At 38.7% G+C, this 60,948-nt stretch overlaps 4 protein-coding genes and 1 long non-coding RNA gene across 7 annotated transcripts in view; 3 read left to right on the top strand and 2 right to left on the bottom strand.

Annotated features, from left to right (window-relative positions):
• The first annotated feature begins 2,067 nt into the window (after positions 1-2,067).
• Positions 2,068-17,963, top strand: LOC110054764 (ATP-binding cassette sub-family C member 4-like). The gene is made up of 8 exons (XM_089273125.1): positions 2,068-2,155; positions 4,941-5,501; positions 5,843-6,225; positions 9,098-10,440; positions 11,316-11,886; positions 13,114-13,250; positions 14,766-15,127; positions 15,298-17,963. Exons 2-8 carry the CDS (start codon positions 4,962-4,964, stop codon positions 15,856-15,858), a joined length of 3,897 nt encoding a protein of 1,298 aa, XP_089129251.1. The 5' UTR covers positions 2,068-2,155; positions 4,941-4,961; the 3' UTR covers positions 15,859-17,963.
• A 6,872-nt stretch (positions 17,964-24,835) lies between these two features.
• Positions 24,836-29,545, top strand: LOC110054765 (galanin receptor type 1-like). The gene is made up of 2 exons (XM_020761123.2): positions 24,836-25,444; positions 28,715-29,545. The coding sequence occupies exons 1-2, from the start codon at positions 24,836-24,838 to the stop codon at positions 29,543-29,545; spliced, it is 1,440 nt and encodes a 479-aa protein (XP_020616782.2).
• Positions 29,546-40,349: 10,804 nt separating this feature from the next.
• LOC110062422 (uncharacterized) lies at positions 40,350-43,714 on the bottom strand. Of its 2 annotated transcripts, XM_020769321.2 has the most exons (2): positions 43,056-43,713; positions 40,350-42,680 (listed from the first exon to the last, which is right to left on the bottom strand). In XM_020769321.2, exons 1-2 carry the CDS (start codon positions 43,507-43,509, stop codon positions 41,974-41,976), a joined length of 1,161 nt encoding a protein of 386 aa, XP_020624980.2. In that variant the 5' UTR covers positions 43,510-43,713; the 3' UTR covers positions 40,350-41,973. The 2 variants fall into 2 exon arrangements, with proteins under 2 accessions (XP_020624980.2, XP_020624978.2); XM_020769319.2 differs by having other exon boundaries at positions 40,350-43,714.
• Positions 43,715-44,302: 588 nt separating this feature from the next.
• On the top strand, positions 44,303-48,018 carry LOC149103269 (uncharacterized). Its single transcript, XR_016202107.1, has 2 exons — positions 44,303-44,574; positions 45,193-48,018. It is a non-coding gene; the product is annotated as an uncharacterized LOC149103269 (long non-coding RNA).
• Positions 48,019-56,852: 8,834 nt separating this feature from the next.
• The window catches only part of LOC149103268 (uncharacterized), a 4,617-nt gene continuing 521 nt past the window's right edge, over positions 56,853-60,948 (bottom strand). Inside the window, exons 2-5 of one of the 2 annotated variants that reach the window (XM_089273671.1) lie at positions 59,590-59,680; positions 59,001-59,141; positions 58,417-58,542; positions 56,853-58,093 (exon numbers count right to left, since the gene is read on the bottom strand). In XM_089273671.1, coding sequence (XP_089129797.1) covers positions 57,988-58,093; positions 58,417-58,542; positions 59,001-59,107 — 339 coding nt within the window. In that variant the 5' untranslated portion in view covers positions 59,108-59,141; positions 59,590-59,680 and the 3' untranslated portion in view covers positions 56,853-57,987. The remainder of the gene's footprint in view (positions 58,094-58,416; positions 58,543-59,000; positions 59,142-59,589; positions 59,681-60,948) is intronic. The other variant, XM_089273672.1, reaches the window with a different exon arrangement.

Raw genomic sequence — 60,948 nt, 5'->3', positions numbered from 1 at the left:
AGAACGTTTTTGTTTTTACTGCAATTTGAGTGCGTTTGAAACACTCACGCTTTCGGGCACTGTGTAATTTTTTTCGGGCGGTAAGGTCACCGCCCCACCAAGTCTGAAGGTACCCCTTTGCCTATGTTTGTTGCTCGACCGTTTAACGACAGACTGCGAGGTGTTAGGTATAGATGAGTTCACATCACCAAACTGGAAAACACGCTTCAAAAATTGCAACCGTAAGCACCAAGTTTGAGTTTGTTCAAAACGACTTTAAAAAGGTCGTAATACAAGAAATTCCCCTTAGTCTAGGGGTAGATAAAATAGGCCAGAAGTTTGAATTAGACTAGTTCGTAATATAGATCGATAATTGCTGAGCTGGCTTGAGTACCACACCTCAGTAGCTCTCAATGACAATGGCCAATAAAACGCCTCACAGCTGCCAAAATCAACCTGTCGACCTGAATGGCCACTTAATCAACGACTGACGGTGATACAAAACCCTAATTTTTATCGTAAAACATCACCAAATTTAGTCGGTAACGCGCGTCTTTGGTCTCTGTTTCTGTTTGGTTTCTGCTTAGTTATTGATATATTTTGATCGTTTTACGTAACTGTATGCTAAAATGAGCATTTTTTCTATAAAAATAAAAAGTAAAAAATGTAGTATAGTTTACCTTCTTGCTTCTCTTCCAGTTTGGCGTAATGTCAGCTGGGAGGCAGTTGAAACTTCACAGCTCTCCTTTCCTTGTCTGGTGCCAGCTACCTGTTGTAATGTGGCAAACATTTTCCTCTACAGGACCCCACCTTCATTTGGAATTTGGTTTTGTTACCCATGCGATAGCTTTACAGTCAAAAACAGGATGTTATTTTGAGGGAACTCGCTAATGTTTCGGCGTAATCTTTCAATACTGATTGAAAGTTTACTCCAAGCAACTTGCAGCTTTTCAATTCAAATTTGCTCGAGCACCTTGCTTGAGTTTAGAAAAGTCCTGGTTGACATTTTACCATGTAAGAGGAATGATACCACTTTGGTGTTGGAAAGGGAGAAAATAATTGCTCTTAAATCAACCGTTAGTCAATTGATGATGAAATAATGACCGATCTGTTATTACCTGACTTATAACACCGTTGGGTAAATGATCTTAATTCGCTCAAATTTCGTTTTAACACCCCCAGGATGGGAAGAAATGACACCAAACAATGCTTTAAGAGTTTTTATTTAGTGAATTACCCGTACATTGATCGATTTCAATTTCAGCTCCCGTTCCCCATTCAAAGTGTCATATTATGCTTAGGTCGCCTGTTATTAAAACGCACTGTGGCGCTGCGCTCGGTGCCCGATGCAGTCTGGTCCTACCACTCAGTCAATAAGCAGATACTGTAGAATCGGCTAACCTTCGGAAATGGCAAAACAATTTTGGATCGCGAAACTTGCTTCTGTCTTGACACAATGGAGTTATCACGGGGCTAAACAATCATTCAATTTTAACGCTTTGTCTGCAGCTTAAATTTAACCCGGGAGGGGAGGGGACTCCCATATAAAAAGGACGGGGGTGCTCGTCGTACCTTTTAGGGTTAAAAACGTAGTTTTGTTATCTCTTAGTGTGTTCAGCCTCAAAGGGTCCACAGCGGCAGCTTCTGCGGTATCTCTTGGGGTATTGGGCCAAAAAAGTCGGACAGGAAATTAATAGTGGTGTTTAAAAATTAGTACCTCTTAGGGGTGTAAAAAATTCCAAGCCAGACCCAAAAATACAATCTTAGTGCCTCTTAGGGCTTCTTTTCAATATTTCCGACCAGCACCGCCGAATGAGAGTGGGAGTGTCCCCCCCGGGAATTTCATGCGTTTGAAACATCACCGTACACGATGGTCTGCCGTTAAAATGACAATTGTAATATGTACATAGGTCGATCATTCCCCAATATAAACAATAATTACTAGTGGAATTCAAATTCAAATTAAGAGAAAGGAGGCTTGATAAGACACCATCTATTCAACAGACTTTGAAAATGAATGCAGCACTGAATCATTGATTCTCCACTAAAGAGACCATTCCCATAATCCCTCACGGCATGTTCAGTTCCTCCAACATCCGGTCATTAGTTAATAAGCTAACAATGAACAGTTCTTGAAGACGACCAAGCAAGACCATCTTCAGTGGCTCTACAGCTTGTAAGTATATAATGATGACCTCAGATCTTATCTTATTCTGCTTTACATTCACCTTTCAGTGTTTTGACGGTATCATATCAGATCTCGTACAATGGTGGAATCATGTTAGGTGTTACGTCAATTGGAGCATATCGAGATTCCCAAAATGCTAATTCGTAGCAAAGAGCTGATATAATCACTGCCTTGACTTCAATACCTATTTGGATTTATAAAGGTTATAAAGGTTATGAGAAAACTGTGAGCCGGTAATTTAAGTTCTTGGGATAAAGTGCAATGCTTGTTTACAACGGCGTTTTTTGTTTCCTCATTAACATAAATGGTACTTTCGGCAGACATGTTGTGTTTATCAGCAATTGCATACATTTAAGCAATAGAAAACGTTTTTCGAGATGCAGTTTAGAAGGACGAAAAACGCTGTGAAACACAAGCCGCTGGTCAGTGCTTTCACAGTTTTTTTCAGTCCAGTTCTTCCACAGGTGGCCCAAGCTCGCAAATGAGCGTACCTGTAATTACAGTAGTACTCAGGATATGCAACAGTTGAACTGTAAGGATTTGCACGGGAAAAACGGCTCAAAAATACAAAGGAGTATGAATAAAGATAAGCCTACCTCGCTTCTTTTTGTTTCTTTGTTTCCCGTGAGGTTTCTAGGCCGATTTACGACAATTTAGGTGGAAAAGCAGTGAAGCTAAAAATGACCTAAATTGTCATAAATCGGCCTAGAAACTTCACGGGAAACAAAGATACACACACCTGAAGCGAGGTAGGTTTATCTTCATTCATACTTCTTCGTATCTTTTAGGCTTAAGAATATAACCGTTTATCCCATGCAGTCCTTACATTGCGATTGTTACGTAACCGGGTACTACTGTATGTACAGGGACGCTCATTTGCGATCTTAGGCCATGCTGTCATTACGTCACCTTCTCGCTTGGTAAGCGCGCGCTAAAAGCTCTTCAAACAAGCGTGTTTTCCACGAAAGACGCATGATTTGATTTGCTAGATTCTTAGACTAAGATATTCACGAATTCAAGGTTAATTTCTTTCCCGAAAATAAGGGGTTGGTCTTTATCAAACTAAAAGCGAAAGCTAAAATATTCTAGAGTATTCTAACGTGGATTGTGACGCCATAGAATCCTAGAGTATTCAAGGCGAACACACGATGTACAACTAGAGAATTCAAGAGTGTTCAAGCATGTACACGTGACGTATTCAATTGAACTCGGAAAAGCGGGCTGGATTTTATTGGGTGATCCAGCCTTCCAAAATGTATTTCGAGTCAGGTGTTCTTAAATACCTCAGAATATGTCTGTGTATGCAGCTTGCGCCGACCCGAATTCGGGGAAATTTATAGGACCTAATATAATTGTCAAATGCCTAATATTTAAGAAATAGAAAACATGTTCCGTGTTTCTATCGACTTTAGTATAAATCCACTAGCGTTCTTTCATGAATGCCGTTCTCTGATTGGCTACCCTACTCACTATCTATTCTGTTGTAGTCAGTGAGTAGCGTGGCAGCGTGCTCTGAGGGCCGCTTCTTTGTGTTTTCGAAGTGTCTCTAAAGAGAATTTAGATTAAAGTTTTGAACGATCACTGGATTTGTACTAAAACAATTAGATTATTCGCTCTCGATCTCTCTGCGTGATAGTTGACTCAGGCTGCGCCCCACGATAGAAATCTCGAGCTCATCATCTAATTGTTAAATAGAAAGTTGGGAGAACGAGAAATGCTGTGGGAACACGAGCCGTCGACAGATGAGTGTTTCCATAGCTTTTTCGAGTGCTCCCAAACTTTCACGAGTGCTTCTATTAAACAATTAGATTATTCGCTGTCGATTTCTATGCCTGATAGTTGACTCGGGCTGCGTCCTCGTCAACTATCACTTTTCAAAGACACTTCAAAAACGAAAAGAAGAGGCCCCTAGTGTACACTACTACGCTATTGTAAGTTATTGTAATTTTCTTTACAAATGTGTATTAAGTGTCTAGAGTAAATAAAGCATTGTTGCTGTTATTGTTGTTTTTGCTACTCACTATCTAATAAGCAATTAGATAATGAGCTCGAGATTTCTATCGCGTGATAGTTGACGAGGGCGCAGCCCGAGTCAACTATTACGCATAGAAATCGAGAGCGAATAATCTAATTGTTTAGTATAAATCTACTAGTCGTTCAAAACGTTATATAAATCCTCTTCACAGACACTTCAAAAACGCCAAGAAGCTGTCGTCATTTTGTTAACACGGGCACAATGCTACGCTACTCACTATCTATCACAGAATAGATGGGGAGTAGCGTAGCCAATCAGAGAACGACATTCGTGATGGAACGCGAGTGGATTTATACTAAAACAGAATAGATAGTGAGTAGCGAAGCCAATCAGAGAGCGGCATTCGAGATAGAACGCCAGTAGATTTATACTAAAACCCGATTGAAACACGGAGAACAAGGGTATCACTTAAGCTAGGAATAATATTTTTATTGCGCTCAGTGGTTTTTGAGCAGCGTCTCGACAATTTTGGCAAGTTTCCATCCTGGCCATGATGAAAATGAGCCTTTTTGCAGCTTTGATTGATTGATTATTTTGACATATGATCAGATAGTTTACTGAGTAAAGGTTGAGGGACCCGAAATGCAGTGCACCGCTTTTACAGATACCCGCACTTAAATTACCTTTATGCAGTGGCTGAGGTGCAAGATTTACCACAAGGCACTGCAAGTGTTTTGCGTTTGAATTATGTCCTTTTGCCCTTGTTGCCTGAACTAAATTTTGCATGTTTTTTTTTAGGAAAGAAAAGCGCTAAAAAACATGGAGCAGAATGAACAAAGTTGTCGGACCTCAGTAATTCCACATCCTAATGACTCAGCCAACTGGCTTTCCTGTCTAACATTACATTGGATGAACACTGTTCTAACACAAGGCACCCAAAGGCCCCTGGAAAAGAAAGATATTTTTACTGTTCGCAAGCAAGACAGCATGGAACATCTCGTGAATAAGTTAGAAAAGTTATGGCAACAAGAAATTACCAGAAGTCGACTAGCAGGTTGTCAACCTCGCCTATGGAGAGCATTTTCCCGGATGTTTTCATGGAAGCAGTACACAGGCATGCTAATCTTGAAATCACTTCGCGCTTTGTCTGTCGTCTTTCTGCCTCTGCTACTTTGGTTTTTCCTCTCAGATCTCGAAAATGAATCGCAACGGAAGTACTCTGTTTCTTCCTTCTTGCTGGTTGCTGGAATGATATTGTTGGCATTCATCAAAGGACTGTCTAAAAATCATTTCAGTGCGTTGGCAGAAATCTGGGGTACACAACTGAAAGTAGCAAGCATTGGCCTGGTGTACAAAAAAGTAAGTGTTGATTGACGGTTATAGCACTGGATTACACTTATTACTGATTGACTTGGTGGGGATCTAGGGGTTTGGTGCTTGCTTTGTAGTATCCATGACTCTATTCAGTGGTTTTCATAAAGTTCCACTGAATAGAAAGATTTGTCTTTAAGTGTTGACAGAATTAATTTTAAAAATCCTTTGCCTTAAATCCGTTATATTGTATTTCCAACTTAGGTTGGAGACAGATTAATCTGAAAATCAATTTGACTATTATATTCCGTCGCCATCGATCTCACATCCGATATGTTCGTTACTTTACATATATACAACTTGCTAATAGGCTGTTACTATCTATGCAGATTCTCAGAGAGCTTAATCGCAGTGATATTCAGAAGATACTCACGGGAAAGACCATCAACCTTGTGTCAAACGACGCACAGAAGTTGGAAAAGGTTCTGTGGGCGATATTCCTATTTCTCTTTGCCCCTTTTGAGGTTTTGGCTTCGTGTATTATTCTTTGGCTTCTTATTGGATGCTTTGCTCTTGCTGGAGTTGCCTTTTATGTAATAGCTATCGTTTACATCACCGTCGCGTCACATCAGACTAAACATCTACGAGTTAAAAGTGCAGCAGCCACAGACAAGAGACTGGAAGTCATGAACGAGATTCTATCTGGTATTCGAGCTGTTAAAATCTACGCATGGGAGATGAACTTTACAGAAGCGATCAAGCAACTACGGAGGTATGATCCAGAGTAACGCATTGATTGACTTTGTACAAAGCTTTCCCTTAAAGTGTACCTAGCCCCAAACGTTTTTTTTCTTTAAAACAAATCTACTTGTTATTCAAAGTACTTCTGCGAAGAAATGTTGATGCTGTTAAACCCTCGTTTCCTGTGCTTGAGGAAAATGTCGCAACTGAATAGCACCAAAAACGCCGCCAATTTGTTCCAAGGCTGGGTTTAACTGAGAATGGCCTGGGTCCATAGGCTATTGCCGCATCTACCCAGAAAGGTGGAATCTCTCCAGTCCTGTTATTTCCTTCTAGTCCAGTCCCTGAATACTCCTTTCTTCCCGCTCTCTATAGGAAATGCACCATGGCGCGCGCCTGAGTTCAACCCCTGTACATTGCGGGAACAAGGTAGATTTCAGGAACTGGACTGATTTTCTTCAGAATGGTGCAATACACATTCGACAAGTGTAGAGAAACGCCTTCCAAAAGCGCTAACAGCTGTTGCAGTAGTAAATTGAAAGAATTGAAAAAAAGATATACTGTACAATCCACTGGCGATGATATGTCAATGGCACAGCAAAGACGATGGGTCGAACTAAAACAAGCGAAGGGAGCCTGTGAGAGCCATTGGAGAACTCACCCTGGGATTTGTTCAGCAGTCTTCCAAATGCTTTCTTCAAAATTTTCTTATTAAAGACAACCCTTAACTTGTAGATTTGCTACCGACAACCCATATCTTCCAATCCCGCAGTATTTATAACATAGCCAGCAAAATTGTGTGATCGATCAGAAGCGTCACGACTGGTATGGGAAATTAAAGTCTTGTCGAATAAATTAAAGATAGGTGCGACAAAGAGTCGACTTCATTCCAACGTGATAACAAACGTCAAGCCTGCGTCGATCCTATTTCACAAGTTACACTTCATTAAAGCACGGGAATAAGCACTTGTCCTCATGCTATACACTCGATGCGCGGCTAGTTACTTCTAGGACTCGCTAGCGAAATGCCGAAATACAGTGCTCGTCGGGCCTTACTTTGGCAATTAATTACGAAAAATAGAAAGAGAAGACTCGCATTACATAAAGCTCTGAGAACAGTGTATCAGAGACGACGGCATGCTTGACCGTGCTTTTGTTTCGCGAACAATAAAGAAGCCGAGGTCTTGAGCAACGGTAAACTTGTGAAAGTAACCAAATTACCATCTAACTGCAGTCCTGAGGTTTTCTTCCCAGCTTTTCGTTTACCTGCATCTCCACATCGTATCTGCTAGCCATTTCTATTCCCAAAATGCTGTCAAAGCCCTTTTTAAACGTAATGAAAGTAGCTAGTTCAAAGTTGTCGAACGTGTCTCATCAAAGTTTATTTCGGAGTCTTCCTAATCGAAGCATAACTCGGACTCCAGTGACGAAAAAAAAATGATTTTGAAACTGAATTTTGACGTTTTAGTCTCAGAATAAATAACAACGATAAGTTTTGTTTGCCATTTTCTCGAGAAAATACAGAGAACGGACTGAGGAGCTATCGTGTGCTGGGTAGATGTCATCAGCATCCCCCGCCCTAGACTCCCTAAACGTGGTCGCGACTTTAAAAGGGTATAGAAAATCGGAGATTAAACTACCAGATGCAAATTTCTTTTTTTTGCAGAAGTGTTTTGAATAACAAGTATTTTCACTTGAGCGAATTAAAATCGTGAGGCTAGGTGCACTTTAATAGTCGATAATCAAAAATGTGGATATGGGAAATGGCGTTTTCAAAAGGTCTAAACTGCACACTGCACCGATGCCAGCCAGGGCTCAAACACGGACCTCTCGGTTAGGCACACACAACCACCTTTTAAAACTCTAGCTCATGCCAATCTTTATTATCAACTTAAAATAAGGGAGAGTTTTCATATTGAACAGTTAAAACCTGATGAACGTAACAAACAAGGTGAGCATGTTAGTTATCGTTACATTTCTAAATTTATCTGCTGTAGTTTACAGTTTATATTTTGCCGTTTGTTCCTTTGATTTACGTTTTCTTCGGATAGTTTGCGTTGCAGACTGTCTTGCTTTCTTTAACTAATATTTGATGCATATATCAGGAGGTAACAATGCTAGAAGTGTACATCTCCGGGATGGGGTCTCTGCTCTCAGTTTTGCGAGGAGGCTATTTATAGATCACTTTTTTCCTCGAACCAGACGCCAATCACATTCATTTTAAGCTCGTCAATTCCGAGCGCAACTCACGAGTTGTAGTGGGTGATCAGATTGTGCAAATCAGCTATCGGTCGATCATCTTTTAACTTTTATTTATGAATTTCAATTCAATTCTAGTAGTAAATTCGCTGTATTGCAGGCGCATATACAGTTTGACATGACAACGTGTTACGTAAGTGCAAGTGATCGGGGGAAGGTCGAGAAAGGGTTCATGGCATCATGTGACTGCAAGTTCAAACAACTCAAATTAATTGTGTGTTAAATGTCCGTTTCATTTGTTGTTATGGAAAAGGCAAATTTCATGAACTTTGAAAATTCATAGAAAATTAATGAAAATAGCTACAACCATGATTTTTTCCAGTGGTAATGAGCAAAAGAAGGCAAGCGAAATACAATTTTGGAGATCCTATACATAACTTCATTCACCTGTTCAATTCACGAGTTTGCTCGTACAGCACTTTGATTAATTTGTCGGTAGCCCTGTCCGTAGGCTACCGGCCGTCTTAGCGTTTTAGGGGGCTTTTCCCTTGTCGGGATTCATTATATGTGATTGTATACATGTGCAGCTAAATTGTCAGTTGTAATGGAATTTGCCTCTTCTGATATATACAATCCTTGGCTGCTCGCGACGGGTTCGCCTTTCTTATACTATGTTATCTCTCTCTCTTTAAAAAAAAACGCAGGAAAGAGATGTGGTTCATCAGATTGCGTGGACTCATTATATGCAGCCTATATTCCCTAGTTTACACTTGTGCACCACTCGCTGGCTTCCTAGCTATTGCTATCTTGATCACAACTGGCGAACACGTCACTGCTTTTAAAACGTTTACAATCTTATCCAGCCTTAACGTCATAAATTTTTGCATTTGTGTCCAGATGGCATGCACTTTGCACTTCGTTGCTGAAGGTTATATTGCTGTCAGGCGCATCGAGCAATTCGTGTCCAGGGAATATGGTATATCATCTGCTCAGCTCGACCAACGCGTTACGTTTGGTAAACAACGTGGTCCTAATGGCTGCTTTAGTGTCAACTTAAAGGCAAGTCGATATGGAACAGGAATTGTCAGACTAGAAAGCTTGAAAGTCGGAGATCCTAATCTGCTTTACGTTTTGAGAAAAAGGACTTTGTCTGATACAGATAATAATGATCTATCTCTAGTGGGTGTTTCGGCTTCTTGGGATAGGCACGAAGACAGGAAAGCTCTAAAAGACATTTCATTTTCTGTGAGCAGAGGACAAATGCTTGCCATAACTGGACCAGTGGGAAGTGGAAAGTCGTCTCTCTTGATGGCTATTCTTGGAGAGCTGCCTACTCTAAATGGAAGAGTATCAGTTAATGGAAGAATTGCGTATCTTTCTCAAATGCCCTGGGTCTTCTCAGGTTCTATACGAGACAACATCTTGTTTGGAAGATCTTTTGAATCGAGACGCTATCAAGAAATTGTAGAGGTTTGCTGCATGCAAACAGACTTACACAACTTCCCACAAGGAGATTTAACAGAGATAGGACACCGCGGCGTTAGTTTGAGTGGAGGTCAGCGGGCTCGTGTAAGTTTAGCACGCGCGCTATACTCGGACGCCGACATCTACTTGTTGGATGATCCTCTGAGTGCCGTGGATGCCAAAGTTGGAAAGCATCTCTTTGATCGCTGCATTTGTGGATTTCTTTCAGGTCGAACCCGTGTTTTCGTTACGCACCAACTGGACTATTTAACTTATTTAGATAGCATCATTGTGCTGAGCGAAGGAGCTCAAGTAAATGAAAGAGTTTGTCTTCATGAATTCGAAAACTCGAGATCTTTTAAATTTTCTGACGTCGAGAGTGTCGGTTCAGGAGTCGAATTCGTAGCACAGCCTCATCATTATCAGGATCAGTCCCATGGTAACGGGATTGAGGACTTGAAGGAAGAGGAAGAAGATAGAAATACTGGCTCTATTACTTGGAAGCTCTATTGGAACTTCTTCCGGACATCTCTGGCAGCTCCTGTAGTCTTTTGTCTTTTCCTCTTTGTTCTTGGCGTGAAAGGTAAGAAGATTTCTAGATACTTTACAAACTCTTTCGCGGGACGTAGCTAGTATAGTTAAATCATTTGGTTACGTGGAAATAGGTTCAAATGCTACTATTATCGAGTCAAGGATCAGTAACTCTCGAGACCGTCAGACGATCGACATGGTTTTGATGGACCATGTTGAATGCTGCTATTCTTTTAGAGTGTTTCTGTCTCCAGGAGTTCCCAAAACAATTGTCTAAAAACAATATTAACGGCATCGAAGAGGAGATGAAAACTTCCTGATTGTTATGATTTTGAGATTCTGTCAATACATACATATGCATACTTACATTTATTTGATAAGAAGGTCTAAAGGCCTGTTTACTAGGAGGAAGGAAGCGGGTTTACCCTAGCTCGGGGGCAAAAGATAACCCCGGTTTACAAGCAAAATTTCACAGGTAGGGTAATCCTACAACCCGGGACAACATAATACACAGTTACTCTCATGGGGTCTGGAAACAATTAGAAAGTTAGCCCGGGTAGGCGGGTTGACCATACCTGGAGTGTTTACAAGGGAAAAAGTTAACCCGCCTGAAAGGGTAACCCTAGCACACAGATAGGGTAACCAGTCTACCCGGGTAACCCTGGCTGCCTTGTAAACACGAGGAAGAAAAAAATAGGAAATGTGTGAGTGCTATGGTAACCCGCTTGTTAGAGTAACCCTCTCTCCTTGTAAACAGGCCCTAAAAAAGTAGTCAACTGTACAGCTGATGATTAATTTCAATTTCTTTACTATGCTTCTAACCAGTCGCATCATTAACGAGAACTAGCCTCGAGAGGTGCAATTCGTGTTATATACACCGAATTGAATTTGAAAGGGAACAAAACATTCTTCTGTCCTATGTTTTAGGGTTACTCGTTGCCTCTTACTGGTGGTTGTCTCAAGTGTCGGAGATGGATCGCGAAGAGCAACAATCATCTAAGACATTAGGCATTTACGGCTGTTTTGTTGGATCAAATTTCCTGGCCAATTTAATCGCCTCGTTTCTTTTTTATTCAACGCTTCTTAAAGCCTCTGAAACACTGCACAACAAAATGGTATGGTCTGTCATTAAGGCACCGGTGCTCTATTTTGACAAAACTCCGGTTGGACGCATTTTAAATCGCTTCTCCAAAGACATTGGCAATATGGACGATGTCCTGCCTCCTCAGTTCTTGCTTGCAGTGGAAGTTTGTTTATTTTCAATAAGCACAGTCATACTTCCTGTCGCAGCAAACGTTTGGCTTATTTTTGTTGCTATTCCTCTCGTTTTAATTGGGATTTATTATGGCCGATATTATCTGAAGTCCTCCAGGGAGATTAAGAGGCTGGAAGCCATTACATGCAGCCCAGTTTACTCGCACATTTCAGAGACAGTTGCGGGACTCGAAATAATTCGTTCATCGCAAATGGAACAAAGTTTTTTGAAGAGGCTCTTCAAGTAAGTGCAGTTTTCAGAATATTCCCAGTCTCATGGCAGTAAATCAGTCTGTTCCCTAGATATTCAAAGGCACAGGGTGGTAAAGAGGGTCTGGAAGCGGGGTCTGGAATCTCAGTTATCGGTTAGGTTTTTAGCGACTTGTGAGGTATCAGTTAATATTTCACTCCATTTTTCCGATCTATCAGTAAATTTTGAAGATGTTACATCTCAGCTATCATTTAAGGTTACTTCAAACCTTCGCGAGTGTAGTCCAGAAAAAAATTCGTACGCGCGCTGTTTTCAAGGAAACCCCCACAAACTATATATCAACAGAAAGGTTATAAAATGCAGAATTCGATAAAATTATGTTTTGTTTTTGATTTTTCTTTCCAAAGGCGGCAGAGGCCGTCAACTCCAAAATGACCGACTGACGTTCCAGCGAATTAATCGGGTATCAAATGCGATCGTTCATGCAAAATAACTGTGCAGTGTTTATCACAAAGCCTCAGTCTCAAAAAACGTGTCGGCATTTTCTTTTATTTCTATTGGTTATCTTTTTATAGATCTGTCAAGTTCGACTATCGAAAAATTTGCGTAACCTGTTGCGTTAAAGGCCGCCACGAGCAAAGTATTTAAAATAAGGGGATTCGCCGCCAAGCTTTAGTTCCATATCTATCAGTAAATGCTGTGACCAAATTTCATGGAAAACCGTCAAATCTGCATACCCTATTAATTCATTTAAAGAGAAGGGATTCTCTCGAAAAACGAGTGCGAGTTTTCGCCTTCTAAAGATTTATAAACATATCACGCCTTCACAGAGGAATGTGTCAACTTGAAGAGCCGCGAGTCAATGAAATAACAGAACCCTTAGCGTTCACAGTATGCTAACTTGAGCTTCGCGGACTTTAATTTTCTTGACCAAAAAAATATCGACCAATGTAGCCCCGCGAAGGTTTGAAGTAACCTTAAAAAACGCGCCATTTCTCAACTGAGGATTAAAATTATAACCAATTCTTAGCAATGAGTCAGGCCTTGAAGCTCCTGGCTATCAGTTACACTTTATCCAAACCCTCTGGTTATTTCTTTAAAGGAGTCATTAATAAAAAACTACGAAGTGATGGAAAAATGAATTAAAATCCTTACAGCACGCGATGTTGACTGGCGAAGAAATGATCTGCCTATCCACAGAAAGCAGGCCTTTTTCTAGAATTCGACCACTTTCAATTTTTTGTATCAATTTACTTTTAGATACCAGGATGAGAACACTTCAGCATTAATCATGGTAATAACCAGCACTCAGTGGCTTAGTCTTCGCATGACTCTTGTCTGCAGTCTTATGACAGCTGCTGCAGCTTTCGGGGCAGTCCTTGCTTCCCAAAGCCCTGGTAAGATTACCTCAAAGTGTCATGGGTAAGAAGTTAGAACGTAAACAAAAACTGTGCTTGTTTCCTCTATTGTTCTCGATATACATTGTATTTCTGAAGTCCAGTTCGCAATCATAGCGAAAGGAAATGAGTTTTCTTTAATGTGAATCTGAGTAGTATCTTTATTTACAACTGGTACAATGGTTCAATATTGGGCGTACATAACTCGATTTATAAAATGACTGAGCTACTACCGGCGAATTATTTTATAAAAGCAATAAAGCACTTTTTCTGTGTTTACATAGCCTCATCTAAACACTCGAGTGGTTGGGAGAATTTTCGAAAGTAATGCAAACCCTCCTCGTTTTTAGATGAGGCTATGTAAACACGGGAAAAGTGCTCTATTGCTTAAATACAGAACTTTCTCCCTTTCATGTTTGCAAGTCACTATTACCTTCTCCTGGTAAGAATATTGTTTTCCGGCCCAGGCTGAATAATGCCCATTTTAGGCTGAAAATATTCTTGTAAATATTCTTAGACTATGGCGTATGACATTTCCGTTTTAGAATGTATCAATTACAAGTGTTGCCTAGTTCTGTATCGTGTTAAAATTGTACATGCACTCCATCGCTTTTCGTTGCAGTCAAGATGTCGCTTCAGGCGACTCTTGGACGACTCTTGGACGTTATGGCTTTAAAATAGTAAAAAATAGTTCTCTAGAGATATCCTGGAGGTATCTTATAAAAAATGGGGTGTAATGCGGCAACCATACACGTCACATAAACGGAGAGAGCGGACAACCAGCAAACAAGCATAATGACAGAGCCAATCTTGGGGACAGACAAAGACAGACAAAGAAAAAAGAAATAGATGGAAACAGACAGGCTAACAAACTGACAAACCAAAATCTTTCAGACTAACTTACCGAAACAGAACTGATAACAGATCACCTGTGAGATGAACAAAGTGACAGACAGACAGACAGACAGACAGACAGAAAGTAAGACCGATGGAGTTAGCCACACAGAAAAAGACAGAAAAGAGACAGAGAGATCTAGACAGACCAAGAAACTTACAAAGTTACAAACTTGCACTGATGGTCCAAAACGACGGACAGACCTTGAAACCTACAGAAAGACTGATAGACTGACAAGCCATCAGACTAACAGATTGAGATGCACGCTGTCAGACTGTCAGATCGACAGACCAACCGAAAGTCCGCAGATCAACATACCAAACAGACCCACAGACCGTTAGTCTAGCAGAACCACAGACCGTTAGTCTGACAAACCCCACAACCATATACGGAGTGCTAGATAGATCAAGAGCAACAGACCAACAGAATAACTGGCAGACCGACGGTCAGTATAACAGACAGAGAGGCATTAATATGAAAGCAGTGTTTATATTATATTAGTAGTACATGAAAAGACACCATAGTATACAAAATTATCAATATTTTGTATAATTGATCACTCGACTTCTACTAATCTTTGTATTACTATTTTCACAATCTCCCCGACAATCTCCCCGCAGCCTTAGCTGGTATGTCCCTTGCTTTCTTGCTGGAATCATTAGATGAAGTTCAGTATGGTATCAGAGCGTGTTCTGAAGTTGAAAATCTCATGACGTCAGTAGAAAGAGTTATTTCGTGCGCTGGTTTGGAAGCAGAGCCCGGATACAGCACACAGAACCATCCGCCTGAGTCATGGCCACAGAGTGGAAGCATAGCCATCAGAAATTTGTCCTTAAAGTACATTGACGGCGGTCCTCGTGTGCTGAGGGATGTCAACGTATCGGTTACCGACAAGGAGAAGATAGGTGTGGCAGGCCGAACAGGAGCTGGCAAGTCATCCATTGTTGCAGCACTTTTGCGTATGCCAGAACCAGAAGGGCAGGTAAAAGTCGTATTCATTTAAATTAAAGTGTTATCCACTTTTATGGTACAATAACGACGCTGCAGCACTCTGGTATTTAATCTGTTGTTGCTGACACGGGAAAACAACACTGAGTGGAATTATTTATTTGAAGTTAATATTGTATTCGATTTGCAAATTTTTTTTCCCAGGTTTTTATTGACGATGTCGACATAAGAAGCCTTAATCTTCAAAGGGCTCGACGTTCCATGGCCGTGATTGCCCAAGACCCGGTACTCTTTGGAGGTAGCTTGAGAAGAAACATGGACCCATTCTCAAGCTACACAGATCTGGAGCTATGGTCTGCCCTTGAAGGAGTGCAGTTAAAGGAAAAGGTGGAGAAACTTCCTGAACAACTAAATTACCAACTTAAAGAGGCAGGATCTAACTTCAGTGTTGGTGAGAGGCAGTTAGTGTGTTTGGCTCGTGCTCTGGTCCAGAAAAGCAAGGTCATCATCATGGATGAAGCCACCGCCAATGTGGATTTCAAGACTGATCGTCTGATCCAGGATGTGATTCGTGACAAGTTTAAGGATTCCACAGTGCTAACCATTGCTCATCGACTAAACACGATCATGGACTATGATAAAGTGCTGGTTCTTAATGGTGGACGAGTGGTGGAGTTTGACAAGCCTGAAGTGTTGATAGGAAACGGTGGATTGTTTGCTGAGCTGGTGAATCATGCCAATCAAACCAGAAGGAAAGCTCACTGATTCAGGGAGTCAGCCTGGGAGCCTTAGAATGTCATTTTTGTTGTTACAAACTTTTAAATTAGACTGGATTTTGAGCTCATGTACGCAGCTGCTAGAAAATGTGTTTTCTACAAACTCGGCAATAATAAAGAGTATACCAAGATGGGCTTAATTGAAGAATGCACCGCAACTCTGCTTGCTACTCGGTGGCATAGCCGTCAAATATTGGTTACACAGTCAGAACGAGTAGCGAACCATTTTTGACGGAGAGAAAAATTTTGCAGTGAGTGGCTGAGCGTTTACGCATCCATTCTAAGATGGATATCCACGTCTTCCGAGATTACATGTAGTAGCAAGTCCAGTTCTTAGTGCTATTAGTATTCTTGGAGTGTTAAGAGTTTTAACTCTTAAAATTAAGATGTTTTAATTGAAACATTGAAATGTTTTACATAAGACGCTTAGCCACTTCTTTTTACTTATTGTAATGCCTCTATATTACGGAGGATGGCTACTGCATCAACCCCTACTCCGTCTCCTTCGTAGCATGTTGTCAGGTTAGTTGCATGGAGAAGAGAAACACTGATGATAAAGTGTATTGCCCAACCCTGGGCACCAGGGCTCGAAATCGGACTCTTCTACCTTCTAGTTTATCACTCAATGTGCTACAAAATTGAAATTTCCGCATTCGAGATTTTTCGTCTTAGTGCGCTCTGTATCGACAACAAAAAATTCCACGTCATAAGAAGACATTTGTCACGAAAGAAACTAATGCACAATGTACACGTACAGGAATGATGTTTTATTGCATGGCTTTTAGTAGGAGCACGTAAACCTATTCTGTGATATATTCAAAAATAGGTTGTACAATTTTTAAAGCTATTAACGATCATGTTCCTACAATCATAAAAAATTATAGATTTTAGAAACACTAAATACGATCTGAGGAGAACTGACATTCTAAAACTGGCTTAGGTCATCAATTCAACCCACGGGATGAAATCGTGGCGTTACCTGGCGCCAAAGCTGTGCAACCTGCTACCAGATTCACACAGAACTATTGAACTTTAAAGGCCTTCAAGAACAATATCAAGAAAATTTACCTTTTGTGTCTTTTATTACTTATTGTTATCTTACTGATTGTACATATCGTTATCGTTTTTACTTTTAAGCATAACGTGTAATTATTTTTCTGCGAACAGGCTCCCGGTGAGCCCGAACGAAGCGAGGGAGCCTGTGGACATTCTATTGATGCCGCTGTTCTATGATACCAGCTCCTGGTATCATGATATGATTGGTTAAATCGCTGATTGTTGACATATTTGAGATGAATATTTGACAGATCTTTGTAAAATTATACTACTCCAGCGGTTCGTTACAGTAATACATTTGCCGTTCTCTTTTAAGTTTCGGTCTCTCGTTACTTCACAAGTGATTCTGAAGGGTACTTTATGCCCTGTTACGAGGAGGAATTTTAAGTAGAAGCTAGTGGAGTGGAGCCGTTTGGCGGTGCTATGGCAATTTTTTTTAGAGGTCAAAGGCTTCGCAGAGTTGACACCTCTATCATGTGCTTATAATTTCTTTAGGCTCACTTCAGTATTGCAAATATGTTTTAAGCTCTCTAAGTATTGGTTCATTGGAGGGACAAAGTTAAGTTTGAAATATTCCGTGAACATGTTGCTTACTTGCACTCTATATTATGACACCCGACCCAGCTATTTGATTAGCTCGATTAGAACTGTTTGCAAGTACCGAAAATTTAGCTTCTTGACAGGTCTAATTACATCATTGACTGATTTGCTACAGGCTTATCACCAAGGGCGGATAGGCACATCAAAAACAGCCTACAGGCTCCCCTGTCCCCGCCCCGATCGCTTTGCTCTCCGAATTCTTCTATTTCGCGCTCGCCGAAATTATTTTTCGTCTTCGCCGGGAACCTGTTCGCAGGCTAAATTATTTTAGATTGTATTTCATGATCCTGACTTACTCAAACATTATGATCTTTACTTTTAATTTCAATTTATGTGGAATACCTGCAAATTAGTCGGTGTGTCATTTTATCTTTCATTTAATTTCACACCTCACATATAGCTGAGTGTAGAACACAATAAACTGCTATTTTATTTTGCTGTATTGTACCGTATTTTTAATCCAAACAAAAACTTTGATTTCACAAATTGAAATGCACCAACTTTATTACTGTAAAAACGGAAAGTGTTAAAACATATTTGAAACCAGTGTAATTTACTTCTGTGGCATATAACGCAAAATTGGGCTGTCGCAAAGTTTACCCTCACTTGCTTTCTGGAGGCCTGTTATTTAAACAAAGTTATTGACATATATCTTTAGGTGACACGGTGCTGAGAGCCATGAGGATCAAGATGGAAACAGGAGGAGCTTTCCGTCCGCTCATTTTCTCTCAGAATCAACGTTAAAGCCCTTCGCTGAAAGCTCTTTTGAATATTGCTCTGGATTCTTAAGAGAACATCATGACTCTCACAGATATGGGCTTTAAATGTATATCTTTAATGATAGCACTTTAATTATCCTTCAGTGGACTTTTACAGGACTTCTTTGAGTTCCTAATCTTATTGTAACCTTTGTCAGGATTATTTTCTGTGATGGTAATTTTCATGTAAACTCGAGAACCAAATAGAGCAGTAAGATATGCATTTTTACTGTAATGCCTGCGTGGGAATCAAAGAGGCTTTTCCCAATGAAATTTCAAACCATTTCAAAACCTCTTGACTTCTTATCTTGAGGTCTGATCGTTGGTCAACCTTTGCGAATAGGTGTGAGTAGTGAACAGTGAATTCTGAATAGGTCTTTTGTCAACGAGTTCGTAACTTGTTTCTTTTTTTACCGTTAAGAATTAAGGCGCAAAGAAAGCCACGCACTAAATCCATAAAGATGTACTTATTGCGACATTTCCTCAGTAATGTTTTTTGGTTACACAATGGGAGTTTTTCAGTTTTTAACACGATGTCAATGTTCCAATTATATTAACTTGTAGCTCATCTAGTTAGTTTGATTATTTAGTAATAGCGAAATGTGAAACGTTCTCAAAATAATGCACACCTGAAGCACAATTCGTTTAAAGTTGTCATGATATCAATATACATGTATGAAGCAGTTCCCTTTGTCGCACCATGATGTTAAAGGTCAAAAAAGGTAGCCTGACCATTTGACTCCTTGACTGTTTTGTTGATTTTTCAGCACATTATGTAACTCGATTTTGATATACATCAATCCGATAATTGTTCATTTCAAGTATCAGCCATTTGCACACGGCTTTGGGCAGTTCCAGTCCTGGTTCGCAACACAGATCTTAATCTGGCACCATCAGGCAGTCTTACTTGTAGCATTTTAAAATGAAGAATGGGATTCAACACATAATTAAAATTTGAGATTACCACCGCAAACAATTTAACTTTTCGGATTATATCTCCATGGAATCCACCAATTCGGACAACGATATTGCAAATGATGACTGGAAACCAGCAGAGTAGAAATACACCACATATTTTGTAAGTTAATTTGGTAATTTCGTGTTCTCGTCGTCGGTTCAAAGAACCTAAACGAGGAAAAAGAGAAGAGCGAAGCTTTTTGACGATTAAACAAAGTGTAAAAGCGATAATCATGACAGTGGTTACGTTAGGTAATGTGCCTAGAAACATTGTGTAAACTGTAAAAGCAGGACTGCCAGATGAAGTGGTAGGAGAGCTATAAGGATCAAGATGGAAACAGGTGGAGCTTTCGTGGTGTAGCATTACTCCATGGACAGAAGATAAAAGTAATGCCACGATCCAAACAAGCAAAATTACTTTCTTGACATTAGATGGTGATAAACGACGATATAAAGGACGAGCAACGCAATCATATCGATCAATGGCCATCAGCGACAAAGTTATAGCATTTAATACAGTAAAACCCATCGCCGAAGAAAATCCCAGTTTGCAGATCACATTCAAGGATATTTTGTGGACGAAAAAATAATTCACAATTATCACTGCCAAGTGTGCTGGCAGTTTTATTTGCGAAGACAGAAATCCAGTCAATGAGAGACTTGCCAGTAGGAAATGAGGAACTTTGCGTAGGTCATGTCGTCTTCGGAGCAGGACACAGACTCGCGCGTTGCCAACAGTTCCCGTTAAGAAAACGATTGTCAGGAGTATGACAATACTAATAGAAACGTCCCGTGAAGGAGCTTCTGAAATATAGCCAGGTCTATCTATAGAGGAGCGATTCATTGAAGATTTTTCTGGTAATAAACAAAATAGAAAGAAAAATCTTAGCAAACCAAAGCTTTTGTCATACACCTATATCAGTTCTGCAAACTGAAGAAAGTCAAATAGGACAAAGCTGAAGAAAGTCTAATAAGACAAAATTTTCGTTGTGTACTTAATACTATTCTCGCCGGAATATTGCTTGAAGTCGTCTGGATTTCTTCCTTTTTTCCCCAAACTTTCCACTTAGCTTCTTTTTTCGTCTCTAGCATTGACACAAATGACCCTCGCAACCATCCTCCAGGTTTTAGTTGAGAAGCCGGCTGCCAATTTTTGAGTAGCTAATATCCAAAAAATGATTGATGAATTCATCGGAAACAGCATGGCAATCTTAACCGTCCTCATAATGGCTAAAGATGGATTAATCATTTGTAATATATATTTTTTATAAGATTTTTTAATTAATGATCTTTTTTGACCAATCTTAACAGAGCGGAAGCTTTGTCAGATTAAATTAATAGCAACGTAATTCTTATGGATATAAGCTATGGATGCCAGTCAATCTTAGTGATTCAGATGAGCGGAAAGGTTAAAAAGCGACTGTGAAAAGCTTCTGAACCATTATTAAGATAATGATTCCCCCAACATAATTATATTCAACACTCTTAGATAAACTTCCAGTAAAAATCCTTCGGCGGTCTGATTGTTTTTAGGTAAAAAGGATACTTGGAAACTTGGAAACGAAATTTGTGTCGATACAAATCTTGATCATGAGCAAAAATCATTTACGGAGCCTCCAATTATTGTTTTCTGAACTTGGCTTGGAAGTACTGCTTACACAGAACGTAATAGCACGGCATTATAAAAAGAAAATAACCAAAAGACCTACATAAATAATAAACAGAAACCTCACTTAAAAACTTATTTCTAAAACCATTTGTTAGAAATAGTTCACACTAGCCACATAAACGACATAAACATAACGAAAAAAGAAGGACGTTATGTCGTTATTGTTGTAGTGTGCATCCTAACATAATGACATAACAGCAACTTAATAACAACATAAGGAAAAAAACGGATCTTCTCCTCAGGTTTTTACATGTCGGTTTTCGCGACCAGCTCGTTATATCGCTTGTGTGAGCCAACCCTTAGTCTGTTGACAGGTTTTGCACTCTCAGAGGTTAGAGGTGTACTCTGTCACACCCAAACCGTTGTAATAATGACCATACAACAGAAGAAATCTTTTACAGTGCTATAGCATTTCAAAATTTACGACGGGTAACACATATCTGTATTTAGTATAAATCTACTCGCGTTCTATCACGAGTACCGTTCTCTGATTGGCTACGCTTGTCATTTGTAGATAGTGAGTAGCACAGCAGCGTGCGCTGGCTGCCGCTTCTTTGCATTTTCGATTTAGATAAGTTCTGAATGACTTGTAGATTTATACTAAAACTATTAGATTATTCGCTCTCGATTCTATGCGTGATAGAAATCTCGAGCTCATAATCTTATTGTTAAGTATATGGAAGTGTACGCCAAGACATGAACCTTTGGTGAATTTATCAATAACTTGAAATACCAATTTCAAATCAAAAAATCCGTTAAAAATAATAAAATAAAAGCACTAATAACAATCGACAATGCTTGAATATCTTGACTAGCCTTTGGGTCGGCAGATCTTCAATATGTCCCAGGGTCAATTTAAGGTTTTGTTGCCAAGCTCGTTACTGATGCTATTCAGTGGAGTTACAGGAAATAATTTGATTTATGTAGTGGAGCACAAAATTGCACTTTTCTTTTTTTTTCTCAGAATGTTAATGTATGTGAATGTTAAGTTGTAATTATTGCCCTAACTGTCCAAAGCTACTTAGATTTCCGCTATTAATTTCTTACTTAGAGCCTCCAGTTAGAAAATTTGTAAAATCAGTATCAACATTAAAAGAGCTTTGCTGAAAGCTTCTCTGAATATTGCCTAGATCCTAAAGACGAAATTGTGCAACTCGTAGATATGAATTTTATCTTTAATGAAAGCACATTAATTTAACCTTCATTTATTCTCTATTGGAATATTTGTCAGGTTTAATGTTATGAAGGTAGTTCTTATGTAAAATCAAGAACGAAATAAAGCACTAACACAGTCTATTAATATTCCATCGCCTTAACACACAGTCAGACTCCATTCGCGCAAAAGTATTTGTTTAGGCTTTGAACAGACACTGAACTCATTACCAGTGTTTGACACCTCATTGGAATGAACATGAACATTGAACAGCTATCTTAATCTTAATTTATTCAATTTCGCACCTCTACCATTGGTATAAATTAGTTTACTTTTCGCACAAATATTTTTTAACTTGAAAATGGTGCCAGGATGACACCGAAACGTCGTTGCTCAGTTTTTTCGCTAATCTTTATTGTTAACTGCATTTCAAAACTTTTTTTAAAATTTTTAATTGACTTCCCATGTTTAGGTCCTATCGATTATAAACTTTTGCAGATCAGTGCAAACGCCTTTTGTCAGCAAGTAGGCAACTTGTTTGTTTGTTTGTTTTTATTGCATTCATCCATAGAGTTGCATTTGTTGCAGTTTTTCCCTTAGCAATTTTTCTTTTATCGGAGTTCAGTTTTCAACCCGATGTCAATGCTGCAGTCTTACTAATTTCATTCGTTTAATTAGGTATATTTAGCAATATCGAAACGCGAAACGTTACCCATACGATGCTCACCTGGCCGGGCGCTATGTCGCATCATACTAAAGTTCAAAAAAGGTAGCCCATGACAGCTGATTTGACCATTTGACTCCTTGAATATTTTTTTCATTTGTGAAGCATATTGTGGTAACTATTTTGATATAAAGCAATCTGATAACCTTCTTTTGCGCGCCTTGTACATCCTTCATTCATTCGCCATTTGCAGATGGCTCTCACTTGTTACAGTTCGGCTTTGCACAACAGATGAGTCACAGATCTTAATCTAGCGCCATGAGGCGTCTTACATGCATTACAAATGTTGACTGGAAAGCAACAAAGTGGAAACACACCTCACGTTTGTAACACGAGTCACACACAAAGTTGATGTCGCGATCATCGGTGCCAAGAACTTAACGAGTTAAAAGCGACAAGCGACAAATATATTTGGTGAGTAAATATTGCTTTCTGAATTGTCTTGAATATGCTTTAAGCAAATCATGCAGCCCATACGTCAAATTAAACCAACACAGAACTAAACTAAAACCTGTTTTAGACTTACAGCCCAGAATTCAGCCTGGTTTACGATGATCTACGATCGCTGCGTGCCAATTGCTATAAAACTCCATTACAAAGCTATCAAATTGCGCTCAGCGTTATTTCCAAACACCGCCAAGCCGAATTTTGTAGTTCTTGTAGTACTGATAGGGACAGCTGCTTCATAGACTGTTGCGGCTGGAAACCATGGAATCATTTTGCTTACGGCTCTCAAGAGCTGCGAAAATGCGTGAAAAGCACTATCCACTGGTTTGGAATTTAAAGTTTTGGACGTTTTTCTACTTGTTAAGGCGTTTCTTGGCTTCAATGAAGTATCTTTAACATTTCTTTCATTTGTCCATCTTTCTTTGTGAATTGTACGCTTCAAAAACGAACAGGATTCGCTACTGATTTGATCATCCCACATAGCGATTTGCATATATTGTGTTTACGAAGATTTCCTATTTTTGCTTGTTCAATTCATTCGGTTCGGTGAAATGCTTATTGGGGAATTTTTTCAATGTTACTGTGTCGAGCAAACGATTAGTATTTTATGGGAGCTCCACTTTTAGACTTGGCTAAATGTAGATGTTATTTTTAATTGTTTTAAAATACATTTCAGGTATTGGGACCATTGTGGGATTAAAAAGAAACTAAGTTATCATTTTAGAATTGCCAAATTATATATATAATCATGCTACAGTATTCTTTATCTAATATTGCTATACGTATGACAATATATCTATTTAACTTCTCTGTCTCTCACTTGACCTTTTGGGCTCGGCGTCGGTTGACTCAGCGAGGAGGGTAAAGGGCCCCCCTGTTTGGTCCTGTTTGGACCGATGTATGTTCATTCTAGCCGGTGTTTATCAAGAAAGGGTTAGTAGTCATAATTCGTGACAGCCATGTATCTTATCATAATATTTAAAGCTTGCCTCACCTCGAAATGCTTGAAGAGCTTTTTTACACCGCATACCCTACCCTGAAGATCTAGCATTTATTGCGAGCCACCGATTAATTAATGAAATAGTTGAGAAAATCTGGTCAAATATGATCAAATAGCACATCACATGAAAATGACCGTTAAGTACAAAAAAATAAAGATTCCGCGCAAGTCACCTATGACATAGACATTTTTTTTTTCAATTAAAATACAACAGAAAATTCATTGTCTTTTCCAAAACCCTTCCCAATATAGGTTGCCAGGAATTTTTGAAGAATAAATTTGGTTGCGATATTTCTCAACAGATTTAAGATTCTGGAAATTTCGTTGGTAGTCAAAAATAGTTTGAAATTACCAAAGATGAAGAAAAACTTATATTTTTCCTCGTGCAAGTTTTGGCAGATGAGATTTTCGTTCCGTGGCAAAGCATCTGCGTAGGCGATGGTTTTGTTTCTTTGTCTCATTATTTTACAGGAAATTAACTTTCATAAAAACTTTTGTCCAGTAAAGATTTAATGTTTGCCAGCGTTAATTACATGATCAGAAGGTCTCGTGGTCGCCCGATTATAAAACGTTTTAACATGGAGTAAAAGAAAAAATTCAAAATGCATCAAGCCAAACCACTTTTCGCCAAGGTTGTGATGGGCGTGTTAACAGTCATTCTGTCTTGCGCTTGTTTCCTGGGTAATGGTTTCGTTCTTGCAGTCATTGCGCGGTTTAAATCGTTACGAACAGTTCCCAACATTCTCGTCGCCAATCTTGCTTTTGTGGATCTGGTCAACGCAGCCATCACCGTACCGCCCTATATGATATACTACGTCTTCGAGGCCAGTTGGTTCAGAGGCAAAGCCTTGGGAATCATGACAGTCGTCTTAAATAGACTCTTTACGGTTCTCAACCTTGCTTCCATGATCGTCATGTTGACAAATATGTACTCGGCCATTTCTTTTGACCTTAAGTACTTTGTCTGGAAGACAAACAGGAAAGCTCTTCTCTCTGTTTTTCTAACTTGGTTCATTAGTATCGTGTCGGTGGCTTTTTCCTCAATCTCGCTATTCGATTTCAATCTTGGTGATGTTCATGTGATGGAGTACAGAGAGAGGATCTTCAAGGAGGGAAGACTCTTTGTCATGTCTTTTTTGGTGATTTTTCTTATTTTTGCCGCACTTGTGTGTTTTTTAACGGCCCGCGCAATCAAGAAGAAGCAAAAGAAGGTATTTAAATCGTTTAATGTTTTCGTAATTTACCTTGATATTGTAGTGGTAATTTTTTTCTTTTTAGACTTTTATAGCTCACCTTCTTTCACAACAAACAAATTTTTATTCGCTTTATTGGGCCAGGGGCTAACCCTTGGCTGATTCTTGCAAATCGGAGTTAGTGCACTATCACTTCGAGTGCAAATTGCATTACTAAGGAGACGTTATTAGATACACGCACACCGAGAGGAACTAACAAATTAACGTAAGATTATTTTCACAAGTATAACAAACCCGTCCGAGTCCATTTACGTTTTCTAGAGAGCCGATTTTTACGGGATATTTTTATACTATATTTTTATTCTTCATTCATACAAATATGTGGTGTTCTTCAGCTAACTTTGATGGTCGAGAACACTCAGTCAACATTGCCTAAAATGAGATTAATATGGTCTAATGTGGACACCCAGACACTACGGACATTTTTCTCGTTCCTCTTTGGATCCATATTAACCGGATTCCACTGTACTGGTTATAATTTCTGTCAATGCTACTGGAAAATTCCACATTTCTAATGGTACATTCATCGACAATTGAACGATCCCATAAATATAGGGGATAAAATTTGATGTCAATCTCTTGTTCAATGTCACTTCGTAGTCCTTCGTCGCTTTTATAAAGCCATGCAAACTGAAAGATGACCATAAGGAAACAAACTCGTTCGAGATAAAATGAACATCCGCCTGTGGGTAGCAAATTTCCTGACTGGTCAATCTATTCATAAGTACTAAATAGGGTACCTCATTCGGTTTCGTGAAATGTCTATTTCTAATTTTTCATCAGCATTTTGACGAATTTGACCCCGCTGACTCCACAAGGAGCTATTTTTCTGCTGTATGAAGGCCCTTGTTGGCAATAAAATTACATTTGTTGCTAGATTCCGACAAAACGGTAATCAGGTAGTGAAGTAAAGAAATTCTCAATCTTTCGAGTGCTTCGATGAAAGACGTTATGTTCATTACGAAGGCAGAAATCATACTGTCTGTGTTAAACAACGGCAGAAAACACCAACCGAGCGGTCTGTATTTATGATGAGGAGCTTTCTTTTTTGCAAAAAAATAGGCAAAATAACACTCGTTGGCCGAATAGCGATCTCTCGTCATCTCAGGGAAGTGAACCCCAACAATTACAATGCTCACTGGACGAGCGATTTATTATAAAAGCTTGCCCAGTGGAAGCAGTTTAGTCTTTCCAACCTTGAGGCTAGTGTAAAAAGGAGGTGTTATGCTCTCCGAGCAGAGGTACTCCAAGGTCACAGAACAAGAAGTGAATAGTTTACATTTTTATTATTTGATTTACTTGGTTTTAGTCACGTCTAGATACTCCGGACTTGTTCTGTCCCTTCACGCAGTCAAAAACTTTCTGTCGTGTTCGCTATCACCTGGTTTAGCCTTCTGCTAAATTCCTATTTTTAAAGCGTTCACTTATATATGTTTTTTCGTCAATAATCAGTTTCACAATCATTTCATTTGATTCTCTATGATAACGAATACGTCTGATTATAAAATATGATTACATAAATCAAAGACATTTCATGTCATTTGATGAAAACTCACTTCCTTAAATCATAGACCTTGGAAGGCCATAAATGTGTTCTCCAGAGTAAGTTATAAAATTTATACAAAAGCAAACAATTGTCAAATACTTGTGAAATGTTCGTGGCTAGTCTGACGCGGCGTTTCGTCTCGGCCAAGAGACTCTTCAGAGACCTTTAGAATTCAAAGGCAAACTCGTTGAGCATCACGCCCAAAGTCCCGTTCGCAAATTCTTGATGTTAACAGTCTGGCCCTCTATCGCAGAAGGATTCCCAACCGTACGGTTGGGAATCCTTCTGCGATAGAGGGCCAGACTGTTAACATCAAGAATTTGCGAACGGGACTTTGGGCGTGATGCTCAACGAGTTTGCCTTTGAATTCTAAAGGTCTCTGAAGAGTCTCTTGGCCGAGACGAAACGCCGCGTCAGACTAGCCACGAACATTTCACAAGTATTTAAGTTATAAAAGTCAATTTTAAGATATAAAAGTGACCCGTTTGGGCCATGAGTGAAACAAACCCAGGACCTTATTCGTAATTGAAAACCAAACCACTAACAGCTTATTTATTACTAAGAAAGTAAAACCATATACCAATTCTACTCAAACTTGTCCCATATAAATAAATAAAATAAATAACTAAATGAATAAATAAATAAATAAATAAATAAATAAATAAATAAATAAATAGCGCCTATCCAAGCGTGCATACGTGATCTAGGCGCTTTACAAGTTATAAAATACGATTAAACTAGAATAATATTAAAAAATAAAATAAAACAAGAATCAATAAAATTATTCCAAAAAGACTTCCTTAAATAAATGAGTTATAAGCCGAGTTTTGAAAATATGAAGATATGAAATCTGGAAATATGAAATATGAAATATGAAAATATGAAATCTGAAGGTAGGACATATCTCTATACTGTCATTCTCGGGAGACATCAAGTCTCACTTCACTAAAAAATAAATCAACAGCATCTTTCTTAAACCATTTCTGGCATCTGTGTTAATCACGAAATCCTGATCATTAAAACCCCAAATCACGGCAAACACGTCATTTAGCGATATTTCACAATTTCAAATAAAAGTTAGAAATTCATGCAAGTTGTCCTGTAACACAAGGTCGGGCAATTTTGCTGCTGTAGGTTATTGTAAGTCTTGTAGTATCTGTAGATCTTTATTTTTGTACTAAACTAAGACGATCATTTTCTCTCGAAAGCAACTCGTTACCGAAAGTTTAGCTGAAGTTCAGTTTGTGATCGACAGGTGTTGTCTCGTTGGCGAATCAAATTACTTGAACAATTCTAACAAGGACTGTGATTGACTTATTTTACCATGCCTTATGAGAGTTCAGATATACGCTTACGCCACCGGTAAATAAGCTTTGGTTTGAAAATATTAGCCGAATGCGTGGGGAAATTAACGGATTTTTTTAAAACGAATATAAAAGTACCGAGTTCTGTTCTGTTGTAAAGCACACATACAGGAAACGATAGCGCACTCAAGAAATAAGGAGAAACACTCCCCTACACCTTTTTCTTGCTCTAGTCCCTCCTGCGTGCTTTACTACTTCTCTATTTACTGCTTCTCCAGTTACTTCTTTATTTATTTACACGAGTCAGGCCTTCTTTCGCGGACTCCGCACCGATGTGGCCACGAAAACTAATTCCGTCTCCCTCTTGTTTTGATACAGAGAGCAGATTTGAACCTACCACCTCTCCAGGCTGAAGCTCGACTACAGTGCGAAATCAAAGCGACCAAAACCATCGTTATTACAGTAGTTGCTTATTTCCTCTGCTACGTTCCTGCTATCCTGTATGCAGTGGTGGGTTCTCGGGAACTAAAACAGGTGAATTCCTGGTTTGCATTCATCGCCTCGAGCAGCCTCTACATCTCAAGCGCTCTGAACCCGATCATTTACTATCTGCGAACCAAACGATTTCGTTCAGCTTTCAAGCAGTTTCTTAAGGATCCTTTTGGTTCAAGTGATTTCGAAGGGAAACTGAAAGGTAAGCCAAGAAAGTTGGATGTGGAAGGAGTTGAAGATGTAGACGCGCATCAAACAAAACATAACAACCAAAGAGGGCAAATGTATTCAGGCAAACAAAGAAACGGAATAAGGATTGTTCCCATTGAACGCCTGGGAGCTGATCCCTGTGCGCATCATGACGTTGGTGATGATAAAAAATACGACGACAGGAAAGAACAAAGTCCTTCGAGTCTTCAAGCCCAAAATTCATGCCAGGGACAGGTTGAAGAAAGTGACAAAGAAAATGAAAACAAGTCAAGGAATTGTGGTTTGAATAACAAGTCCAGGAAACGACACTCATTTTCATATAAAGAGAGAGTATTTCCAATGGGAGTAAGTACTGGAGATACAGATGAAGAGAAACCAGATGTTAACGTTCGCCGTTCAGAGAGGGAAACTGAAAGACAAGATTTTTCGGAAAAGAGAACAAACGCCATGGCAACTATTGAGGAGTGGATTAGAGAAGTGGAAAAACTAGAGCAGGAGGTCACCTAAAAGAAAATTGAAACTGAAGTTTGATCTACTTAAAAAAAAACACATAGAGACACCGAGGTAAATGGCCTTATTTTCATGTGTATCACTGAGATCAGTGTTTTAATTAATGTTAGCTGAATCACAGCAATTATTGCTGTAAAAGTTTTTATCAAGTGTGGCTTATCAATCTTAGCATGTAGTCTTAGGTCGAATAATCTTTGCACATACATGATCAGGCTTGAAATTTAATTTTAATGCATGCAGAGGACTTTGGAAAAAAACGGCTGGGTCTTACTCTTGCTGTAGTTGATCTATTTAGGCGAGGTGGAGAGAAAGTAGGCGTGCATAAGAGTACAATTTTCTTTAGAAAAGATGTTAGAAATTCCATTTTTGTCATGACACAACGCAATACACAAATTCTACCTCCTCCGTGTTTCACTTCCAAGAAATCGATGTCCAGGGCAATTTCTTGGACACAAAATTACTTCTTTTCCTGCCTAGACAGACTCTTTTTTTTAAATCAATAATTGACATAGAAATTCCGAAAACAAATGGATGCGTCAGAATAATATTTGACCGCGCAAAATGTGCAGCCCTGCAAGAAAAGTCACATGATTTATCAGGTGGTCAACAGGCGAAATCAAACGTATTTCCAAAATAAGGGGGAGCCCGGGCGTCCCGGGCCCTTCCCCTAGATCCGTCACTGATTTCGTGTATTTAGTGAAATAACAGAAAGGCAAAACTGAGCGCAGAAAGTGATTGATTCGTTGATCTGTCGAAAAGATTAGTTCAGTTGTTCAGTCTTCACAACTCTTTCTTGAAGGTTCTGCACGGAAGATTCACACTGAAGTGAATTACCATGTTGCGGTAAGCGACTTCTAGAAATTGCCGTCGCGTTTTCTAAAATTATTGAAGGCACTTGTCAAGTGCCTTTGGCAAGTGCCTTTGGCGAGATATCTTCAAAAGACTTGTAAGGTCTTCATGATTTGAATCCATGCTCTAACACATTTTATACATTGCATAGCAATAAATTTCGCTAACCTTTGACAATAGCACTTGAGTTGCTTTGTCGGTTCTAAACACATAGTTTTGTGTCGGTCGTCGGCGATTACCTCGCGGCTAAATATAACAAATACTGTAATTAATACTACCAAGCCGAATTTTGTAGTTTTCTTTGTGTTGGTAGAGACAGCTGCTTCGTAGACTAATTAACTAACTAATAAACTAAGAGACTGTGCAATAATTACTTGGAAGGGGGGCTGGGAAATGGGTGAAATATGCCCCAAAACTAAGTCATGCCACCCCCTCTCATTAAGCAAAACTTAATTTCAACTCCCCCTCTCATTAAGCAAAACTTAATTTCAACTCCCCCTCACATAATGATAATATTGAGGCTACCCCCCCCCCCTTGAAAAAAGTCTCCTCCCATTGATTCCCTCATACCTAGTTTACTTGTTGGAGTTCTTCCACCGGTACAAACATCACTTCAAATGGCTCTTCACTTGAAGAGTCATCAGAGTCACTAGACTCGGAGCTTGTGTCTGAGCTTACTCTGGACTGTTTCAGTGAAGCTCAATTTAATCATATTGTTTGTATTTACCATACTTTAAGCTGAGATCTTTTGAATTCCAGAAGCTTACTACCACTCTTTAACAAGGGATGCTACAATATTGGTATCGCATAACTGCCCACTCATTGTTGAACATGTTGCAGTCGTCTTCATGGCGTATATGCAACAGGTTATCATAGTTAGGTTACCAACCTTTTCACCAATGACCAGGCGTTTATGGGAGACCTATATTGCAGCATCACCAGTTTACCAGAGTGGTAGTACTGAAAAGTCAAAGTATGACTGCTGGAAAGTGCTTGAAACTGTTACCAGCCACCTTAAAATAGAACAGGACTTGCCATTTGACATCCGTACGTAGTGATTTGCATACATATTAATTGCGTTTTTGGAGATTCCCTCGTTTTGCTTGTTTATTCGGTTTGGTCATAAATGCGTATTGGTGAATTTCTCTAAAGGTTATTTTGCAGCTCTTACAACTGGTGCAACTGCAGTGCTATCAGACATTAGATCCGCTTGTTCGATATTTTTAAAGACATTTCAGATAAACTGCACAAAAACGGAGGGTATGTGAAGTCGATCAACCAAAGAGAATAAATCAAAACCATTTGAAATAATTAACAATTATTCACCGAAGTGGAGGTAAATAGTACTTGCTAATTACCTCGGAGTTAACCAATCAGAGCGCGCGAAAAGCACTATTCACTTGTGTGGTATATACTAATTGGCCTAATGAGCCAATGAGAACCCTGTGTATATTTAATCGAATCAATTACTTTAATTTTGCGAGAAATAAAAAACTAAAAGTAAAATAAATAAGACGGATAATTTGAAAAGAAATGGACATTTAGCTTAGGGAAGTTAGGCCCGGTTCATACGGAGATTTCTGCCGTGTCGAATTCAATTAAATTCATTAAATTCAAAAGAAATTGGACGTCTCAACCGGGTGCCGCATTTCTGCCACGCGTTCGACTGGTCTTTTCGCATGATCCGATAGAAATGTCACACCGATTCAAACGTCGAATTTCTGCCGCGTCGAATCTAATACATACATTATGTAAATGTTTGAGCATGCGTAAATTCAGTCCCGCCAAAGAAAAAGAAGGAACGTGGCTATTCTCGTCCAAAGTGACACCGCGGAAATACGTTCTTTGGGGCGCGATACAGTATTTTGCTGGTCAGCGGTACACCTTAGCAAAACTACAAAATGCCTGCAACTTTTACATTGTTATCGCAGCGAGTCTTGTCGACAGTGAAAAAGATACAAAACTTAGAGCGCACACTGTAAACTTAGCTTTTAAACTCCGCTCATTTGTTGGATAGTTCTCAGTTAATATTATATATTGTGCCAAAGCCAAACTGAACTTGCACACGGTGTGAAATTGTTGTTGTTTCGTGAAAGTTCATGCTCGCAAGCGGCGAGCCAGTGGCAATTTACGTTACGATGTGCGCTAAGGCTAAAACTAAGCAGCTTTTGTGTTGCTGTAGCGGTGTTCTGAGGACATCTACTTCTCAAGTTTGTTGAATTGATGGGCTTGAACCGTGTGAATCGGTATGTCAACGGCATTTCGATCAAATTCGTCGGGAAGACAAGCGCGTGTTCGTCCACTTGTTCGATTGGGGGCACTCGCGTAAGTAAACACGGTCGTCCTGTCTCCACTCGGTATCACCGAATTATGGACCAAGTTGGCCGAAATCGAAACAGTGCTTCCTATAAATCTTGGACACGTTGGTGTAACAAGTGTAGGACTGAATCCCTAAAAGGGTTCAAAATCTGGTCTCAACTCGGGGAAGAATTCACCGAGGTATGTTTTATCATAAAATATCCAATTTTAATTATACTTCAGTAAGCTTGAGGCTGGCGAAAATAAAAATTTAAATTTTCATGTTTATTATTGTTTCTTTGTTTCTTGTCATAATTTCGAATTGTTGCAGTTCTGTATTTTGCTTCTAGCTTCTCTAAAGTGTGAAAATTATTTTAAACTAGTTGCATAGCTATTAGAGTTTAGAAAAAAGCTATTTAGCTATTAGAAAAAACCACAAGAAGTACATGACATCTGATTATCTTCAGATGGCAGAAGACATGCAATACAAAGCTGTTAAAAGGGTAATTAAAAATACATGCACATGTTATTGCAAGACAATAAAAATACCATAAAATCTGGGTAATAACAACTTCAATTAAAACTCAATAAATGAATTTCATTTTTAGTTATAAATAGGCTATCCCCCCCTGTATTCACACAGCAATCTTCTGATTGTAAGGCCACCCAGATAATTTCTGACCACTTTACCTTAGAGCCTGAGACTCTGTATAACTTTCTAAGATTAATATTTGTTTACATATTACTATTATCTGGATTTCCCAATAGAAAACTTCTTCTATTGTACATTTTTTTCTATTTTGGCGCAGCAAAAATCCTTTTAAATACTGTCCATGGATGATTTCCACAACATCAAAGCTGTAAAAACACCAACTGAGAGAACACTGACCAATGCTCTCCATATGACAACTCTTCTCCTGGACATTCAGCCATCTGTTGATGGTGGGGAGAGGCAGGGGGCAGGAGCCCGGGAGAATATGGGGCAGGAGCCTGGGAGAATAGGGGGCAGAAATCCAGAGAGAAATGCAAAATGCTAATTTTTGTCATTCATTAAGGCTTCAAATACTTTCAAAAACAAGAACTGAAAATGTTACTTGACTTTCATTTAGTGTCTTTAGAGACTTCTAGGCCGACGGGCAAAGAAAAATTCACCCTTGGGCTCAAAATGAGGCCCAAAATGAAACCCTTTGACAGTGGTTACATCATAGGTCATTCACTTGAAAGACATGGGTAAGAGTAGCAAGGCTGAAAACGAAGGAAAAGGAAATGCCCAAGGGGTGTGCAGCTAAATGACTAAGATGTGTTTTGAGTCTCTTAATTTACAGTGGACAGGAGCAGGACAAACAAGGGTGGGAGTCAAGAGATAGAGGTATGGGAAGTGGGAGAACAGGGTATGCGAAGTGGGAGGTTCTGACTCCGCTGTCTCTTCCCCCACTTGATGCAGTACCTTGTCCCTAAGTAAAAGGTAAAGTCTGCATAGAGCCAAGTGGCCCATCAGGCCAGGCTTATCTCGGGTTCTGTAGCATGAACCGACTAGGAGTATTTCTACTACCCCCTGCCGGATAGGATGCTAGTCGATCACAGGGTTACCCCCAGCATTAAATTCACCAGTACCCATATACACCTTTGTGGAGAGAGGCACCGTGAGAGTAAAAGTGTCTTGCCCAAAAACACAACACAATGTCCTTGACAAGGGCTCAAACACGGACCGCTCGATCCATTGCTGAGCGCACTTACCACAAGGCCACCACACCTTCCACCTTGTCCCTTAGGCCTAACCTTAACCCTAAACCTGGAAAAAGGAGTCTGTAGATTTCAGTCAAGTTTATCTCTTATCATTCGTGTATTTGAGACAATTTCTAATTTCCTTGCTTTCTGCCATTCAGTTTACAGTACCAAAGCCTGATTTTAAGTGATTCGCAACTACTGACGGAACTTGTTTTTGCAACTTACAACTTCAGACTTTGCACAAAATTTCTCACTGGAGAAAAGTAATGTTGTAGAACTTAAGTGATGAACTAAATGCAATAAATATTAATTTGTAAGAAATGTATCTGTTCTTTAATACACGCTTTTGCGTCTAGTATCTGAGTTGGATGTAGCGAAGATATGTTACCAATGGTTTGTAGACGACAGTAAGCCAATTCAGAGACACAGTGGCATAAACAAACCCACTTGTTAGCCAAATATCACAGGAAAAAAAATAAGTACATATAATTATATAATTTATTGCCATCAGGTGCTATAATGTCTTGTAATAAAGTGGTTACAAGTTAAGTAAGAATCTTACAGAAGGGAGGATGATACAACATTATGACTAAGGGGATCATAATTAATTTCATACTGATTCAAAGCATGTGATATGTACATGTCTGATTCATTAAGCACATACAATGTAAAAATTATTTTGTAGTGATTGAGCAAAGCTCATCTGAATTAAATTAAATGAAAGGAAAAACAACAACAGTCAATTATTTACATCAGTTGATACACTGCACATGTAAGATAGGGAAATAGAAATCGAAAAGCTTCAAATGACTGAGTAAACAAAATAAACTAGTGGGTTTCATTGAAGAGTTGATTACTGCCTCTCTGAAATGTTGAATGTCTTTTCAGCATCAAAAGATGTGAAACTTGACCACATCCCGTAAGTGGAAGCGGTTTCGTGTAAACAAATTCAGGTGTTTGGACATTTTAAAATATTTAGTTACCTGTGCAGACATGTACAAGGAAACGGTCTTGAAAATTTCCATGTACTATCAACATGTAATCGACGTAAACAAAAAAGACCTCAAGCGAGGAAACAATTGTACATGAACCGAACATATTGAGCGGTCTTGAATGTTTTCAGTATTTCCAGCGTTCGCTGCGGCCAACAAATCACAATATTTTCGATTTCTACTCCCTTCGCAAACGCCACCATTATATATAAATGTAGGCTTAAACAATCTTTAATGATAGAGAAATATCTTGTGAATGAAATGAACAAATGTTTTATTCTGACAGCAAACGGCAGGTACAAAAAAAATTATTTCACCTGTTCCAAAAGGCGCAGAAAGTCAGAAAGGTGATAGAAACGCCAAACAAGCCAGTCTTTAAAGACAAATTTTTATCAAAGTTTCTTTGACGCGTTGCGAAATATAACCTAAATGAACAAGCACCACATGTCGGCCCAAAGTGAGTGTGAATAAAACGGTCCCGACTTACATGTACCTTAACCACTTCATGCATATGACACTGTTAATCCAACTAGTCTTCAAAATCCTTGCAAAAGCTTCATACAGAACCAATCTTCTCCTTTGCTGGATACCCATCGTTGTTTTTGACAATTCTGAGGCGAGAGCGAATGAAGCAACACGATCCAGGCTCGAGTCAGCAAACTACACATTACTCCACACAAAATGACTCCCCTGTACCCCTATTCATCACCGGAACATTGTTTGAGTATTAAAAACCCATTTAAGGGCGTCAAACTCACCAATAACGAGAAGTATCAAGGATATTTTCGACCTTAAACGAACCAAAATACTGAACTCGGAGAACTGATCGATCGAAGGACAGCACAGCCTGATGGTGATGACCACTGACCAGTTACGGTGACGTCAAAAAACGTATTTCCGCGGTGTCGTCCAAAGTGCTACCTGGCAGGAAAGCGCAAAGGCTCGATAATCTTGTTGCTGATTTGCTAGATGCGATCTGCTCAGACGACTTCTTAGTGAGACCAAGTTGGAGTTTTAGCCTGTGCCTTCGCTGTACACATTGCAGCACATACTGCTGCATCGTCAGCCTTCTCCTTCTCGTTCAACTAACAATTTTTCCAAAGTCCTTCGTCGCTCAGTATCTTACTCGCATTTCTGCCGCACGTGAATTAAATTGAATTCAACACAGCAGAAGTGCGACTTATGAACCAGGCCTACGTAAATAAAGTAAATAAGCAAAGAAATAATTTAGCTTGATTCGCTTTTTGCCATTATTTATTTATTTATTTATTTATTTATTATATTTATATTTTTTGTGTCTTTTGTTGTTGTTGTTTTTCGTTCGGTTTTATGTGAGGAAATATATTGATGCAAACTTAAAAGCCAGTTATTATTATTTCTAGCCTACTTTTACAATGTCAGGTAAGATGTTCAACTAAAAATTATAAATAATTCGTAATAGTAAAAAAGGCTTAATGTATATTTGCCATTTATGTTACTCACTTTTTTAGTAACATTGCTGGTAAACCATAAACCATTAAACCATAAAAAATGATGCTTGACTGGGCAAGTATGAAGTATTGACTATAAGCGGGCAAGCTCTGGCAAGTCTATTGTACTTCCTTTCCCTGTAGTAACGCTCACTGATTAGTATGGAGGAACTAACTTGATAAGTATGCAGGAACTCACATACTAGTATGCAGGAAATCCAAATTGGTATGCGGAAACGCGATAGAGAGGGCCTATCTTGATCCTTCATATAGTTTTATATACATGCAACTCCACAACAGCACTGATATCAAGCATTCAATTAAGCAGTGGAACTTTGGAGACCAAACGAATAAGAATGAACGCGCTCTAATTGGCTGCCCTAACAGGAAAGATGGGGCTTTCCCGCCAGCCTGAAATTAGAATTACAGTGAAATACAGAAATACAACTTCAACTTAAAATTAGCAGCTCCATATCATGTTTATATACATGAACATATACATGTAGAGTAACATCAGTCCTTTATATTGGGACTGCAACTAAATGAAACCACTAGAACCCATCCTAAGGGAACACAAAAATAGAAGGTGTTAATCTGTCTCTATTAATTAAACACAAATCTTGCAATGTTTATTTGAAGTATAAGCTATCCTAACTGTTCCAGCTTTTACCTGTTGAATTTTCATTCAATTCTTAAAATGGTGGTTATCATGCTGTACTTCTACTACGTGTGTCCTGCGGGAACATGGCTATTCTCGTCCAAAGTGCTACTCCTGTTAAAGCTGCTGCTGCTGCTGCTGCTGCTACTGCTGCTGCTACTGCTGCTGCTACTGCTGCTGCTACTGCTACTGCTACTGCTGCTCCTACTGCTACTCCTACAGCTACTGCTACTGCTACTGCTACTGCTACTGCTACTCCTACTGCTACTCCTCCTCCTACTCCTACTCCTCCTCCTACTCCTCCTCCTCCTCCTCCTACTACTACTACTCCTCCTCCTCCTCCTACTACTACTACTACTACTACTACTACTACTACTACTACTCCTCCTCCTCCTCCTACTACTACTACTACTACTCCTCCTACTACTACTCCTACTGCTACTACTACTCCTACTCCTACTACTACTCCTACTACTACTACTACTCCTACTCCTACTCCTACTACTACTACTCCTACTACTACTACTCCTCCTACTACTACTCCTACTGCTACTACTACTCCTACTGCTACTACTACTCCTACTACTACTACTACTACTACTACTACTACTACTACTACTACTCCTCCTACTCCTACTACTACTACTCCTACTACTACTACTACTACTACTCCTACTCCTACTCCTACTACTACTACTCCTACTACTACTACTACTCCTACTACTACTCCTACTGCTACTACTACTCCTACTCCTACTACTACTCCTACTACTACTCCTACTACTACTACTACTACTACTACTACTACTCCTACTCCTACTCCTACTAGTACTCCTACTCCTACTCCTACTCCTACTCCTACTCCTACTACTCCTACTCCTACTCCTACTCCTACTACTACTACTCCTACTCCTACTCCTACTCCTACTCCTACTCCTACTCCTACTCCTACTCCTACTCCTATTCCTACTCCTACTCCTACTACTCCTACTCCTACTCCTCCTCCTCCTACTCCTACTCCTACTCCTCCTACTCCTACTCCTACTCCTACTCCTACTCCTACTCCTACTCCTACTCCTACTCCTCCTACTCCTACTCCTACTCCTACTCCTCCTCCTCCTACTCCTACTCCTACTCCTACTCCTACTCCTACTCCTACTCCTACTCCTACTCCTACTTACTGCTACTGCTACTGCTACTGCTACTGCTACTGCTACTGCTACTGCTACTGCTACTACTACTACTGCTACTGCTACTGCTACTGCTACTACTACTACTACTGCTACTACTACTACTACTACATTACGTCAGTTATAACTCATTTTACGATAACTGCATAAATTGTCGCTCGAATCAAAGGAATCGATAAAGAAATTAGAATGTGTGTTACACTCGGCAGTTTGAACACAGTTTTGGGGATATACAAGATTTGATATGGGTGCTCAGTACTTCAAGTTAGCGTCAGTGTTCGATCATGAACAGGTTTGATACTTCGCGTGAGTCTCGTGTTCCAGTCGAACATCACAGAACACCTGATGTGTGTCGTTTAGAATACCTTAAAACCTCACCTATGCGTCAGTATTCGATCATGAACACGTTTCATACTTTACACAAGTCTCGTGTTCCAGTCGAACACTACGGGACACTTGAAGTGTGTCGTTTAGAATACCCTTAAAACCTCACGTATGCGTCAGTATTCAGACATGGTCACGTTTCATACTTCGCATGAGTCTCGTGTCCCTGTCGAACACCACAGAATTCTCGAAGTGTGTCGTTTAGAATACCTTGAAACTTCACGTATGCCTCAGTATTCAAACATGCACACGTTTCATACTTCGCATGAGTCTCGTTTCCCAGTCGAACACCACAGAACACTTGCAGTGTGTCGTTTAGAATACCTTAAAACCTCACGTATGCCTCAGTATTCAAACATAATACGTTTCATACTTCGCACGAGTCTCGTGTTCCAGTCGCACGCTTCGGACCACTAGCGTGTTGTCTGACTGAACCACGCAGTAGCGTATATTGCCTGCATAAAACCCGTTTCTGACGACGCGAGACATCTTTGGCTGCGAAAAATGTGATATAACTTCCGTGTTCATAGCGTGCGATTCTCGAAAATTAGAGCATACTTGACGTATTCATTAGTATTCGAAGACGTTCACGTCAGAAGTGGCGTCGTGCATCTCGTGTTTCAGTCGCAAACTCTCTTAGAGTATTCGAAAATGTTCGAGTCATAAATGATCGCTCTATCTTCGAGCGAATTCGGGCCCGAATATTTGGCTTTTCGCGCAGTGCTCATTGGCTAATTTTCATTGTCAATAAGCAGACAGACACATGGATTTATAATTTATGCGATGCGACAACGAGCGAGAGCGGACAATTTGATAATTTGTTGTCATAAAAAACAAATTGACGTCAGTTTTTCATGCATCTGTCCTGTTACTGATCATGAATTTCGTCATAACATTGTTAAAGTAGCTGTGGATGAAAAAGTGACGTCAATCTGTTAAATAAAACATGTATAATCTGCATTTTTTGGAGACTGTTGGCTACAATGTCTCCTCTTAGCTTTTATGTGCCACATTATGGTAGTCAGTATTTCAGTGGACTTAATAAGAAAGAGACTGTTCCTATTAAAAGCAGTGTTCATCTTGATTTTTGTCGTTGTGCTCTGTTGAAATCTGTTTTAAAATATATGCAATCAATAATTATTTATATAGAATGATGTTACCAAAGAACGAATTCAGCCTCATAAAGAGTTTCAATAAGCAACCTTATTTGGACATCAGAACCTGTGCATCACATTTGACCAAAAGATGTTTATTTTCCTGTTTTTGAATGCAGTACCAAAAACTTTACAATGACAAGAGATTATCAAGGTAGGAGAGTGAATCCCACATATAGACCTTCTACCCAAGGTAATCCCTCTTAAGTTATTTTTAGACATTATACCCAGTTCTTCCATGGATATCACTCGCGCGTTGCGTGAATGTTTTCGTGGAGGATCTGTTTATGTTTCGTTTCGTTTCGTTTCAAAGCAAAGGAAAATCTCCAACGCTGTGGAGATGTCTTCTTTGATATTATGATTACAAGCAAAAGAGCTTCGGCTCTCGGTATGTTTTAATACGTTTCGAAACTATAATAGGAGTTTACGAGACGAAATAAAAGACGGATGTCCTCTGCTCAAACAATAAGAACTGAATGAAAAACAGATAAATGTTTAGACAAACGAGTGCAAAGCAAACAAACCCCCAAACACAAGCTAGGCAACCGAAGAAACAGATGGTCGAAAGTGCAGGCAGACGCTCGCTGCCCAAGTAGCAAAAAGCAGTTTAAGCAACAACGGCAACAACGATAAAGACAACGTCGATAAAAAAAACGACTTAATATTCAACCCACAAATCTCGCTAGAATTTAGATTCATTCAGTTTGTCTATACTGTCAAAAATATCCCAATCAGAATATGTAAGACAGCTTCAAAATTCGAAAAATAAATTTAAAAAATTGGCTGTCGTATACATAGTTCACGTTCTCTCGAAGATGTGGAATGTGGCTAATTCACGTTGTTGTTTTGTGACGTTTTGTAAACAACGGCAAAGAAATGAACAAAGAACTATAACGCACGCTTACACAGCCATTGTACTCGTTGCCATTGCCGTTGCTGTTGAAGATTGCTTAATTAAACTCCCTAAAACCGAATTTAAACGGCAAATAATGAAGAGCCAAACGAGCACAAAACAAACGAAAGCTCGGCCGAGCAAAAAGGCGGCTGCGAGCTCTGGTATGAAACGAAATCAAAACATGTAAAATGATGTTCCCGCCATTTCGTCTCAGGTAGTTTCCAGAAAGTCGCTTCGGCTGTCCACGCACCGCGCGAATAACATCCTCGGAAGAACTAGGTACAGTGTCTAAAAATAACTTAAGAGGGATTACCTTGGGTAGAAGGCCTATATGGGGGATTCACTCTCTTACCTTGATAACCTCTTGACAATGGTCAATTTCTCTTCTCTTTTTATTCAATTACCTTTATTACATTCATCCAATAGACCATTTCCGAGTTGCCTTTTGCCTCTAGGTCAAACGAGTCTAAGTGCAAAACCATTCATATTTCTTACGCGCTCAGGTTCATTTTCATGCAAATCAAACTTAGTTCCGCACGAAGACTCGTTTTGAAACTGAGGCAGACAGAAACATTCGTCCATGAGCTGGCTCACAGGAGCCTTTGATTTGGATCATTATGGACATTGACTTCATTTTGGTGAAAAACAACAGGCAACAGCAATACTCTATAAATCACAAGATATAATCTTACATCTAACAGCACTTGGCCAATATCCAGCCATCTTGGCCTCATACTACATCAATAACCCATTTATCTACTGGCTTGTTTAACACCCCTTAAACGAGCCTGCTGTAGCAAGTAAATAGCTAAAAATGCTCCTTTAAGAAAATGTTTCCGACAAAGACAATAACTGGACCAAGAAGAGTAAGCCATATAGACTTGAGTTGTGTAAGTTGAAGGCCAGCTACCTTAAATCCCACATTTCCATATCGTTGGTGTCTTTCTAAGAGACCGGAAAACAGTACTTTCTTCTCTTCAGTTTTAAAAACAAACCCTCTTTCACGTTGATCATCACAGTCAATTGTCGTAACCGTGTAAATCAGATGGCTGAGCTGCGAACTGACTTGCCCTAATTTATACAGTGGAAGGGAGAAAAGGAACACCGTTTCACAGAGGAACACCCCAAACGTTCCTAAACACTCAGAGAGTACTACTCCATAGTAAATACTTCTTGATGACGGAATATGCTCAAACATCTCCACACTGGAATAAACACTGATTGTTCCCCACAGCACTAACAGGAAAAGAAGCGCCACGATTAATGGTTGGAATGCCAGGGAAGAATTTTGAATCCTCCTTGACAATGTTTTGAATTTCCTTAGGAGTTCTGTTAAACTTTTGTCACTTTGCTGTATCTGTTCGTTGAAGTTCTTCAGTTCCAGGATATGAATTTCAACCACGAGAACAAGGAAGAAAAACGCTGGCATGGCCATGACTCTGCTATAAACAAGAACAAAAAACTCCACACTCTCCACAGTGACGTCCCAATTTCGAGGAATTCCACTTGCGTGTTCTATGAAAATCGGAATCAACTTCTGTAACAAGGGCAATGCAAGGAGAACAAATGCTGTTGCTGCCATATGATCATTGATCAGACGACGTGATCTTTGCCACTGAATGAACGAAACGCGCCCTTTGTTAGTTAAAATGTCATTTATGTGTCCTCGATGAGCTTCAAAGAACCACAAGCCAAGATGATGAAGAATTACATAACGCAGCGTCCAAAGCAAGCGATGCATCACTGCCACAATTGAGGTGAAAGTATTTGTACTTGCCAAAAGGGCTGATAAACCGTTAAACACATTAAATATCTCAAAGCCCATCGCTGCCCATAAACTTAATGCAACAGCTGCCCTCATAATTTTGTACAACATGAAAGCAAACTTACCAGAGTAATTTCCTTCTTCTCTTGGCTCGATCCACTGAAATGTCAACCACATGTAGGTATACAGACTGGAGCCTTTCAGGCTCATTCTTGGCGGCACTAGTGGGTCGTCATCTCCGCCATTTGAACTACGAGGAGTGGAAACTGCGAACGTTGCGCCTCCTTCCGTTGGGTTTCGATTTGCAATTGAACTGCTGCCAGTGAACGCCTGATCGATAAGGGTTGCTACATCTTCACTTTCTGCTTCGCTGCCCTCCTGCCCAATCACCAATATTACACTTCTTGAATCGGAGTTTTTACCCTTCGTCTCCCTCAATTTTACGTGCGCGTTTGCGTCATGTAGCGCCCCGACAAGATCTGTTAGTCGAGTGTTGCTTGGCACGTAGACAGGAAGAAGATGATTACCATGAGGAACATAACAAGTCACACTGGCACTTTCGTAAGTTGAACACGCCATAATTGTCACGTCCAGAACCGTACTCAATAAAATTTTGTCGATCGATAAGAGTCGTGAATTTATAAGTGCTTGATCACGTCTTTCAAAACGAAGACAATTTCATTCAAGTTCTCAGAAATGTTATGCTTAGAGTTAAGACATTATGCAGTGTGCGAAAACGGACAAACCAAATTCTCGGAATAAAACCAGTGACATTAGCATACTAATGAGGAGTTATGATAATCAGTTATTTTTGTCGGTCACGCGATCATAACTTATAGGGACAAGAATATTCAAAAGCGAGGCTACCACCGTAAAGCTGTAATCGTAGTAACCCTAACCCTAACTCGTCTTTCAATAATTATTTTGATTATTTTAAGGCAGCTTCTGAACTGTTGGGTCACTGGTGCGTGTACCTTTCGTCCATTTCATTTCCGTAAAAAATCAAAAAGCAAAAAGCAAAAATGTGAAACATGACTTTCAATTATTGAATTAAATAAAACTCAAAATGAAAAGTAGGTGTTCATTTTCCGTGTCTTTTGTTCAAAACGGAAATAAAAAAAAAACCTATACCATTTCGTTTATTTTAATTTTCCAACTAAACATTCTAAAGCAAAATCAAAAAGCGCCACGTTTTTCCCAACAGTTTCGAATGCCAAAAGACAGAATCTTGTTCTTTTATCATTAGTTCTAAATACATGAATCTACAGAACATAGTAGCGTGACCAAAATATCAATTTTGATTACCGTATGCGATGAAACTCAAATAGCGAAATCTTACGAAAAACACCCGGGAGGCGGCAGGTATATTTTGCAGGGTGCAGGGTGCAGGTTGCAGGTTGAAATGTAATTATAACTGGAAAACCGCTGGCACTTGAAAGAACGTACAGTTGGTAGAATTACCGTGACTGTTACATGACGCCGTTTACAGTCGCTCAGAAAGGTGGCTTCCACCTAAGTGCCAAACCGGCCGAAGCGATGGGAGGAGAGTATATTTCAATGATTTTAAGCCTGCAATGAATTATTGTTTTTGAAGAAACATCTGAAATATCATCTGAAATATCTGCTGAATTTGGTTTCTTCCCAGTGAGTACCAAAATGAAAGGACACTGTGTTTTGCACTTCGTTGAGAGTTTTGTTTATTTTTAGACATTATGTTTATTTTCTTAGTGATAAAACTGAACACGCGAGATTCCCGCCATTTTTGCTTTAGTAGCCAATCGGATTATGGCTCTCGTTCGTGGATTGGTACGAGTAGGATATCAAGAGATCAGTAGAAAGTAATCCTTTTATCGAAAACAGTGTGTTTGTGCTCTTTGTACAAAAGTAGGAAAATAGCGCGTCTTAAACGGGATTACGCCTTACAGAATTGTGAGTATATTGACAATATGGTGGAGAATGTTTTTTGTTGTTTCGTTTTTTAGGTTAGATCCGATTTTTTAGAATTGCTATAGTCAACCCACATGTATGCCTTTGCTTTCAGTTGACTAGCTAGCTTGTGCTGATTAAACTAGTTCAAAACAACTGGTAGATCCCGTGGACTTTATTTTCCTGGTGTGTCTTCAATTCGAGTAGTACCCTGATCCGTGGTGCGAAACACAGTGAGCTTGCGCTAGTATATTCCGTCGGTTAAAATCTTATATTATTTCATTTCTTTATTTATTTGCTTCATTTGTGATGGCAATCTTCTGTTGTTGAGGGAAGACTCGAGCCAAATCTGGAATCGATGGAGACATCTGTGGAGCGGCCAACCAGATGACTTTGAAGAGATTTAACCAGTCCCTGCGTGTCGATCGATAAGTACGTATAGCGGATCGATCGTGTTTTCGATGGACATGAGAACATCGCTCAAACCAAGTGCGATCACAAACATGTTGGGAAGCGTACGAAGTCTCTGGTTTCTGTACACGGCGTAACAAGTTAGAAGATTGCCAAAGAAGGCCTAAACATTAATAACAGCGTGTTTTCACTACGTGAAAGAGGCGAACTTCTTTATGTAAGAACCCCCGACGAGTATATAGGTTATCAATTATTTTTAGTGCCAGCGGTTTTTCAGTTATAATTAAATTTCAACCAGCAACCTGCACCCTGCACCCTGCAAAATATACCTTCCGCCCGGGAGGCGCGGTTACCACGAACAAAGATGGCGCCACAGGAAGCTGGCAGGCTTATGTTTAATTTAACCCAACTTTGGTGCTCAGTAGATATCACCTAAGCCTGGCCAACTGTCTGGCTCCAGGTTTCGTTATGACGATCTTTGATGTAAATGCACTGCACCGGATGGGACGGTTCGTATGCTTTGTTGTTGGTCACTTAAGCTTATGTCAACTGACTCCGCGGAATGTTTATAGGAATGTGTTCATCGTTACTTTCTTGGGGATTTAAATGACAAACGCTTGCCAAAATCCGTGAAGTATTCTCTCAATATTAATTAACCATAAGGAAACCTTTTAGTACAAAAAAAATCCCCTATTTTTGACCGATAGCTGGCTAGATAACTGAATGTTCTCTCAATGTACTTCATTCTGAAAACATGAATATCTGGGAACCAGGGGAGGTTTGGGGTATATTTAATATTTCTCACAGTTCTAGTTCTTAAATACTTTTTCGCCTTTGAGTTATATTTGACAAAATTGAAACAGCAGATGCATCTTAGTATGTCCATCCCACTTGAATAAAATAAATGTATTCAAAAAAACTCGATCAAAAACTAATCAACACAGTTTAATGTATTTTATTCATAACAGTAACAACGACTTCTGTGCACTACAGTCGAAGATTGAGTTCAAACACTGTTATAAGAAATGTTATGAATGAAGTGAATGCAGAAGTGAATACATGTGTATTGAGCATAGCACAGCTTAATATCAACATCCATGGAAACAAGACATACAGTCAAGGGGATTGCTCCCGGTTGTCATGAAAACTCAGACTCCAAAAACTCAGACCCCGCGGAAAACTCAGACCCCAAAAACTCAGACCCCTCGAAATTGCAAAAAAAAAGGTATAAACTTGACTCAATTCTTTTCACCTAAAATGTTTTATCGTCATGCAATGTTCACAGGTAACAGCTAGATTTATCTTAATTCTCCCATTTATCGCTGTTATGTCGATGAAAAACTAATAAGGTTTAGCAGCGGACACTTTCATGACATTTGCCAGCGACTTTTTTATTGCAGAAATAGAAAGACAGTCGCTATATAAATGTTATTCAAGTTGAAGTCAGTTTTGTGCCATAGTGCTCTAAAACTCAGACTTGCCCGTCATTCTCATCAAGTGTTTATCTGCGTTATGTAGTTGGTAGTCAAATTATAGTTTTGGTCGGGATAACTAGTAGTCTCAGGGCTAAAAATCCTCAACTGCTAACGAGGGAGGACAAGGACATTGACATGACTTGAATCCGTTTCACTTGTGTACTATGTAATTTACTACTATGGATACAAAACTGACTTCTAAGTTTTCAGGGTCTGAGGTCTGAGATCGGAGTTTTCAGGGTCTGAGGTTTCGTGACACCCCATTGCTCCCTCCCCAAATTATGCATCTGAAGGAAGTCATCTCTGAGAAGAAAACCTGACCCTACAGTTGTGAATATTTTATGGAGACTTTAAACAACATGCCACATCCTTGTTTTGGCAAGGAGATGCAACTAAATACTTGCAGGAAGTCTGGTTGGATGATAAAATCACAAATTCATGACTAATGTAACATAGATTTCTTGAAGTTAGAGAAGAGATGATGTTCCCCCGAGCTGTGAAAACCAGAAAGGAAATGTGCCTTAATTACATATTTGATTACATTTTAAGAGGAATACTGATATTTAAGATCTCTGAAAAAGCAAATAGCATTTCTGAAGTTAGTAATGTCAGTGTTTACTACCTCATAAAGAAGGTCATCCTTGTTTTGGCAAGGAGATGCAACCAAATACTTGCAGGAAGTCTGGCTGGACGATAAAATCTCAAATTCATGACTAATGTAACATAGATTTCTTGAAGTTAGAGAAGAGATGATGTTCCCCCGAGCTGTGAAAACCAGAAAGGAAATGTGCCTTAATTACATATTTGATTACATTTTAAGAGGAATACTGATATTTAAGATCTCTGAAAAAGCAAATAGCATTTCTGAAGTTAGTAATGTCAGTGTTTACTACCTGATAAAGAAGGTCATTTAGGTTTGGAAAATTGGCATTGGATTCATTTGAGTGTCTTGAGGCCATTATCTCTGGGTCACTCAAAGGGTCAGTGCCAAACTTAGCTACCCCTCTATTTCTTCATATAACTTTACGGCCTCACCTCTTGTTGGGACTAGTCTCTCGTTAGTTGGTTTGTTTTGTCATTCAGGGCCTGCAAAATATTTGGTGTGCCTTTTCCTACAAAAAAGAGAAAAGAAATGATGTTTCAATAGATAACTTCAGAACAATAGTTATGATAACGTTATAGTTTTTAATGATATTATTGTTGTTATTATTATTATTATTATTATTATTATTATTGTTTGTACGGAAAAGTGCTCAATAAAGTTTGCATTATTAAATTATTATTGTTATTATTATTAAAGATTCGCACGGCTATTGATGATATTGAAGCTGGTTTCATCATTGGCTCCGGGCAACAACAAGTTGCCTAGGGAAGCCAAGAAACACCCCTTGTTTGCTTCGTCGTCGTCGTCGTCGTCGTCGTCGTCATAGTAGTAGTAGTAGTAGTAGTAGTAGTAGTTTTTTACCAGATTATGGTAAAATGAACATGACAATGATTACCAGGGGCTGCAAACAAGGTAACAATACAGGAAAGGCAGCTTATTATGATCCTGCATTTTTCAGAGAAACGAAAAAAAAAATTAATATAAAGATTATTGTGGCTAATAGAAAAATATCAGGCTGTTTGGGCTCTTAAAGCAAATACTCTAGGTCATTTGATGAGGAAAAAAGTGGTTGTTGCTGGCCAGAAATTAAAGTAATTTAATATGAGTGAGGCTCCTGGCTTCTGTTTTATAACTATGATGGCTGTTATGAGTTTATTACAACAAATGCAAGTACAGTAAAAGTCATGTTCTAAGTCACATAATAATCCTTTTTAAACCCAATAACAGCTCCTTTTTTGATCACTTTTAGGGTTTCAATGATAAAAAACGTGAAAGCGTCAAATTAAATCGTGTAAGAACAAGGCACATGTTTTCAGGAGTGTTTTGACCCTTTTACCTGAAATCACATGGGAGTTCCATGAATCAATTACTTGGTGGCTACCAGTGCTACATACTCTTAGAGCAAGATATGAAACTGAACACTTTGTAATTTCATTTTCCTTGTCAAGTTCCTCATCATAGACCAAGGAATTAAGAGCCCTCTTTATGGGGTAATTAACTCTGATTCATCTCAACCCACAGTCTTTCTGCTCTGTGATTCTAAAAGAAAGTAGAGATGTTTGGATTATGAATGTGAATATGTATTGTATTTGTATTGAATATTGTGTATTTACATGACAAAAGTGCATGCATGTGTATCTACTTGACTGCAGTACATGTATCAATGAGTGGTACAGTGGGGATGGGGGACTGGATAAGAATTGCCCAAATTGTAGAGAGCCAAGGGGTTATGCTCAAAGTTTTCAGTTCAACGGAGTTGATGATTTTTTGAAGGGGTTTAAAAACCTCATGGCAGACCCTTCTGCAGGAGATGGGGAGGAGAATCACTCATTAAAAATGGTACATGGGATACATGGGATCTTATATGGTAGCTACATTTGGTAACAAATGACTTTTTTCCATTGTTGTGTTGTTCCATTTGACGTGGGATATATTTCCATTTTCATTTTCCAGTTGCCTCCATTGTAGAGAGCCAATAGGCTACTCTCAAAGTTTTCAGTTCAAGGGAATTGATGATTTTTTAACAGGTTTAAAAAACCCAAGGCAGACCCATCTCTGAAGCAAAAGTTTCATTCTTGTGTTGTTCCATTTCAGGCAGTAAAATATTTCCACTTTCATTTTCCAGATTTTGTTATTATGTTTCATGAAATATTAAATGAAAATGCAAGTGTTCCTAGAGACAATGGTAAGCCATTGAGCACAGTTGTTAAAGGGCAACCCTAAAACCTGGAAACCGGAAACCGGAATCTGGAATCCACAAATCAAAGAAAACAAGTTCTTCAAATACGCGAAGATTATTTTGCATACCTTTTGCCTGTAAAAAAAATAAAAGGCCAACTTAAAAAAAAAAAACTTAACCTTTTTTTGAAACAAAAATTCCCCTTCAATTGAAATTCGTGCAACCCTTATTTGTAGTGAGGGCTATGATTATGAGAGGGCCGCATCTATAGAAAGGATAAGTTGCCTTTTGAGGTCGTATTTAAGACGTCCGCCCACTCAAATGTGAGTGTTAGTGTTACTTTTGTTAGTGCGCACACGTTCTGCGCATCACGCAAGGCATGGTTTAAGCGCCACGCGCGCGCTGGGGTTGACATTGACGCAATGAACTTCGCTACCGAGTACATGACTAAAATGAAAGCAAAATTTTCCTACTGTTTAATGAAGCAGTACTTAAACCAGGAACACCATAATAATAGCATATCGCTAACCACCAACTGTTAACGTCTTCTAGCTGAAAAACCAGCCGTTATATGTCAAAAATTATACAGAAATCCAACTGTAAACGTACCTGCAGATGGCGTAGTGCGCGCGCAAAACAAGTGCGGGATACGCAACTGCTTTAGTTGCTGGGGAGATGACAGGAAATGTAACGGAAACCGTAAAAGTGTTCAAAAAAGATCAATAGCTTTAAGAAACAAGTGGTTATCCCTACATTTTATATGTTATGAAATGGAAGTGGCAAGCCTATTCAACACATCATTAGTTTCCGGTTGTGAACAAAAGGTATTTAGACTGTATTTTAGCTGAATCAGAGGAAGGCTCTCAGAGACGCTAAAAGCGCTGTTGCAACGATTTTGTTACCAAAAATGCTTTTTATGTTTTTACCATGCAGCTTTAAGATCTTTATAAGTGTTTACTTTTCTGTATGTAAAGGCGAATTCTAAGGAAATCTGTGAAGAAATATCCTTTCCTTTTTTTCAGAAAAATGCTGATGTCAGCATTTTTGTTGAGATTCAAGGCTAATTATCTTGAAAAAATGCGTGGCTACCGCAATTTTTCTTTGTGGATTCCAATAGCCCTTGCAAAGATCTACTTTTTTCACGTGGTCCTTACCTCGCGCAAAAACCTTTGTATTTAGTAGGAACCGTCCTTAAGTAGCCCTCGAAGAGTTACGCCTGATTTGGCAAATGCTTTCTGTTTTGCTTTCTGTTTTACTTACTCTCTTCAGAGCACTGGTTATAGAGAAGACAACAACATACCAGGAGGACATGGTGTACATCCCTGTTTCCCTTTAGAGGAAGAGTTGTAAATGTTCCCGCTGGACATGGTAATAATATATCATAGTAGCTATCATTGCTAGGTACTTGTCTGAATCCCGATGCCAAGAGGGCGGTAGCCAAGTGTTTACTCCCACGTGAAAAGGGATCGTCAACTTTGATTGTGGCAGTCCCTTCCTTAGAATCGAGGTAATTCCTAGAATAGAACAATTCCTACTGTTTACAAGAACAATGAGATGAACACATGAGGCGAACACAAGTAAACATGAGTGTTAAAAAAGCTATATTATCCCCTTTTGTTACCTAATGACTGAAATTAAACTTAAGTTTACCAGAGACCAGCTTGAAAGAGTTTATTAAAAAATCCAATTTTGTTTTTGCTCTTGTATTTCTTTGAAATGTATTTTACCTGCAAAACAGTGCATGCAATATAATGTTATGTCTGTAATATGGTTCTCTGTTGTTTAACAAAGAACTAGGTCACTGTAAGGAACATTTCGGGTCTTGTTCTCAACAAAGCTTCCACTGTTTTTCAAGAAGTTAACACGCTTTTTCTCTCCTGTATTAAAAAAAAAACTTCCATTGCCATATGAAATCTGTGGAATCATTCATTCATTCATTCATTCATTTATTTATTTATTTATACTCATTATTATTATCTATATTTGACCTGCAACCTGCAAATAACACCCTCCGTTTAACACTGCGTTGAATCACTTCGCCAAGCACATGAAGGATTGCACACTTTTCGTACAGACTTTTACTTTCGTGATGACCGATTCCACCTACGAATCCCTGCATTTCTCCGTCAGCATACTTTGGAGTTAATTAATACACTTTTTACCTTTCACCGATAACCTTTTCCTTTCCTTTCTTAAAACGTTCTTTGTTTTCGTCGCTTTGCTCCGCGGATTTCGTGTCCGGCGCCGAGTCTGTGCTTTCATTCTTTCAGTTGCTGTGATTGGTTTGTCGCGTCATCTCATGAATTTGATGAGAATAAGCAACTTGATCACGAAAGTACAATAAATTTTCCTCTCATTGACAGAAGTTTTCTATAGTTATAAAAAAAGTAATAGACCACTCTTTCTATGGGTTTACCGGCGCAATAAACCACCTGAGATGTTGGGAGAACACTCGAAAAGCTTGTAAATCACTCGCCCAACGGCTCGTGATTTACAAGCTTTTCTCGCGTTCTCCCAACATCTCGCGTGGTTTATTGCGCCAGTAAACATAGAAAGAGTGGTCTATTGCTTAACTAAAACATAGAAAAATCGTGTTTTATTGTTTTTCGCCACATTACCTCTATATCGTAAAGCAAATAAAGAAGCCTAAGCCGTGTATTACACTGTGATAAAACACTCCGGACATTTAAAAACACTCGAGAAATTTAGAATACACGAGTCGCAGGCGAGTGTTTTCTACATTTCCCTCGTGTTCTCAAATGCCCGTCGTGTTTTATCATAGTGTAATACATGGCTTAGGCTTCTTTATTTCTTAAGTAATTAGTAACCATTTATCTTAAAGATTGACGAGGGAAACTGTCCAGTTGCTGATATGGCGACCTTTAAAACGCATCTCTGAGTTTTAGACACTCTGAGATGTGTGTGGTCCTTAAGCAAAGGAGTTGGCAGCTAGTGGCTGTAACTCTTGAACAAACCCACTTTCGATAGATTTGTCAAATTACAAAAACTAAATTTTTTTTAAAATTGGATTTGATATGATAACGTAACCCTTATCTCCTAGAACATTTCGATCCAACAATCTAAAGGCTAGCTGCCAAGAAAATCAGTCAGCTGCAGCATTTTAAGGTGGCTCAAAACAGTTTCCAGCACATAGATTTAGATGGGTCGTTATTACCCCTATTTATCACTTGATGCTACAGTCATGGTATCAAAAAAACTGCCCAATCATTGATGAACACGTTATCATTTTTGTGACACAATAGGTTACCATAGTAACAGTATGACCTGCTAAGATCACCCTTAATTACAGCTTTAGGAGCCTATGATTCAAAAACGGCACGGTGAAATGTTTACACGCTTGCCTGTAATTTCCAAAAATTATTATCAGCAAGTTTTGATAACGCTTATTATTCCCTGCCTGGCAAATATTAATTTAAGAACATGTGAACGCACGCCCTAATCAGACCATGCCATAATTAATCTGTACACATGGGGAAGCTATCACAATTTTTTTTTTAAACTTTATATGAACAGCAATGATGGGGATCTGCGTGAGCAGAAATTGAATACATTGAATGCATTTTATCACTTGTCATGTATTTTTATCTTTGACTTTTTTCCACGCTAAATATATTAGCAACCTCGTATGACTAAATTAACTGAAACAGACGTTTAGTATATTGGATGGATGTTTAGTTTTTTACTCGTGACTCTACTAACGCCCAAATTTAAAAGGTAATTGTTCTAACACATTCAAGTGAAACTGCATGCTGTTTCTACTTACAGCATGAACAATTTTGCCTGGTTAGCAAATACTCTGTTTGGGGGAAGTACAGCAGAGTTCGAAGACAGATTCCTGTGGAAAGGAGCCATCGAACAGGTTACACGATGGGAACTAGTGCATCGTAAGCGGGCACTGGGATGATAGTCCTAGAAATAACGTCATCCTTTAGTAGACAACAGATGTTTTCATTGCTAGCTGAAGAAGAAGGTAAAAGTCTTCCAAAGCATCCAATAGACGAGCACGATAGAATGAGCTGAGCTAAAGATTGAGAAAATCGAAGAAAAGCCTGACCTTTCCCACCGCTGACACTAGGAAATCCCTTTGGAAATTCCATTGTCAAATAATTTCCTTGAAACTTGAAATTTTTAAACTTTATGACTTGCAAACTAAGTAGTTTTCTAGGAACTGTGAGCTTGTTTTAATTATTGAATGCATTTTTATTTTCCTCGTAGTATGTCTTTTCTAAACATTCACAGGAAAAATCAGTTAAAAAGGTTAGCTGAAAACGCAACTGTATGAATTTTTAGAACAAGAGAAGTAACATGCTTAAACGATTAGATTTGGTACCCCAGAAAAAATATCGTCCACCTTACATTCTCTAATAATTTACATTAACCATTACTACTCGAAATTTTCTATACATGTTCCATCCTTTTTATGACTCGATCAGTGATCAGATACGGTAGTGTACATTTCGCACAGGTTTGACTCACAGCCACTTCAAATCTGTCAATGTGGAAACACGCTGTCAGAAAGACAAGAAATAACGTTTGGAGACAAATCCCTGTGGAGATGGATAATTTATTTCTATGAGCATATACTAACCTATATTATTTTTGCTGACTGAACCATTTTATGACGATGTAGTGATACCTTTCCGAGATAAAATTATTAGCACCATTCCAACAAAAATGAATGTGAAACTGTAATAAGTAATAGGTACCAGTAATAGGTATACCCACAGAGAAACTTATTTTAGCGTAGTTATGTAACAGTAATGTCGCCTGATAAAAGTTATTCATAAGGTAGCCTAAATTTTCGCGAAATGCCGTTTACGGTACTTTTTACTTACAGCCATATTAGACTTTTAAGTGTGGAAAACACTCCTGTTGGGAGACTAGTAATAGCATTTGATGATAACTCCTTGCGAAGAGATTAAATTCCTCATTAGCACACCTCACAAATTTACAAGATGTTTCCTTACATACGGCTCGCGCGGCTGAAATTTGAATTGAGGATTCAGGAATTGAGGAAATTTGAATTCAGGATTCAGCAGGCGGGAAAAACTTAACCGTCCTGAGGTCAATGTACTGAAGTTGATAGTGGTTGCAGTAGCAGTAGCAGTAGCAGCAGCAATAGGAGTAGTGGTAGTGGTAGTGGCAGTGGTAGTGGCAGTGGTAGCGGTAGCGGTAGTGGTAGTAGTAGTAGTAGAGACTATTTAACGAGGGTGACAATAACAAATAGAGGTAACAAACACGTGGCCCTCAGAAATTACAATAATAAGTTCCAGCTAAAAATTTACAAATCTGCAATTAAAAATTTACCAGTAAAAATTAGGAAAAGATAGTTAATATAAAAATTATACAAACTAAATTGAAAAGTTTTTAGCGAAAAAGCCATTTTAGATTAAGAAATTAGGGATACACTGTTGTTTACTAAAAGTAGATTTCCATACGCCGGCTAGAAAGCTATTTACAGATGGCTTCGGTTTCAGTGCAAGAGGAAGGGCATTCCATGTCTGATAAGTTTGGACCGCAAAAGTTCTTCCTCCCTTGATTTTTCTTTTAAATACGGAACAAAGTAAATTGTAGTTAGAATACGAAACAGTTTTTGTCTCCAACCTTCTAATTTGACGCCAAAAATGGGTCGCCGGTGTCCGGCGTGGCAACTCGCTCGTAGTTCGTCGAGTGTCGCCAGGTAGGATAATAGTTGTGTTATTTTGAACAAAATATGCTGTTCTTCTTCAAATTAAACGCGAAATTCTCAAGTTAACTACCAGAAGAGGGCAAAGCAACTTTAGCATCGTCTTTATTTTGGTCAGTTGAGAAGAAAAAGGCTATTATCGTGTCATTTTGGTAGGACAGCTCAGTTTTACGTGACTGCTGCTTGTACTTCGGGCGTAGCCGCCGTAGTATACAAGCTTTTAATATGACTTCACAATGTCCGGTCTAATTTCTTGCAATGCAGTGGTTACACTACTTTTTACTTACAGACGCAACAGATTTTTCAGTGTAGAAAATACTCCACTAGGAAGAATTGAAATAGCATTTGAGGACAGAACACTATGAAGAAGGTATTATAACATTCATAAGCACGTCTCACGAATACCTTGCTGGACCATTCAATTGCACTCTTGCATTTAACGGATGAAGAAGCCTCGCCTGTGCTCTGTTCTGTTGTAAAGTACTTAGGAAGGGGTAGAGCACTCAAGAAGTGTGGAGGAAACACGAAATATCGTCGAGTGTTTCTCCCTACTTCTTGAGTGTTCTACCTCTTCCTAAGTGCTTCACAACAGAACAGAGAACTGGCGAGGCTTCTTTATTTGTTTTACGGTAAAGAATCCATCAATTCCCCACACATTCAGCTAATACTCTCAAACCAAACTTTATTTTTACAAATGAGGAAAAGTGGCGTCAGCGTCCATCTGTTCACAAGGCACGCTAACAAAAACCAAGTACAATCCTTGCTAAAATTGTTTGAATTGTTCAAATAATTTGATTGGCTAATGAGACAATAACTGTCAATCACAAGCTGGACTTCAGCTAAACTTTCCGTTTCGAGTGGCTTTCGAGAGAGCTTTTTCGTTTGATTTAAAAAATAAGGATCTAAAAGTTTCTAGTCCAGAGGAATCCGACCGCATTGTGGCTCATGAAAACGGGCACCTTTCCAAAGGAAATTACGAAACAAAGAGCTCAAAACCTTACGGATGAAACTGCGAAATGCTGACCTGTATTTGAAAGGAGATACAGTTATTCACGGTTTGCAGCCAGATTGCCCGAACTCAGACCCGAACTAGCGTCAATGTTGGAAAGACTAAATTAGTACCACTAGTTCTACTCCGAGCAAGCTTTCAACTGATCACTCGGCGGGTGAGCGCTGTAATTCTTGAGTTTTTCTTCGCTGAGATGACCGGAGATTGTTATTTAGCGAACGAACATTACTACACTCCATGAAAGTATTGTTTGAACATTTTACAAATAATATATAGATTTAGCCAAGCCTAAAAGCGGAGCTCGTCAGTTATTTTTTGGAATGTTGTTACTGATGAAAATAATCCAACATGTACATGTATGTGAAGTAAACTGCGAGCGATTTTATAGTTTCAGCCCGAACTAGGATCACATCAGCAGATTGAGGTGTAAGATGGTGTAATGATGAAAACAGAGCCATGATTGCAAGCATTTCAGGGGAGCCGCCAATAATGTTGATCACATAACAGAACTGTTTTCTGTGCTTTTTGGTGACATTTCCTGTTCTTTCTTATTGAGAAAGACATGACATTGTTATTAATCATTATATTCTTTCTTAGTTAACAATTGGGACTCCTGCACAAAAGAAGTTTATTTACACATTTTTTGTTGTTGTGGGGTATGACTGAAATGTAGTGGCTACAATATATTCAGTCCCCAAATTTCTACCAAATGAAATCTCACAAAAATACCAAAGTAGTATACACATGTAAAAAGTTAAAAAGTTTTGTTTTCTAACTTGATCCCCAAAGACAGTTAGCTATCTTCATTTTTGTATGGCATCTCCTCCTGCTAAAAGGGTTTGCACCATCTCTTAAAGTATAAGTATAAGCAAAATCACTCTGGCATGAACGATAAATATGATATTTTGTTGCTGATCATGAATACTTGCATAGGCTTCTGATAATAATTTTACTATTCAATTCCAATGTGATTTGTTCTTTTTCTCGACTGAGATTGTGGAATACAGGAGCTGTTATTGGGTTCCATTAATTAATTTTGCTCATAATGATTAAATTATACCAAGAATTATAAGTACATGTAAGCTATAAGTAAGTTATATTATGTACGTGTATTTTGTCTGCACTACACAACCAAACGCACTCAAAGATTATGAGGCATAGGTACATTTGTCAGAAAAAGCCAGCATATCAAAGATATGTTTAGATTGACACGTCAATTAAAGATAATTTATAGCAAAATGGATAAACAATACATCAATATCCTGCATGCACCAAAGCTGGAGATGGGGTTATAAGGCAATCATTTAAACAACTGATTGAAATAATTTATAAATTAGAGAACGCTATTTGCACAACTCTAGGGAACAAATTAACCTTATTGGACGTTACGAATGGCAAGGCTGTCAGTAGAATGTCACAAATTTCTCAACTCTTTCTTTCTACAAAAATACTAATCCTGCAACTTTGCTTAAGACCCAGTTCTCCATTTCGTGTTGGCAAAATATTAATTTATGCCATGCCCAATGCCAGTTATCACAAAATTGATTTAAGAGCAACATAAACCAAGCACAATAAATATCATTTTTAAGCCAAAAAAGCAATTATTTGAATAAACCATGACATGATGAGTAAATTGTCTCCAAGAAAAACTGATTAATTTAACAGACACTTTAAATAATTAGTTAATACATGTATCATAGGTGTTTCTTAATAATGTAATACAGTTTATCTGTCACAATGTTGCAGCTACAGCTGTATGATATTACTACACACAGTATGGGTTGCAGAACTCAACTTCCAAGTCAGTTTGTTCAATGAACTTTGTGCAGAAATTATTATGGCATCAAGTTGTCTGTGAATATAGAGAAACCAAACAAAGCATTACAATCTTAAGTAATAAATTATTGAACTCTTTTACATGTATGTACAATGTATATTCCATTAATATTGGGGATCTCTCAGAAGCTGCATCTATGATGATTTAATTTGCTCCCAGTGCATTTTTTAATGGAACTTTTCACACATTAATATCTCTGTTATGACAGCGGTCTCTGTGTTCTATAACAATTAGTACACAAGAAAAATACACTCAGTAAAATATTGTTTACAATAAAAATTAATCCCTATAAGCAATCATAAGGACCTTCAATTTATATTTCTTTAGAAATATCTCACCTGGCCATGGTTGCTTTGAAAATCTTTGCTGTTTTAATCCAGGTTGCCCATGTGTACACTGTTCGTATATTGACTGACAGGAACAGGGATGTAATCATACTGTATATCGCTGCTACTTGAACACCACTGAACATACAAAGACATATCAATTATAATTTATAACCAACAGATGACATTCCTTTCATTGATATACAGTGTCCTTCATTGCTAGTTGTTTACTGAGTGTCTACAGTAGTGAATCAAATGCTAGGGGGATGGCACCAAAACTTTCACAGTGGCAGGCTCTGTCCTGAGATGCAAAGCAAACATATATAACTGTTATGAACTTGGCGACTTGCTTTTGAGTGCACATGCAATTTGCTTTAAACAAGAAACTGGAACATTGCAGTACAACAATGTGCATGTAGTCCCAATCAAAGGGCCATCCAGGCTGTTTGGTTGTACATATAACTGAAAATCAGACTTTGTCAGGATAAATACTGATGTTCTTGCTGACTTAATCTGAGTGTGCAGTTCCAGAAGATATTCACATGCAATGTCTGAGAAATCATTAATTACAAAATATGCTTTAAGAAATATCTTACCTGGTAAGGCCAACTTTCAGAAAGTTTTGTAATCTAGACTGGCTGGCCAGTTCATACATTTGACAAGTTGACACTGGGCATGTTTGTAAATTTGTGCGCTTCAACATCACATTACAATGTACATGTAGTGGCGTTGGTCAACTGAAAACAGCATAATTTGGTTAATTAATTTACACTGTACAATATTTGGTTATATATTGGTGTATATCGTTGCACACCAACAGATGACTATTAAAATTAATTTACAGAACATATTGGCAGCTAAATCAATATAACAAGTGAAAAATTGAGCATGAGCCATTTACATGTACATGTAACAGCCCTCACCTCAGAACTGTCATAGATATAATATATTTTCAAACTCGCTGAAATTTCAGATTATTCAATATTAACATGCACGTACATCTTTAACAGTGTGTTTGCTTTACATTCACTTTACACACAACCGGTATCCACCATAGGCAGACTTTTAAGTTTGCCTTTGAAAATAAATTGCATCATCTAATGCATCTTTCATTACCTATTCTTGTGACGAAATGACACAAAATCCAAGTACAAGAAGTCATAAGCATAAAACTAACTTAATTACCTGGTAATGCTTACAGCACCTCTTACTGTCTGCATATGCCGTCCATAAACTGGTACTGCCTGGACAATACTCATTATTTTTCTGATCACATCTTTTAACATGTCACTGTTATATCATTTGTCCTGAAAAGGCAAATGCATGAAATGTTATGCCTTTGGCACTCACCACATACCTTTACATGATGTACAATGTACACCAAGTCATGATCGAAATTCACAATTCTTTTTACTTTCATTGTAACTTTTTTTTGTAACTTTTTGCGGTGTCATTTTCCCACACTTGAAGACAGGACTTCCACATTAGGTGGTAATTCTCTATGAATTCACAGGGAGTGATAACAATTAAATGGTGACTAACTTTAGCAAAGGAGGCATTCAAATGTCAGATTTTAATGTTAACTTTCTTCGACGAGCAAAAAAGTAAAGCACAACAAAGAAAACAGTCAGTGACATTCGGTTAATAAGTTAGTCAATCAAAAAATTAGTGTGAAAAAGAGAGCAGAGAGAGAGAGTGGAGCGAGGAATGCACTCTCACCAACTAAATTTTGAATGTGCATAAGTAAAAGTTATTTTTATTACCGAGAAATGGTCAGGGCAAGGACTTCTATGCCCTAAATTTTTTCTACGTATGTAAATGTCATTTTCACTGTTCAAGTTACCAAGCACAGTTCTTAGCATTTTTTTTAATTAGTACTATCTCACTGTTATGGAACATTTCCATAAGTGTAAATCCCACACTAGGGAATAACATCTCATTAGGAAAATAGAGGCCATGTACCCCCAACCAAAAACAGTGGCACTAATAAAATGAAATAGCAAATCAAAATCGAAGTAGAGCTTTACTTGCCGACAGGGTTTACATGCATAATCGTCTACTCGACATTTCGACTACAAGCATTTCACCAAACCGAACTAACTGGACAACAACAAAATAAAACGAGGAAATCTACATTATAAACACAATATGCATATCATTACAGCTGAGTATCAAACAGCAAATCCCTTCTCAATGAAGGATGACTGAATGAAAGAAAGGATGAAGAAAATTCGTTTAAGCTTGCAGTGTTAAAGTTTAACAATTATTCACGCTTAAGCATAGATTTGAATATCACAGTGTGTATTTTTGCCGACGGCTTCATTTAGCTTTGCAGTCATTTTATCGGCGGTAGCTTTACCAGTATTCAACCAAATTAACCTGGAAATTCCTCCCAAGCATTTCGTCAAACCGAATAAATTGAACTAACAAAACGAGGAAATACTTTGTAATCACAAGATGTAAATAATCACATAGGTACGTCAAAAGTAAATTTAGCAAATCCTGTTCGCTTCGGCTTAAAATGGTTTGTTGATCTATCTTGGT

Source organism: Orbicella faveolata, unplaced genomic scaffold (genome assembly GCF_042242905.1).
Source record: "Orbicella faveolata isolate gen_17 unplaced genomic scaffold, um_ofav_v1 contig_35, whole genome shotgun sequence".
In the NCBI taxonomy this organism is placed as follows: Eukaryota; Metazoa; Cnidaria; class Anthozoa; order Scleractinia; family Merulinidae; genus Orbicella; species Orbicella faveolata.
Note: the sequence above shows the minus strand (reverse complement) of the source record. Positions and strands in the feature narration are given on the sequence as shown.

What these genes read in the sequence shown, in the direction of transcription:
- LOC110054764 (XM_089273125.1), top strand. Translation starts at nt 4,962, where the DNA reads ATGGAGCAGAATGAACAAAGTTGTCGGACCTCAGTAATTCCACATCCT. An exon ending in TTGGCCTGGTGTACAAAAAA is followed by an intron (nt 5,502 to 5,842) that starts GTAAGTGTTGAT and finishes CTATCTATGCAG; the next exon opens with ATTCTCAGAGAGCTTAATCG. An exon ending in CTTTGTTCTTGGCGTGAAAG is followed by an intron (nt 10,441 to 11,315) that starts GTAAGAAGATTT and finishes CCTATGTTTTAG; the next exon opens with GGTTACTCGTTGCCTCTTAC.
- LOC110054765 (XM_020761123.2), top strand. Translation starts at nt 24,836, where the DNA reads ATGCATCAAGCCAAACCACTTTTCGCCAAGGTTGTGATGGGCGTGTTA. An exon ending in TCAAGAAGAAGCAAAAGAAG is followed by an intron (nt 25,445 to 28,714) that starts GTATTTAAATCG and finishes GTTTTGATACAG; the next exon opens with AGAGCAGATTTGAACCTACC.
- LOC110062422 (XM_020769319.2), bottom strand. Translation starts at nt 43,509, where the DNA reads ATGGCGTGTTCAACTTACGAAAGTGCCAGTGTGACTTGTTATGTTCCT.